General features: G+C 39.6%; 1 protein-coding gene across 1 annotated transcript; it reads left to right on the top strand.

Moving 5' to 3' along the window:
- Nucleotides 1-31,598: 31,598 nt before the first annotated feature.
- HLH3B (Helix loop helix protein 3B) lies at nt 31,599-54,242 on the top strand. The gene is made up of 2 exons (XM_090389553.1): nt 31,599-31,787; nt 52,742-54,242. The coding sequence occupies exon 2, from the start codon at nt 52,789-52,791 to the stop codon at nt 53,692-53,694; it is 906 nt and encodes a 301-aa protein (XP_090245679.1). The 5' UTR covers nt 31,599-31,787; nt 52,742-52,788; the 3' UTR covers nt 53,695-54,242.
- Nucleotides 54,243-72,089: the final 17,847 nt, after the last annotated feature.

The following is a 72,089-nucleotide window of genomic DNA, read 5'->3' on the forward strand; positions in this document are numbered from 1 at the left end:
AATTTTGAGCTCCTCCTCATAGATCTGCAGCAACTTTCATATATAATACTAACTATTTTCTCAGCCCTTTCTCCAGCTAGTCTGCTATCTATTTCTTGGCTATTATCTCTAAGTCTTTTTGTAATCTCTTCTTCAAAACGCTGCCAGTTCGCAGAACTGCCTACAAACCTCTTTTCAAACCCTGTATTTCATTCTACCCTTTCATCTCTTATCTCGAAACTGATACATCTATGATCGTTGGTAGTCCAGTCCTCCCTAACCCTCCAACACCATATCTTATTCCACAAGGCTTCTGTAGTTAATGTTAAATCTATATTAGATTCCCCTTGGCTGGCCCAGCTCATTTACATTTATTAAGTCTCAGACTTATCAACATTTCCTCTAGTATCAGTCTACCTGGTTGAACCCGAAAATGTCCTGTCGCTTCAAATTTCGCAATCATTTTGCGGACAGCACAACCAATAATAAGTCCACGTGGGCCTTATGCGCTCCCGACGCAGGAATTCTCTGATAGCCGCGGCTGCAATATTGCTGTTCTGATAGTACAGCTTCACTAATAGCGCCTTTTCCTGATAGTACAGCTTCACTAATAGCGCCTTTTCCTGATAGTACAGCTTCACTAATTGCGCCTTTTCCTGCAACGTTGTTGGCATTGCTGCTGTAGTGCAGGCAAAGATCTACTGTATGATTTTGAAGAGACTGCTTTGCTTTTATACAGTACAGTAGAGCTGAGTAGGGGCGCTGTGTCAATAACTTACAATTATGCATATAACTTACGTTATTTGCATAATCGTGACTAAGATAGTTACGCGCCATACAGTGACAAATTTTGTAACTATTTTTTTTTTTCAATAAATGGCGAGCGCATTCTTTATTGTACCTGTTGTCCAAATTTTTCTTCAGTACGTGCCTTAGAACTCGCTCCAGAGCCCTCTACATAGGGATACTTTAATTTTAACAACCCTGTACATATAAATATATATATATATATATATATATATATATATATATATAATACAGGGTGTCTCAAAAATATTGGTACAAACGTTTAGGGGAGGTAGGTAACATCTAAAGGAATGTGAATCGCATTGCAACCCATAACCGGAAACATCACGGGAAAGTAGTAGCAGAGGCACAAGAAGCAGAAATGACACAAGACAGTAATTAGTGGCAAACATTTATTTGACATAATATTAACAATGGAGTACGAGATGGATGCATTTCATGATGTTACAACAGATGCTGGAAGGTTCCACCATGAGACGCGATGCATGCGTGACACCGACGCAGCATGAATTGGCGGACACAGTCGAACACACCTGGAGTTTCTTTGACAGTAGCAGCAGCGCAGATGAGTCTCGCCACGAGATCCATTTCCATCTCCACAGGCGATTCATACACGATAGATTTGAGGGCCCCACAGAAAGAAATCAAGGCTCGATAAATCAGGTGAGCGTGGGGGCCAGGCGGCGGGTACACCACGGCTAATCCATCGACGCCCAAAACGCCTGTTCAAATGGTCACAAACACCCCGTCATGTTGAAACCAAATGTTGCGTCTCACATCTGCTGGAACATCGTCAAGTAACCCTGGTAGAACTTGTTCAAGAAAGATCCTAAATTTAGCGGAATTCATGCGGGATGGGATGGTAACAGATATGGGCCGACTAAGCAGTCACCGACCATACTTGCCCACACATTTATTGAGAAGCGATGTTGTTCTTAATGGGGACGCACACCGTGTGGGTTGTCGTGAGCCCACACATGAGCATTGTGCTAATTGAGCATTGTGTTAACAAAAGATAGGGTGGAAAATTCAAGAATTGAACACTTTCTTGGAGAAACCACTGCGCAAAAGCCACACGTGCAGGATGATCTTCGGGGAGCAGTAACTGAAACCTTTGGAGATGAAAGGGGTGTAAGGAATCGTCGTGTCAGACACGCTGTACACTGAAGCGAGACACTCCTAAGGCAGAGGCAACGGCATGTGTGTTGGTAGTAGGATTATTCTGGATGGCATTCAACACACTCTCTTCCATGGCGGGAGTTCGCGTCGAACGTAGTCTGCCCGCACTACTCCTGTTACCTCTAAATAACCCAAAATCGCACAAATTTTGATGCATACGTGCAAACAAATGGTGGTCTGGTACATGTCTGTCTGAGAAGCGTTCTCCATAAATTCGTTGAGCGGCTCGTCCATTGCCCTTGCTAATCCATACACTAGGTGCATGTCTGCCAGCTCACAGTTCGTATATCGATACATGCTCTTCGTGCGACGACTACTGCTTGAATGAGTAAACCAGAAAATTTCCCTCTCGCGAATTGATGAACAGCGCCGTGTACCGACTTACGGTGACGTTTCCGGTTATGGGTTCCTATGAGATTCACATTTCTTTAGATATTACCTACCTTCCCTAAACGTTTGTACCAATATTTTTGAGACACCCTGTATACAAATTATGCTCATTAGTATCCTGTTTTGTGGAGGTGTAAGCAAGCTCCATATGTTCAGTTGACACCAAGAAAAAAAAGTGTAGCTGTTGCTCTGTCCCAAGAAGGGCATTCTACGCGTGCTATCGCTGATAAAAATAGGCTTCCACCAATCAACAGTATCCCTGGTGCTGAAATTAAAACGTGAAACCGGTGTTGTGAAGAGAAGACCTGGATCAGGCCGTAAGAGAGTGACTACGCCTTCCCAAGGACGCCTTCCCACCGACAATGACTACGCATTGTCGGTGGGGCGGAGTGAGAGCGTACACGTTGGGACCCGAAAGATGGTGAACTATGCCTGGGCAGGACGAAGCCAGAGGAAACTCTGGTGGAGGTCCGCAGCGGTTCTGACGTGCAAATCGATCGTCAGACCCGGGTATAGGGGCGAAAGACTAATCGAACCATCTAGTAGCTGGTTCCCTCCGAAGTTTCCCTCAGGATAGCTGGCGCTTGAGGGAAAAGGATGTGAGTGCCCAGTGGGCCACTTTTGGTAAGCAGAACTGGCGCTGTGGGATGAACCACAGGGATGAACTATGCCTTCGTAATCGCCATGCTAGTGCTCCTGAGCTAAAACTGGACGACTTTGATGGCCTCTGTTGTCGAAACAAGTGCACGAACTATCCAAAGACGGCTTTCGAAATGTGGTCTGCATGCCTATCGGCCCAAGAAGAAGCCTTTGTTGGCCCAACAAATTTAGGAAGAAGTGACTTGCTCGATCTAAAACGCATGTTTCATGGATAAAAGAGCAATGGGACACTGTCATCTTTTCTGACGAATCGAAATTCAACTTGCATGGTTCGAATGGGAAGGGCTATGTCAGAAGACGAAAATCGGAGGCATACCATCCTGACTGCATAACACCGATTATAAAGTTCTCCGCCGGTCAGATTGTCTGGGGATGCATAACAAGCAAAGGGGTGGGGCGAATTAAGTTTATTAACGGAAAGGTGAATGCAAAAACCTACACTGCTATTTTGTAGGAGTGCCTGAAACCCGTTATTAGGGATCACCACGCAGACGTCCAAAGCAGCTTTTGTCAACAGGACTCAGCACCTTGCCACACACCAAAATTGGTAAGTTTAATTCAATTTAGATTTAATGATGGGTTTGTCTTCTTGTCTTCCAAGGCTTAAAACATACACCAATTGTTTTCCTCGTTTTTCTCCCTTAAGGTGCAGTCATACCTCAGAAATTCTGCATTGCAGTGTTGTACTGGCCCGGCAACAGTCACATTTGAACCCTAGTGAAAATTGCTGGTACATAATCGTCTAAAATTGCTCAGAAGAAGCAAACAAGTAAGATTCAGCTGCAGGCGAGCATTGTAAGGGTGTGGTACCACGAAATTGAGCAACCGTATATTAAGAAGTTGATTAACTCTATGCCAGATGGTTGCAAGGGTGTAAATGCAGCTCAAGAAGGAACAAAAATACTGAAGGATGTAGGGAGGATGTAGAGCTGTTGGAACGAGTACAGAGAAGGGCAACAAGATTAGTGAATGGAACAAAGGGTTGCTCTCACAAAGAAATGTTAAGTTTTGCTAATTACAGTGTCTGGAGACTAGGAACCTGCGAGGTGATCTGATTGAGGTGTATGAGGCCTTGAATGGTTTGAGCATGGTCAGTTCTGATGGGATTCTCCCTCTAGCTCAGAATAAATTCAAATTGAAGAAAGACAGATATAGGACAGATGTGCGGAAGTTTGCCTTTAGCCAGAGGGTAGTTGGTTGGTGGAACAGACTTCCATCTCTTGTTGTGGAATTTGATAACCAAAACAAATTTAAGGCTGAGCTGGACAAGTATTTGGAACGAATGGAAGGGTGAAATGGGAGCGTTTTTTTTTTTTTTTTTTTGGCTGATGCTCCATAAGCTTGCTTTCTTGCATCATACATCATATGCCTCTACTAATGCTAATCAAACAGAATAGATACAGTTAGTGGCATAGATCCGATAACGAAGGAATAATTGGAAAAGGCATTAAAAGCTAAAAAAAATAGGAATGCAGTAGGAATGGGTGGTATAAATGCAGAACTGATCAAGTATGGAGAAAGTTTTTTTAAAAGACAGGATACTAAATTTATTTAATAAATGTTGGCAACAATATAAAATAACAGAAGAATGGAAGATAGCAAAAATTATTTCAATATTTAAAAAAGGAAATAGAAATGATACAAAGAATTATAGAGTGATTAGCATACTAAATACAGTATAAAAAATGTACAGCAAAATACTGAGGGGTTCTCTGTAGAAGTTGGACTGCACCAGGTATCAGCTCTCAGCCCATATCTGTTTGATCTGGTAATGGATGTGTTGGTGAGAGAAGTGAAGAGTAGAGCACCATGGAGTATGCTGTTCGCGGATGATATTTACTGTGTGAATCATCCCAAGGAAAGGCAGAGAACAAATTGGAGGAATGGAGGAAAGCGTTGGAAGATAGAAGCATGAGGATAAGTAGAACAAAGACAAAATATATTGTATTGAATGGAGAAGCTGAGAGTTCTATAAAACTGCAGGAGGAAAAGCTAACATCTGTTTCGAAATTTAAGTATCTGGAATCGATCGTTGAGAGGGATGGAGGATTGAGTGCAGAATTACAGCACAGAGTGCAATGTGGATGGCTGAACTGGAGAAAGATGTGTGGGGTGCTGTGTGATAATAAAATTAATTGTAGAATGAAGGGAAGAGTGTATAAAACTGTGGTTAGACCCGCAGTGATGTATGGTGCTGAGACATGGGCGATTACAAGGGCCCAGGAGAAGAAGATGGAAGTGGCAGAGATGAGGATGCTAAGATGGATGTGTGTTGTGACGAGGAAGGACAGGTTAAGAAATGACTACATTAGAGGTACGGTTAAGGTGGGGCCTCTGAGTAAAAAAATACAGGAAGCTAGGTTGAGGTGGCATGGTCGTGTGGAACGAAGAAGTGAGGAGTATGTAGGGAAGAGGTGTGAAAAGCTGGAGGTGATAGGGAAGAGGAAGAGGGGGAGACCTAAGCTGAGATGGAAGGACAAGATGGCAGAGGATTTGAAAGAGAGAGGATGGAGGAGAGAGGAAGCTCTGGTTAGAAAGGAATGGAGGAAGAGAATTAAGGAAGGGAATGCCGACCCCATATGAACGTGGGAAGAAGGCGGGGACAACGAAGAAGATAGCAAAATAATAAATAATAGAATTAAAATTATCTCTGATGAAATATTAATAGAAGAACAGGCAGGATTCAGAAAAGGAAGATCATGTACAGATAATATATTTATATTAAAACAAATAATAGAAAAACGAAAAGAGTTTAATTTAGAAACGCATTTAGCATTTATAAATTATGAAAAAGAATTTGATCGAGTAAACAGACTAATAGTAGTAGTAGTGGCATGTGATGCAAGAAAGCAAATGTATGAGCTTATGCAGCATCAGCCAAAAAAAAAAAAAAAAAAATCACACCATTCCCTCCAAATGCCTGTCCAGTTCCTCCTTAAATTTATTCAACCTATCAACTTCCACACCGACAGATGAAAGTTTGTTCCAGCAATTAACCACCAGCTGGCTAAAGGCAAATTTCCCCACATCTATTCTACATCTGTCCTTTCTTAATTTGAATTTATGCCCCCTTAGGTTCGTAATCTGAACAAGTGGAAGGATCCCATCATGGGACATATTGAGTAATAAAGGATACCCAAAGCATCTTACAAAAATAATACAGAGTTTATAGCAAGGAACAAAAATAGTAATAGATACTGGTAATGAATTAACAGAAGAAAGTGTAATAAACCAAGGAGTTAGACAGGGATATAGCTTGTCACCAACGCTGTTTAACATATATGGTATATCGAGGATATGATATGTAAATGGAAGAAGAAATTAATACAGGTATATATTTAAATACAAAGAATAGGATTAATACACTGTTATTTGCAGATGATTAAGTAATTATTCAAGATAGTGAAGATAATTTACAAAGATCGGTATTTAAATAAAACCAAATAACAGAAGAATATAAAGTTAAAATATCAACGATGAAAACTAGAACAATGGCTTTTAAAGGGAAAAATACGGTGAGAACAAAAATAGTTAAAGACAAAAGAATATTAGAACAAGTGAAACATTTTAAATATCTAGGATATGATATAGCATATGATGTCGAAGAAGATATGAACCAGAAATCGGCAAAATTTCAAAATATAAGTGGAACAATAAAACGAACTCTGGCTGAGAAAACAAGGAAAGAAACACAATTAAAATTTTCCAAAGTAATGGCAATACTAACACTTCTTTATGGTTCTGAAGCATGGATACCGAAACAAAGAGACATTAATAGAGTACAAGCTGCAGAAATTAAATTTTTAAGATATATTAAAGGATGTACAAAATTAGATAAAATACCAAACCTAAATATTAGAAAGGAATTAAAGATTTACTCAATTAATGGAAAAATTATAGAATATAGACAAAGATGTAAAAAGAACATGTAGAAAGAATGGAAGATAATACATTCCCTAAATTAGGTTATACATATAGAGCAAAAGGAAAAAGAGACAGAGGAAGACCAAAGAAAAGATGGGCAGACCTCTTCGAGATCGGAACAGGAGGATCGCCTGATCCATGAAGAAAGATAAGATAAGATAAAAATTTAAAAACGTAAATGCAATAAAAAATTTTTCAGCCTGGTCTGTGTTTATTGACAGGAGAGACTGCTTCTACAGGGATGGGATACACTTAAATAGAAAGGTGCAAGAATATTTGCTGATGCTTCGAGGCAGTGTTAGACGGGTCGGAAAACTGCTAGCTTTGGGGAACACACAGACTAAAAGGTTAACAGTGGGCGGAGGCAGTGGCAAAAGTGATTCTTGCACTGCTTCTATTAGAATGAGTAGCAGCCTCGAAAGCAAAGTTAATGGAGATTTCCAGGACTGCTGTGAATCATAGTGGAACAAGTAAATACATGGGCTGTGTTAGGGTAACTAAGAGTAGGAACAGGTGCATGTATACTTGTGTGTACACCAATGCTAGGAGTATAGTTAATAAATTTGTTGAGCTTGAAGTGCTAGACAAGACATCAAAGGCAGATATTGTTGGGATATCGGAGACGTGGTGTCATACAGATATAAACAGTGCAGAATTGGAATTTGGGGAGAACAATGTGTACGGCAAGGATGGACAGGACGGGAAAGGAAGAGGGGTTATGCTATTAGTTAAGAAACACATAAAATCTAAGGAAGTGCATTGGTGGACAATGCAATGTTCAGTCTGTTTGGTGTGACATAGGCATTGGGAAAGGAAAAATGAGACGGTAGGTGTGTGTTATAGGCCTAAGTAATCTGATGAGTATAATGAGCAATTGTGCAGAGAAATAGAGTGGGCCAGTAAATCAGAATGCTTTATAATGGGGGATTTTAACTTTCCAGATATTCCCTGGAACTTGTGGTTTGGTGACTTCCACGCTAGGAAAGCTTTTGTGGATTTATTGGATGACTGTTTTCTACAGCAACATGTTCGAGAGGCAACATGTTCCAGAGTAATACTCCCTCTGGTTGCCTCCCGAACATGTTGATTATACATGCTGTATACAGTGATTATACATGCATTAAGAATACTCCCTCTGGTTGCCTCTCGAACATGTTGATTATACATGCTGTGTACAGTGATTATATGCATGTACAGTGATTATATGCATGTACAGTGATTATACATGCATTAAGAATTTACAGATAAAGGAACCACTGGGTGATAGTGATCACAATGTACTGATGTGGGAATTACTTAAAGATGTAACTACCATCAAGGACAAAGGGAAGGGCTTCTGCTTTCGTAAAGGTGACTACAGGGGGTCTCGGACAGCTTTTAAATTCTGTACAGTGGGATCAACTAATGATGTTACCAACGTTGAATTCTAAATGGGAAGCCTTCAGGGACTTAATTTTGGAGGCTACTAGGCTTTTCATTACTACTAAGAAATACTGTTCAAGGTTTAGGCCTAAATGGATGTCAGATGAATTAATGAGCTCGTGGCAGAGAAGAAAAATATATGGGATGCATATAAAGTATCAGATGACACAGAAGCCTATGGTAGATATAAACTAGTCTGTAATCAAGTCACAAAGGAAGTTAGGTTCTGTGGCACCATTTTATCTATTCATCACATTTTAATTGAATGTCCAGATTTTAGCAATATCCGTTTTACCGCTTTTAACCATCTGACTGAGCCATATACACTCAGTCAGATTATCTGACAATGACAATGTGTCTGCTGTTTTTAGCTTTTTAAAATCAATAAATATTTTTACTCGTATATAAAATTTTTATATTTTTCTTTTATATATTTGATATACCTTTTGACATAGTGACCTAACTAATTAGGTCACTGAAATTTTAAAATTTTTTACAAATGACCTGGTCTTGGCGCATTATAGCCTTAGTAGCTAATGCGCAATAACACCAAAACCCAACCAACCAACCCAACAGAAGTTAGGCAGACGAATACAGATTACGAGAAATCTTTGGCAAATGATGCAAAGAAAAACAGCAAAGAGTTCATTACTTATGTAAACTCTAGAAGGAAAGGGATGAATCAGATTGGACCACTTAACATAGATGGGTTGACTGTTGATGATCATGCTCAGGTAACTGATAAACTGAATGAGTATTTAGCATCTACATTCACACATGAGGAGTTATTCAATGAGAGGAATGCCAGAAGTTTATCAAACTCTAACAAGGAGCTAAGTGATTTTGTAATAACTGAGAGCAAAGTGGAGGAGAAATTGTTGAAGTTAAACATAAGGAAGGCATCTGGGGTGGACGGGATCTAGCCAGTTATATTTAAGGAGGCAGCAAGAGAAGTAAGCACACCCTTAGCCATAATTACGAGAGCTTCCTTTGACTCAAAGAAGTCCCCCATGGACTGGAGGTGTGCAAATGTATCACCAATTCACAAAGAGGGTTCAAAAGGTGGCACAAGTAAATATAGACCTGTTAGTTTAACTTGTGTTCCTGCGAAAATAATGAAATCACTGGTTAAACAAACATTGCAGGATCATCTAGACAAGATGGCAGTAATAGTTAAGACACAGCATGGGTTTGTTAAAGGGAGGTCTTCTCTGACCAATTTGATTGGATACTTTTTTTTTTATCGTACATTGTAAGCAATACACGAAGGAACCAGTTTTTGCCTGCTTCCTTCATGTATCTTGGCCGTAAAGTTCCAACCGGAGAGTACGGCACCATCGTAATATCCAAGCCCGAGGCGGGATTCGAACCCGCGACCTTTGGGGTTGCCAGGCTGGCACTTTACCCACCCGGCTAGCCCTGTTGGCGATTGGATACTATGATGTGGTCACAAAGGAACGCTCGCGGTAGCACAGTGGTATCGTCACCGTCCTACTCACACCGGGTGGAAAAGGCCAGGGTTCGAATCCCGTCTATAACGCGAGGAACTTTAATGAGCTTTTTTCACTCCGTGGCTGAGTTAGTTGGTCTCAGGCGTAGATAGCAAGGTTTTTCCCACAGAACTGGGGTTTTTCGTCCAGCAAAACAGACAAATCGACCATAGAAAACACGCAATTAACAGACAAAAGACACACAGCAGGGCAGATGAATTTCATTATTCTGGTGGCCTAAAAATAATAGGTTTTTTTTTTTTTTTGGTCACAAAGTAACTGAATGCCAAAAATAATTTTGACATCATATACTTGGATTTCAGGAAAGATTTTGATACTGTTGCACACGGAAGACTGCTGTACAAATTGGAGCGGTATAGCATTAAGGGTAAGTTGCGACAATGGAAAAAGGAATGGTTGAGTGGGAGAGGACAGAGAGTGGTAATCAATGGACATTGCTCTTCGTGGACAAATGTTATTAGTGGAGTTCCCAAGGGTTCGGCGTTGGGCCCATTGTTGTTTTGTATATTTATCAATTATATTGATGAAGGTATATCAGGTTTAATGTCCAAGTTTGCAGATGATACAAAGGTTGGCAGGGTTGTTAACGACAGTAAAGACAGTATGCTACTCCAACTGTATCTAGATAAGTTGGGCAAATGGGCTGAGAAGTGGCGACTGAAGTTTAACATTGACAAATGCAAAGTACTGCATATGGGTAGAAGTAACCCCAGAGAAACGTACCAGGACCATCTAGACAAGAATTCAGTTATAGCTCAGACGCAGCATGGTTTTGTTAAGGGCAGGTCTTGCCGGACCAATTTGATTGGATACTATGATGTAGTCACAAAAGAACTGGATGCAGGAAATAACTTTGATATTATATATTTGGATCTTAGAAAGGCTTTTGATACTGTTGCACATGGAAGACTGCTGCACAAATTGGAGCAGTGTGGCATTGGAGGCAAATTGCTGCTATGGATAAGGGGATGGTTGAGTGGCAGAAGACAGAGAGTGGTAATCAATGGACACTGCTCAACCTGGACTAATGTTATTAGTGGAGTTCCTCAGGGTTCAGTGTTGGGTCCGTTGTTGTTTTCGGTGTTTATGAATGATATTGATGATGGGATATCAAGTTTAATGTCCAAGTTTGCAGATGATACAAAGGTTGGCAGGGTTGTTAAGGACACTACTGACGCTATGCTGCTGCAACAGGATCTGGAAAGGTTGAACAGATGGGCTGAGAGGTGGCAAATGAAGTTTAACATTGACAAATGTAAAGTACTACATATGGGAAACAGTAACCCCAGAGCAACGTATCAACTCTGCGGTACTACACTGACAGTGGTGGAGAATGAAAAGGACCTGGGGGTAATTGTGCAGGCAGATATGAAGTTCTCTGAGCAGTGCAGACGAGCTGCAAGAGTAGCTCATGGTGTCTTGTCAATGATATACAGGAATTTTTCTAGCAGGGATAAGGAGGTGATTATTCCCTTGTATAAGGCAATGGTTAGGCCACATCTTGAGTACTGTATACAGGTCTGGAGGCCTCATTTCAAGAAGGATGTAGAGCTGCTGGAACGAGTACAGAGAAGGGCAACAAGATTAGTGAATGGAACAAAGGATTGCTCTTACGAAGAAAGGCTTAAGTTTTGCAATTTACAGAGTCTGGAGACTAGGCACCGGCGAGGTGATCTGATAGAGGTGTATAAGGCTTTGAATGGTTTGAGCATGCTCAATGCCAATGGGATTCTTCATCTTGCTCAGAATAATCACCTCAGAGGGCATAAATTCAAATTGAGGAAGGACGGATGTCGGATAGATGTGCGGAAATTTGCCTTTGGCCAGCGGGTGGTTGGTTGGTGGAACCGACTTCCATCACTTGTTGTTGAAGTTGATAGCCTAAACAAATTTAAAGCTCAACTGGACAGGTATTTCGAACGAACGGAGGGGTGAAATGGGAGTGGGTTTTTTTTTTTTTTTTGGCTGATGCTGAATAAGCTTGCTTTCTTGCATCATATGCCTCTACTAATGCTAATGCTAATGCTAACTGTGTGGTACTACACTTAAGGTGGTAGAAAATGAAAAAGACCTGGGAGTAATTGTGCAGTCAGATATGAAGTTTTCTGAGCAATGCAGACAGGCCGCCAGGGCAGGTCATGGGGTTTTGTCAAAGATATATAGGATATCTTTATATTATAATTATTTATTTGTTTATTATTATTATTTTATTTTATTTATTTATTTTTTATTTATTTTATTTTATTTTATTTTATTTATTTATTTTTATTTATTTATTTTTTTGTCTTTTTTGCACCACGGGAAATACATTTTGTTTCTGTTTTTAGTTTATTTAATTTTTATTTTATTTATTTATTTTTTTTCCCCTCTCTGGAGTGGGCCCCCAGAGAAATCTGGCCCACCTTTTGGCAACATCAGGTGGTTGTTCAGAGTCTCGTATCGAGACAGTACGTGCTCCATTGGGACTGGCCCACCTTCCCGTGGTGTGGACGAGTACTCAGAATCATCTGTCCAGGTGACTGATGCTTCTGGGTAGCCAAGAGGCCAGAACAGAACAACAGAATACACACACAAACCGACGACACACACATCTGGCCCATTTGTAGTGATACTGTTCTTCACAGAGATACGAGGCGGAGTTGAACTCACGTTCTAGGAGCCGCACTTTACAAAAACACATGTCCACACATGTCCACATGTCCATGCCCGTCGCGTGGCGTCTGCGCGGCTAGCACAGTGGTATTGTTAACGTCCGCAGCGGGTGGAAAAGGCCTGGGTTCGAATCCCGTCGATGACGCGAGGAACTTTAGTGGGCTTTTTTCACTCCGTGGCTGAATTAGTCGGTCTCCGCCGTACATAGTAAGGTTTATCCCCGCAGAAACTGGGGGTTTTCAGTTCAGCAAATCGACCAGAGAACACCCACAATTTACAGACAAAATAAATATGGGTATATGTAATCATTTACAGAGGATCATAATTTATTTTATATTTTTTTGCCCTTCGCTTGGCGAAAAACCCGAGTTTTCGGGAACAAAAACTATGCTACCCTGGTCTGAGACCGACAGCCACGTTAAAAAAAAAAAAAAAAATATATATATATATATATAGTATATCCTTGTATCATTGACGGGATTCGAATTCAGGTCTTTTCTACCCGGTATGGGAAGGACAGTCAATGAAATTATATTAATAGCGGTTGGAGAGAAACTGCAGTAATATGCGGTATCTTCTGACAAATGAATATTGTGTTCTTAAGCCATATTAATAAACCTGCATGAGACTGGCAATATTTTATTTTATTTTATTTATATTTTTATATTTTATACAACTGCATGTGAATAGTGTCCTACTGGTATTAAAGGAATTTTGAATACAGTATGGTCGATATATGATGGTTCCTGAGCACCGGCAGCATGATGCAAGGTGCACCGCTTTGGATTTCGAAGTAATACACAATTTTTGATAGCTTGACTTAAAAAGCTATTGCATGTATTCGAAAATTTGGTGAACAAAAAATTTATTCCTACATGCACCACCTTGTAAAATATCCTACCGGCGCCCATGTGATAGTTACTAATACGTATCGTGTTCCAGAGCTTAGAGAGTACTTTTAACAATTGTCAGACCTTCTAGAGCTCTATCAACTGTAATTGCAATAAAGTATCATCCTGCTAGGTGAAAGTGTAATCGTGCAAGGTTAATGTTATTGTTATGTTTTTTTATTTATGTTATTGTTAATGTTATTTTTTCATATTTTATTTACTAAATTTTCCCTTTACCTTTAACAAAAGTAGATAAATAAACAAATGATCTTTATGCACTAAAGAGGACTACAAAATTAGTCAAGGTGAAGTCCCAAGGACTTACTTACAGTACTCGTATAATACATATAAAAACAGAGAACATGGGTACCTTAAATAAAATATAACAAAAACTGACATAATGAACAGACGACTTATAAGTATATACACTGGTGTTCAAAGAAAGTGAATCACCTCTTAAAATTGTAATTGTCGTCCGAATAACGTAAATATATGGCAAAGATTGCCTCAAATAAGATTGACACGTAGGTGTTGACGTAATATTGCATCGGCTTTTTTTTATTTTATTTTTTTTTATTTTATTTATTTTTTTATTTACATACATTTTTATTACATATATACAAATATACATAGATACAAACACTTTCTATTTACAATCATCGCATTCTGCGTAAGAAACAATTTTAATTATACAGCTTTACTTTCAAGCAATAAAACGCAATAAAAGATATACTATGTATGTATGTATGCGTGTGTACTTGTTTTGGGTGGCACTTATACGTTTAGTCGAACTCCACCTTGCAAAATCTGTGTTGAAAAAGTAACTCTGACGTCTACACTCTACAGCGATCAACACCATGTCAATCACAGCCATTTTTAAGCATGACAAGTTGTGCCTGGTTCTATTATCTAGTGCTGCTGCACCAATTTGTCGTCCAGTGGAAGGAGTGCAATACAAAAGGACAGGAGCCCTCAGGTTGCCCAACCCGAGGATAAAAAAAATAATAAAATAAATAAATAAAAGAAAAAAAAAATTTTTTTTTTCTATATTTAGTTAATACCATTATATACATTCTATATTATTACTAATATAAGAACACAACATTTAGCTTCTAAGTTAACAGCTATTTGACCTAGTAAGGTAGAAATGAATGAATACATCAGTCTACTGTCCACTTCTAGAATTGGTAAACAAGGTGCCTCTTCTTTTAAACACATTGTCAGAAAAATATTGGAATGCTGCAAAGTTCTTGGCATCTTGAATCAAAACGTCGAGGTTATCAGTCCTAATAGGTTGAGTGCTATTAAACAGTTCTTGTCTGAAGTCGTCATAAGCCGGACAATAAAGCAGAACATGCCTCCAATCTTCTACTGCCGCACAAAAACACAAAGGGTCAGGTTCATGTCCAAATTTACACAATTTATCCCGCAGTGAGCCATGTCCAGAATTAAATATGACGTTGTCATTGTAGGATAAAACCATCCCATAACTTTCTTATTTACAGCAAATGCTGCATCTTCAATGAACTCCCTGGTAGTGGGTCCTGTTTCACTGAATTGCCATCTGTATTTCCACTTCTCAGTGAATTTTGTCCAAAGATTAATTTTCTCTTGCCGGATTGCCGTGGCCGGATTACTTGCAATGTCGAGGATTTGAACTGCCAAACCTTTCTTTAAGTTTGCCAAACCTTTTTGACGTTGTAGAGCGAATATCATCTTTTAAGGGCACAAAAGGTGATATAGTTGTACACGTTGGCACTAATGATATTAAGAGTAGGAGACCGGCAGAATTACTTAACAAGTACAGGTCACTGTTGAACAAAAGCCGTGAATTAGGGTTGAATTTGAAAGTGTCTGCAATTCTGCCCAGACACGATAGGAGGGAGTATATGATGAGAGCCTTGTCGATCAATTCGGCCCTGGAAAGATTGTGCAAGGCTCAAGGGGTAGAATTTTTTTCAGCCTGGACTGTACTTGTTAACAGGAGAGATTGCTTCTACAGGGATGGGATACACTTAAATAGAAAGGGTGCAAGAATATTTGCTGATGCTATCGAGGCAGTGTTAGGTGGGTCGGAAAACTGCTAGCTTGGGAGGAGACAAAGACCAATAGATTGACAGTAGCCACTGGCAGAGGTGAAAGAGATTCTTGCACTGCTTCTATTAGAATGAGCAGAAGCCTGAAAAACAAGATACATGATATTTCAGAGACTGCTGGGAGCCATTGCGGTACAAGTAAACACATGGGTTGTGTTAGGGTAGCTAAGAATAGAAACAGGTGCAGGTATACTTGCGTGTACACCAATGCTAGGAGTTTAGTAAATAAATTTGAAAATTTGATGAATTTGAGGTATTGCTCAAAACATCAAAGGCAGATATTGTTGGGATATCAGAGACGTGGTGTCACACAGATATAAGGGATGCAGAACTGCAATTTGGGGAGTACAACGTCTACAGAAAGGATAGACAGGATAGGAAGGGGGGGAGGGGTTATGCTATTAGTTAAGAAACACATAAAAACCAAGGAAGTGAAGCCAGTCGACATCGCTGGACAGGGCAGTGTTGAGTCAGTTTGGTGTGACATAAGCATTGGGAGATCAAAATTGAGAGTAGGAGTGTGCTATAGGCCTAATGACTCTGATGAGTATAATAAGATATTGTACAGGGAAATAGAGTGGGCCAGTAAATCAGAGAGTCTTATAATGGGGGATTTTAATTTCCCAGATATTGACTGGAATTTGTGGGTTGGTCACTCGCACACTAGCAAGGCTTTTGTGGATTTATTGGATGATTGTTTTCTACATCAGCATGTTCGTGAGGCAACAAGAGGGAGCAATACTCTTGATTTGATTATCAGCAGTGATTCTTCATGCATTAAGAATCTGCAGATAAATGAACCACTAGGTGGCAGTGATCACAGTGTGCTGAAGTGGGATTTACTCAAAGAGGTAACTACCATTAGGGGTAAAGGGAAGGGTTATTGCTTCCGTAAAGGCGACTACGATGGACTGAGACAGTATTTAAATTCTATACAGTGGGACCAACTGATGATGTTACCAACAGCAAATTCAAAATGGGAAGCATTCAAAGAACTTGGAAGCTACTAGGCTTTACATACCAACTAAGAAATATTGTTCAAGGTTTAGGCCAAAATGGATGTCAGATGAACTAATGAGGCATATGGCAGAGAAGAAAAATGCATGGGATACTTACAAATTAACACATGACACAGAAGCCTATGATAGATACAAGTTGATATGCAACCAAGTTACAAAGGAGGTTAGGCAGGCGAAGGCAGATTACGATAAATACTTGGCAAGGGATGCAAAGAAAAACACCAAAGAGTTCTTTACTTATGTAAACTCTAGAAGGAAGGGGATCGATCAGATTGGTTCACTTGATATTGATCTGTCAACTGTTGATGATCCTGATCAGGTAGCTAACAAACTTAATGAATATTTTGCATCGACATTCACACATGAGGAGTTATTCAGCGAGGGGAATGCCAGAGGTGTATTCAACTCTAGCAGTAAGCTACAGAATCTTGAAATAACTGGGAGTAAAGTGGAGGAGAAACTGTTGAAGATAAACACAAGAAAGGCACCCGGGGTGGATGGGATCTATCCAGTTATATTAAAGGAGGCAGCAAAGGAAGTAAACAAACCCTTAGCCATAATTATGAGAGCTTCCTTGGACTCAGGGGAGGTACCCATAGACTGGAAATGTGCAAATGTGACCCCAATTCACAAAGGAGGATCAAAGGCTGACACAAGTAATTATAGACCTGTGAGCTTAACTTCTGTTCCAGGAAAATTAATGGAGGCACTGGTTAAAGAAGCACTGCAGGATCATTTAGACAAGACTTCAGTTATAGCTCGGACACAGCATGGTTTTGTTAAGGGGAAGTCTTGCCTGACCAATTTGATTGGATACTATGATGCAGTCACAAAAGAACTGGATGCAGGGAATAGCTTTGATATTATATACTTGGATCTTAGAAAGGCTTTTGATACTGTTGCACATGGAAGACTGCTACACAAATTGGAGCAGTGTGACATTGGAGGCAAATTGCTGCTATGGATAAAGGGGTGGTTGAGGGGGAGAAGACAGAGAGTGGTAATCAATGGACACTGCTCATCGTGGACTAATGTTATTAGTGGAGTCCCTCAGGGCTCAGTGTTGGGTCCATTATTGTTTTCTGTATTTATAAATGATATTGATGATGGTATATCAAGCTTAATGTCCAAGTTTGCAGATGATACAAAGTTGGCAGGGTTGTCAAGGACACTACTGACACTATGCTGCTGCAACAGGATCTGGAAAGGTTGAGCAGATGGGCTGAGAGGTGGCAAATGAAGTTTAACATTGACAAATGTAAAGTACTACACATGGGAAACAGCAACCCTAGAGCAACGTATCAACTCTGTGGTACTACACTATCAGTGGTAGAGAATGAAAGGCACTTGGGGGTGGTTGTGCAGGCAGATATGAAGTTCTCTGAGCAGTGTAGACGGGCTGCAAGAGTAGCTCATGGAGTATTGTCAATGATATACAGGAATTGGCAGTAAACTTCTTAATCTTTTCAGCTACGTTCTTTACATGGGAGATAAAAGAAAATTTATCATCAATTAAGAGACCAAGATATTTATTTTGAGAAACATAAGGAATTTGGATATTGTTGATATGAAGTTTAGGAGGTCTGTTATAATCCAGTTTATTACTGAAGAACATCATTTTAGTTTTCGTCTCAGAAATTTTTAATTTATTTATTCTAGACCATTCCAGCAAATCATCGAGAATTTCTTTCCCATGTGTTTCTAGCAAAAGTTGACCTGCCTGGTATGCATAGCACTAAATCGTCGGCATATGCTATTTTATTGCAAATTTGACTTTCTTTTAGTAACCATTGGTTTAAAAGAGAATTCCAGAGGAGAGGCCCAAGGACCGAAATTTCTTTCCCGAATTCATTTCCGAAATTCCGAAAAGGACCGAAATTCAAAATTCATTTCCAGAGGATGCCTTGTGGGCATCCTCTGGAAATGAATTTTGAAAATACCAAATGTTGTGAGATGACTTTTATCTGCCTATTTGAAAAATAAGATCTAATAACCTGATATAGTAAATCATCACATTCTGCCTTTTGAAGTGACCTGAGGGCGCTCTCCCACCAGAGTGTATCGAAAGCGCCCTCAAAGTCGATAAAAACAACCATCATGTATTTCTTGTTTGTAGTTTTACATAGATTCACCAAATTTCTGATGGCATCTTCAGTGGAGGAGCCTTACTTAAAGCCGAATTGTGAATTAGAAATCATATTACTTGTAGCCAAACCTTCTGCATCCTAGGCGCTAATAATCTCTCATAAAGCTTTCCAAGATTTCCTAGAAGGGATATAGGGCGATATGCCTTGGGATCCGTTGCCAAATTTCCAGGCTTTCTGAGCATCTTTAATAATGCAATCTTCCACAAATTTGGAAAAGTCTCCTCTAATAGACATTTGTTGAATACATTTGTTGAAGACATTTGTTGAATACAATATATGTGGAAAATGTTAGTGAAATCTTTTGATTGCAGCATTTTCAACTAAGTCCATTCCAGGACATTTTCACAGATTTATTTTAAAAATTGCAAGTGCGAGTTCATCTAGACTAAATAGTTTCGTGTCATTTGATCCCTTGTAAGATCCGTTAACGAACCTTATTTGAGCTTGTTCGGTTGTGTCTTGCTCTGGGTGATCATCAGGGAGTAGTTTCTCTCTCTATAATAGCTTCAACCGTGGAGAGCCAATCAGTAGTCAGACTTCCGTTAGAATAAACAGAACTATATATCTCAGGAGTTACAAGTTTGTCACGACAAATTTTGTATTTTAATCGGCTGTTTGCATCGGATGTTACTTTCAGCTATATAAGCACGCTCTGCAAGAGTTGCAGTCATTCCTTGCTTGTGTCGGGATGGCGAGTTACGTGCAGTTGACGCCACGAAGAAAGAGTGCTATTTGTTGCTTTACGTGAGGAAGGATGTTCTTCCCGTCATATTGCTTATACAAAGATTCTCAAATGGACAAACTTTTACAAAATTCTGGTAAATCAGAAGACATTCAACCCATGCCAGCTGTGCCTACATCATCTTATGCTCAGGCTACTCAGCTATATACTACGGCGCATAAAATGAATACCAAAGGTATTTCAGGTAAATCTATACCACAACCAACTCAAAAGAACCCCAACGAGCAAAGACCACAGGATCAACCTTTGGACCCCACCCTACCAGAAGGTACGCTACAGGCAAAAACAGTGTACCTCAAAACGGCACTAGAAACTATATTTAAAGACTACCCCAATAGAGTATCGAGTGGAGTTCGGTCCCATATCGTTACCATATTTAATAAATTAGAAGCGTTACTGACAGAAACCTATCTCAACAGCGAGAAAGCGACGGCTAAACTTCAAGCCTACATGGAGTGTGGGGCAAACAAAATGCTACAGCGTGCGCCCACATACGGGGAAACGCTGAGGAAACAACCAAATACAACGGAAAATCCACAAATAAAATGCCAATCAGCCTCAGGGAAAACCCTGCTACCTACCCCCAACATTGTTGTCCTGAGACCGCTTACCACAAATAATGATACCTCCAGCGAAAGTATCAAGACACAATTCATTCAGGAACTAGCTAATGATTTAAAGACAACAAGAATTAAAACAATAAGGAAAACCAGGAACCCGGGCATAGTCGTGGAGACCGAAACCAAAGAGGAAGCTACCGAAATAATAACCAACCCCAAGATAACTAACATAGGGTTAAAAGCGGAGGAACCAAAAAGGAAAGGACCCTCCATAAAAATCTATGGCCTGGATGCCAGTATGACACAAGAAAACCTAGCCTCAGAAATATACGCCAGGAACCTACAGAGATCCCTACCGGAAACCGACATCAAAGAGCAAATAATGCCTAGATTCGCCATAAAACCGGCGACAGGAAACACAAGGAACTGGGTTGTCGAGCTCAGTCCCGCAGCATGGCAGATCCTAGCAAAACAAACGCGGATCTTCATCAACTGGAGCAGCCACAGATTCCACGAACATATAGTAGTTCCAAAATGTTACAGATGCTGCAAGTTTGGCCACACTACCCACACTTGCAGCCAAAACATTCCAACCTGTGGCCACTGCGCCGACAAAGGCCATGACTACAAGGACTGCCCAAAGAAAGATGAGGAACCAACATGTGCCAACTGTAAGAGTCAGAAGTTGGACGCTTCACACTCAGTTCGTGACAACAAATGTCCTATTTACGTCAAAAACAAGAGTTTAAACCAAGCCAGAATCAATTATGGCAGCACACCATAACCACTATAATACCACAAAAATCAAATTCATCCAACTGAATGCACAACGGGCAAGGGCCGTAGCTGACCAAGTCAGGCTCAAGGCCGATGAAATTAATGCAGATGTAATCATATTACAAGAACCGTATACCCACTCCAAACTAGTCAGAGGGTACCCCCTCAACTACAAACTAATACAAGCAGATGATACTACCCCGTGGGCTGCAATCCTAATTAGAAATCCCGACATCACTGCAACCAAAGTCTCCCACCTGTGCACGGACTGGGCGGCCTGCGCCCAAATTATCACCGCGCTAGGTGCCCTATACATAATCTCGCTATATTGCAGACCTGGTGAAGACATAACCACAGCCACCAGATACCTCCAACATGCTACCAACTTACTAAGAGGGGAAAGAATTGTCATCGGAATGGATGCAAATTGTAGATCACCAGCCTGGCACAGCCATACCCCCGACAGGCAAGGTACTAGGAATGGCCAGAGACTGGAGGAATTTATTACGAGTTCATCTATCGTAGTCCTCAATAAACCAAACCAGCTGCCAACTTTTTGCAACCTCCGTTGGGAGGCTACAATAGATGTCTCTCTTGCCACTCGAAACATAGCAGGAAACATCACAGACTGGATGGTCCAGGATGCCTGGACCACTTCAGACCATAGGGCCCTGACATTCCAACTCAACAGGAACCTAAATCGACAACCGCCAGCAGAAAGAATGCCCCAACGCTATGCATTGCAAACTGCAAACTGGGACCTGTTCCAGAAAACCCTCTCAGACAACAAAAACAGAAAGATGCAAGAAATCAACACAGCTGAGAACCCTGATGAACTCCAGAAGACCATCACCGAAATTATAACAGTGGCTGCAAACACCTCAATCAAACGGAGACGGCCCAAACCTGGTGCTGTACCTTGGTGGAACCAAGAACTTCAACAGCTTCGCAAGGACGTCCAGACCAAAAGGACAAACTTCCAAAAGGCAAGAAGAACTTGGCCTGAGCAGGAGGTGGACGCGCTCAGAAATCTGTATAGAGAAGCACGAAATGCTTATACCGCCCTCATAAGGAAAAATAAAAAGGAAACTTGGGAGAGACTAGTAGCAAACTCAGGGAACACTGACCCCTGGGGTGTTGTGTACAAGGTTGTCACAAAAAAGCTCCCCAGAGGTGAAGTGCTTACAACCACTGTCACGCCCCAAGGAGAAGAAACCTGTTCCTGGGAGGCATCAATAAACAATATATTAGATCTCACCTTTCATCCCCACAAAGACCCACAAACGGAGGAGCAGATCCAGACCTGTAGGGAAAATGATAAGTACGGAACAGATAATGCAGAACCGCGATTCACTACGGATGAGCTCATCCTGGCGGCTTCACGTATAGCAGCGAAAAATGCCCAGGTCCAGACCTCTTGGAGCCGGAAATAATCAAAAAAGTAGTAGAAATAGAACCGGAACTCTTGCTCCAGCTCTTTAACCTATGCCTCACAGTGGGAGCATACCCGCAAGATTGGAAAATGGCCAATGTTAAACTAATAATTAAGAATCCAAACAAACCACCAGAACAGCCATCTTCCTACAGACCGATCACACTACTCACAGTACTAAGTAAACTTTTTGAAAGGCTACTGTTATCCAGAATAAATCACCACTACCAACAGGCAAACCTATCCTCACCAAACCAGTACGGATTCAAACCAGGTCGATCTACAGTAGATGCACTCCAAAGCCTAATTGCCCAAGCACAAGAATCTGAGAAAAAATACGTGCTAGCTATCTCAATTGATTTTGCCGGGGCGTTCGACACCCTATGGTGGCCGAGCGTCCTGGGTCGGCTCCGGGAGGCAGGGGTTCCTGGCAACCTCTTCAATGTGCTTAAAAGCTATCTCACCGACAGAGCAATCAAGATAAAAGCTCCCTACAAAGAAATAGAAAGAAAAATATATAGAGGGTGCCCACAGGGGTCAGTACTTGGACCAACAATGTGGAACCTCCTGATGGACCAGTTTCTAAACAAGGATCTGGAAGGGGTCCGCTCACAAGCCTTCGCGGACGACCTCATCTTAACAATAGAAGCTAATTCCAGGGCACAACTGGAAATACTGGCAAACCGCGCTGTGCAAATTCTCCAAGACTGGGCCACACACCATTTACTACAAATCTCACCGACGAAGACCAACTCCATACTCTTAAAGGGAACACTGAACATCCACAGACCACCCCAAATTAAAATTGGCACTAGAACAATAAGGCTCAGCACAGAGCTCAAATATTTGGGCGTCATCTTGGATACCCGCTTATCCTTCAAACCGCACCTAAACTACGTAAGAAGAAAAATAAGAAACTGCACTGCCTTAATAAACAGAATTGCCCGAAGAGACTGGGGATTGAAACAGAGAACGATGATGTTTTATTATAAAGCAGCCTTCTTACCAATCGCAACATACGCAGCTGGTGCCTGGTACAAAAAGGCCAGCACAGCTGCAAACCTAAGAATACTTGATTCCATACATAGAATCATGCTATTCACTGCTACTCGTGCCTGCAGCACAGTGAGCACACACGCTCTGCAAGTCATCGCAGGAACCCTCCCCTTAGACCTAGAGGTAGTGAGAAGAGGCATCCTCCATGAGCTCGCTAAAGGCAATGCTTGTACACACCTTGACTTCAACGGAGATCCAGGAAATAACCGCATTGCGGAAAAAAGAAGACTCCAGACCCACTTGCTGCAGGCGTGGCAGGCACGATGGGATGTCTCCATTAAAGGTCGGATTACAAATAAATTCTTTCCAAATATACATAGATTCCAACCTAAATTACCAACCTGGTATGCACCTGGTCTGTTTGTGACGTACCTACTCACAGGACATGGTGCCTTAAACGCCAAACTAACAACTCTGGGAATAATTGAAAATCCAAACTGCACTTGTGGCATTCCAGAAACTTGGTCGCATCTAATGTATGACTGCCATCAATACGACGACATCCGCTGCCAGCTGGTGACAAGACTACAACATTCACCCAAGGATCAGGAGCAATTCATTCTGGACGATAAAGGACCATACATGGCATTCACCGAATTTGCACAGAAACTGTTTAACAGACGCCGAGCCACACTAGCCCAACAAGCAAATAACAACACAACTGGAAACTAAATGGGACAAGCCATTCCCACAACAAATTCAATACCTCCAATGAGAATAAAAGGACATGGCCTACAACTCTGCGACTGACTGAACCCTGAATCTGTAAAAGCCCACATGGACCTGAACCATGCAGCTTCACTGCCATCAAGACTCGTTGGGGACCAGAATCGAGCACCTGACTCGATTCCTTTCCAAACCTACCACGGCGGGGCGGAGACTCCTTGTGTCCCCTCGCCGAACCCCCCCCCCCTTTCCTCTCTGGTGAGGCATGGGCATGCCTCACTGACCAACTGGGGGCATCTTCTCTATCGCTCCCATATTTCTATCTTTACCCCCCAGTCTTCTGTCTCCCCTCCTACTCTATCTATATACAATGCGAACGCCCCACACACTAAATTTAACAACACTCAAAATAATCTTCGCCCAGTTTCGGCCTATCCATCTATGTAATATCAAACCCCCAGCGGTGTGTATAGGCATACAACATATGGTGTATGCAGACAAGTGAAATGAGTATATACATGTGCATATACATACATATTATGATTTTTTTTTTTTTTTTTTTTTTAAAAGGTCCTAGCCGCCGAAATCTCAGGAAACTAAGCGGCAGGACCTGCCAGAGTAACTAAGTCTACTGGGTTCCTGGTCTGCCTCCACGGGGCGAAGGTGGGGCAACGTTGGGCTCCAACAGGGGCCCAGCGGCTAAATGACCAGATGAACAACGGTACACGACATTACACATGTACAATACCCACACACTTTTAAATCTCTGGCATTCCCAGCAAGCTGGTACACCCACAATGAAAGCAACGCGGAGATGGGGGAAACCCCTGGTGCCGCATGACATCAATATACCTTACACCTTACACCTTATACAGTGTCTTGTAAACTTAGAAGGAATGGATGAACCAGGGCAACGGAGAAATACAAACAAACCAGAATCAAAGAAGAAAATTCAACAGTACATAAAAATGCACCATTAGTGCCTAAAAGTCTAATCAAAGTTGCTCACAGGAAAAGGAGAAAACAACTATCTGGAGGAAAAATACCCCAGACAAGACAAATTCTCGTCACACTGACGAAATTCCTGGAAGAGACCAACACTGAAGCGTCCGAGAGCTAGAATAGAGCGCCATTTGGCTCTCAGATCCTGCACCTGCAGGAGCCTCTTTAAACCCCATTTCCTCGCAGGGGGAGAATCCTCTTCTCCCTTGCCACCCTTCTTTCCCTCTGGTGGGGCATGGGCATGCTCCACTGAAAAACGGGGGATCATCTTCTCTATCGACCCCTTTGCTTCCTATTTCCACCCCCAGTCTTCTGCCTGCCCACCCAAAACTGTCATCTTACATAGCGATCAGCCCAACATATACTAATGTTGGGCTGATCGCTATGTAAGATGACATAGAAGAACCTTAGATGTTTAAAAGAACCTTAACTAACTAAACTACGCTCGCGACTTCTCCAATGTATTTTATTTTATATATATATATATATATATTTTTTTTTTTTTAGGTCCTAGCCATTGAAATCTCAGGAAAGTAAGTGGCAGGACCCGCCAGAGTAAAATAGCCTCATTGGGTACACCCGGCCAACCTCCTCGTGGCAGGGTGTGGAAACGTCAGGTCCCACTCGGGGCCTGGCGGCTAATAGGCCGGATGAACAAAGGGCACAACACGCCACATAGCTCATGAACCATATATATATTTTTAAAAAAATCTCAGGCTTGCCCGAAACAGAAAATACGCGGAGATGGGGAAAACCACAGGAGCCGTTAGACCCCCAACACACCTTACTTACAGTGTCTTGTAATCAGTCGACAGTGAGTAGATTTCTTTCCAAACTCAACAATACTGGTTCTGCTGATAGCAAAAAAAGGAACAGGACGCAAACGAGTCTACTCCAAAACAGGACCGAGATTTGAAGCGCATATGCCTTAAAAACCTGAAAGCTTCTTCGTCTGACCAGAAAATAAAATGGGAAGAACTTAGAGGAGTGGTAGAAAGTGCAGTAACAGTCAGAAGACGCCTCTTCAAAAATGGACTTGTAGCCGGTCGTCCTAAGAAGAAGCTCCTCCTCACACAAAAAATGAAAAAGGCCCGATTAATTTGGTGTAAGGAGCATGTCAAATGGACCCCCGAGCAGTGTAACTCAGTTATTTTCTCGGATGAGAAGAAATTCAACCTGAATGGCTCTGAGGAGACAAACGATTCGCAGGAGACGTCGTGAAGAGCCGACCGGGCTAGCCAGGTGGGTAAAGTGCCTGCCTGGCAACCCAAAGGTCGCAGGTTCGAATCCCGCCTCGGGCTTGGATCAAAGTACTGCAAAAACCTTGGGAGGTGCACTATGGCCACAGAAGCCGATGCGCCAACAACTACCAAAAAAAAAAAAAAAAACGTGGTGAAGAATACCATCCATACTGTATGGCGTCTACAGTGAAATTCCCTACCAGCCAAATGATATGGGGGTGCATTTCGTATCGCGGAGTAGGTCACCTGCAGTTTATAAAAGGTTCCGTAAATGCCAATGGATACCTGGCTATATTGGAAGGCTGTTGTTATTGTTATTTTGTTATTTTGGAGCATTAGCAACTAAAGCCATATTGCTCCGGAGATATGCGGTCGTCATTCCCTGACGTTTCCGCATCCTCCGTACTTAGTGGTCACGGGCTCGAACCCCGGTCTAATCAAGAAGCGTGTGCTACGCACTGCTGCTCCTGCCCAACTGGCTACGGAGGCGCTATATTGGAAGGCAAATTGCTGCCGACCATTTCAACCTGCCAAGTAACTGCATCTTTCAGGACGACTCTGCTCCTTGTCATCGGGCGAAAAGTGTAAGCAGGCACTTCTGTGGTTACTTTAGTTCCTTTCTGCATTAGAGGTTCGACAGTAATGTGTTTACATTTGTTACAGATGAAAAAATGGTTGGAAGAACGGTCCATTACAACTGTTAGTTGGTCAGGAAACAGCTCTGACCTGAATCCTATAGAGAACTGTTGGCATCGTGTGGAATTTGCAGTTGCCAGAAAGAAACCAAAGACCCTTCGTGAACTTCGGAAGCCAAAATTCGTGTTTGGAACCACGAACTATCAGTTGATTATCTTCAGAAATTGATCTTGTCAATGCCTGGACTGTGTGATGTTGTCATCAGGGCCAGAGGCGATTCAACTAAATATTAGTTTGCACCTGGTGAACTTTTCATTTTGTTTTCCATTTAAAATGATAAACTGAAGAAAACTGAGGGATTCCGATAACATTTCAACCATAATTGTCATGTTTACCAAAACTGTTGCATAAAGGTTACAAATGCTCATTTTGGAATATTTTGAGAGCACCTGTCAAATATTACTTAGCTTTGCCTTAACTATTAATAAATATCTTTTGTTTATATTTCTATTTGTGATGATAGTCATTAAGGTAACATACCATCGCGAAAAAGGGTTAGAAATGTGAATTTCCTAGGTGATGCCCTTTCTTTGAACACCAGTGTAGACTCGAAAGGCAATCTTATCTGACAGATGTTCATCACATTTTAATTGAAATACTAAAAAGTATTTTATACAAAGAATTATAAAATCACAGTCAAGAAACTGTCTCAACATTGCATCCAACTCGCCTTATTGCACACTGTACCTCCGAAACTGACAAAATGTGTCAGGAGAGTTCTTGCTCAGAATGCAGGTCAACGTTGTTGCAGTACTCACAGATCTTCAGTGAGACGATTGAGACACATGTCAGCACTAGTACAGTGTGCAATATTTAGGCACATGTCAGCACTAGCACAGTGTACAGGATCTAGGTGTAATAGCGACTAAGGCCATATTATACCTATATATTGTCTGTAAGTAGCGTGTGTTCTGTAGTCGATTTTCTATTAGCTAGATGAAAAACCAGTTTCCGAGAAAAAAAAAAATACCAAGCTACCCACGCCTGAGACCGATAACTCAACTACGTTGTGAAAAACGCCTATAAAAATTCCTCACATCATCGATGGGATTCGAAGTGAGGTCATTTTCATCTAGTGTGGGAGGAAGGCAATTCGACTATGCTACCCATGAGGGCTGGCCAGGGAGAAATCTTCTTGAGAGAGAGAGAGAGCGAGACTGTTGAAGCGTGGTAATAAGAAAGGATTTTCACTGAGAGAGCTCAGAGGAATCCTCTAGATTATATACTATATAATAAGCTCAATCTTGTATATATACTACCCAACCATTTATGGGCCCCGGCAGCATGGTGAAGGTGGTGCAAGACACAACTATAAATATACTTGTAGACCTTCGAGGAGAATATAGTAAATGAATGAATGTATGATTGTGAATGCAAGATGCCGAGATCGACAGAGTTAAGATTTCCATCGCGGAATGATAATAAGGTGCCAAATAAGTAATCGGTCTGTGCTTGACGGCATGATATGGGTTAGCAAGGTCGAGCAGCCGTCCACTAATCACTCCGACTAATGCCACTCGCCGTCTAACTTGGAGTATAAGTCCCGCCGTTCTTGAACCGTTGACAAATGGCAAGCTATGCTTTGAAATGAGAAGTTAGTCACATGGTCTACCGCAGTGGTTTTCAGCTGGGGGTGCCGCAACAACATTCCAGGGGGGCCATGTAATTTGGGTTTAAGTTACTTAAACTTATTATTATTTTTTTAAAATTATATGTTTATTTCATTATAAAAAGGTGTATAGTATCTTTTTTAATTTTGTGGTAATCTATAATTGATGTTTACTTAGTACCTCTATATATTTTTTAATTTTATATATATATATATATACAGAGAGAAAATCGGATCTAACAGGCATAAAATTGAGTAGGGGTGCCCCAAAGGGGTGCCGTTATTAAAAAAAGGTTGAAAACCACTGGTCCACCAGTTTGACGGTCTAACGATCGTCAGACTGTTAAACCATGTGCCGTGAGGCAGAACGGCCGTAGTAGCCAAGTGGTCAGGCGTGAGGGTACATAAGTATATGTGCTTTGAGTGACCAGGGTTCAAACCCGTGACTGCTAAATACAGTTCTGTTTCTTGTATTCTCTCGATCTTGTGAGCTCCTCTGACCATGTGGTCGTCCCGGAGTATAAACAGATTTTTTTATTATTATTATTTAGATGCCCGAAAAAAGCTACTTGCCAACTGTATCGTCCCAGCAATGAAGTTTAGCGGAAGCAGCAAGATGATCTGTGGCTGTTTTTCATGGTTTGGTCTGGGACGATTGGATGCACGAAAACTTGAATGCTCAGGTCTATCTAGACTTCCCGGACAATAATGCTTTACGTACGTTGTGGCAGCACTTCAGGGAAGGCCCATACCCTTATCAACGGACAACACTCCATATCACACTGCTAGCGTTGTGACGGACAGGTTGAGAACATGAGCCTTGACCAAATTATCATTTTTAGGCCACCAGAAAAATTAAATTCGTCTGCCGTGCATTGTGTATTACGTCCGTAAATTGCATATGTTCTATGGGTGATTTGCCTGTTTTGCTGGACGAAAACCCCCAGTTTCTGGGGCGAAAACCTTGCTATCTAAGCCTGAGACAGACTATATCAGCCACGCAGTGAAAAAAACCCATTAAAAAGTTCCTCGCGTCATCGACGGGATCCGAATCCGGGCCTTTTCTACCCGGTGTGGGGAGGACGGGACGATACCACTGTGCTACCGCACAGACTACATGAGCCTTGGCTCCAATCCTTAATGACCGAATGAAGGAGGATGTCGGAGTGCATTCGGAGGCTGTCGTTTAAAGGTTAAAGTTCCAGCTAAAAAAAACTCATTAATTAAATGAGTTTTTCATTCAACTTTCCCAGCGGAATGCAATTTGTATAAAATAACTTATTGAAACAACGCTTTTAAATAAGAAAGATGAAGTTTTCAATTAATTGATAATGATACTCGTATATCATCCTTTTTCAGATGCAAGAAATCCTATTTTTGAAAGGAAACTTTTCGGATAATGAAAGTTGGCATTCAAGGGGTCTTTATTTGGCAAAATTAACAAATTACAGAAGCGAAACTACCATACTGCGAGGTTCGCCATTGAGTAAAATATTCCTAACTAGTCGGTGGTCCCGATTATATAGTATTCATGTATTTATAATTTTTATTTGTGGATTCCTTCATTCCTTTTACCGTAGTGTTAAAAACAGAACTAGGCAGTTGTGTAGGGAAGCGGGGAGGGACTGAATTTGTAGCTACGCATCTGCAACAAAACGAAATTACGATTGTCCACTGGATTTCGGAAGAGGCGTTACTTTTTTTTTCTTTTTTTTTCTATAATAATTACAGCAGACATCGTTGTACATCTTATCTAATGGTGAGTTATAATTTGTCGCATGATGAATTTAAGATCATTTTTTCAACGCTGCGGTGTTAAGATTACAATGTGGATATGCAGGTGGATGGTTGTAAATCCAGTTGTAAAAGAGCCGAAAAAGCCAGCTGAAAAGAACCGTGATTCAAAAATTAAGATCACTTATATATTTCAAAAGAAGGGATTTAAATAACGAAAGAAAAACTGAAGGAAGATGGGAAAGGAGTCTTCATTAGCCTGTTCTCGAAATCAATAAAATTCGTTATGAGAGACCAGTTAATCATCAGTAAATTGAAATGTCTGTTGAAAATACTATTTTCATAAGAAAAACCTATAAATACTCTGACGGAGCCACATAGGTCAGAGGAGTTTACAACTAGTCATTTGACAATTAATATTATCTTTGAATGTATGTATTTAGCGGTCATGTGGATTCAGACAATTCAAATGCGTGTACTACTGTACTTTTGCTTTTCCGGCTCGGATAGGTTGAGCCTTGTGCAATTACTTCAAGAGATATCTGATAAAAATGCACCATGTCGTCACATAAATATAAGCTCGCATTTAATATATAAATTCCACATCCTATTAAAGTTAGAGGCAATTTTAGGTTTAAAATATATTTTTTGATTTGTTCTAATCATTACCTGAATTAAGTTTGTTACTTTAGTCACATATGCATATTATTATTATTTATTCTTATTATTATTAGCTATATGTGGATGTACGTTTACGAGCAAGACGTTTTCAAGAGTTTTTGCAAAAAGAAAGAATATAAAAATAAATAACTGCGGATATATAAATAAATAAATTCGTATGCTTGCGTTTTAAAGCTTAATTTTATTGATATATGCCGATTTGCATGGTATCTTCCTCAATGAGAGTTAGATACTTGTACCAACATTGTTACACCATGCAATGATGTACAGTACTTAAAAATTTAAAGATTTTCAGAACAATAAAGAAAAAAAAATCATAAATAAAATAAAAATAAAGAGGTCGGAATTTGCAGTCTCTCTCTCTCTCTCTCTCTCTCTCTCTCTCTCTCTCTCTCTCTCTCTCTTAGTTAAGCATCGAATGCGAATGCGACGTTATTTTGTGTTTGATTTAGTAACACTTCTGTTAATATTTTGCGTGTGCGCGTGTGTGTGTGTGTGTGTGTATTGCTCAGTGACCATCGTCTGAGCTGATACTTCAATGCATTCTTCTAGCCAATCCGCTGCGGCCCGCCAGACTTGCGGAAGTTAAGCGTGCGCGTTTTGATTGGGTTCTTGTATGTAAATATTAAACAGCAACGTATCAGCTTCGTTGATGTTAAACACCTTCTACGCCTACTGGACTGCAATACTGTCGAATTGTTCATATGGTACTATAGTGACACTTTGTTTTACCACCAAAGACGAACGTCAAAGATCACACTTGTTTCGAACGCTTACAATTATTATGACACGTAGAGGAAGAAAAGTGTGACGATGAAAGAAAAGTTAGTACTCTCGGATTTGGGCTACTCTTAATAGAATATCTGCTTAAGTGTGCATTGAAGTTGCCATGATACTAACTGTTTCGTAAAAAAAGTAAGTGTTTCTTTTTTATTACTGCAGATTAATATTAACTACGAAGGCGTAGATATTAACTTGCTGCCTATTTCATTCCGCCAAATTCCATTTTCAAAAAAAAAAAAAAAAAAAATCTCTTGATTATAATATCAAACTTTATTTAAAGCTGCAGTTTCTTTAAATCTCTAAATATCGTAATCGCCACCAATGGATTTATAGAAAATGCACTTTAAAAGTCATCCCGAAAAAGCAATATTTGTATCAGAAGTGTCTTCTGATATATATATATATATATATATATATATATATATATATATATATATATATATATTTTTTTTTTTTTTATATATATATATATATATATGTTTTGAATAATATAATTATTACTACATAAATAAATTTTCTGTTTATACTCCGGGACGGCCACGTAGGGGTAGAGCAGTGTAAAAGAGAGATAGAGAGAGAGAGAATACAAGAACATCGACGTATTTAGCAGTAATGTGACCAGAACCACTGTCAACTTAAATGCGTGTACTACTTACTGTACACGGGACTACTTATTGTTTGATCATGCTACTACAGTGGCCTAAAGCAAAGCACGTGTATTTACATTGTATAATTGATATAAATATTATACACATGAATTGCACACCATTATATGCAATTATATGCAATTTTATATGAAATGTATATATATATATATATATATATATATATATATATATATATATATATATATATATATATATATATATATATATATATATATATATATATTGCATATTTTTAATGAAATTTTCATACTAATGCATATTTTTGACGAAATCTGCATCTGCAAAATTTCAACAATCTAGAAAGAGTACTTTAAAAAATCAATTCCAAAAAATAAACTAAACTCACCAAATGATTACAGACCAATAAATATATACGGTACATAATACTTAAAAGGATATTTAAGTACAACAATCTTAAGGAGACAAACACTGTTTCGGCCATAGACCACCGTACTTACAGAAGTGTCTTCCAAAGAAATCAACAATAAACCTCCTAGAAACCTTGTGCTTTCTCTTTTTTTTTTTTTTTTTTCAGTTCCAAAAAGCCTTGTATGACAAACATCCAAATGGATTTGATTTTTCTCGATGTCGTAAGCACACAGAATCTCCCATCTGGGAGATTCTGTATGCTTACGACAGAATTTCCATCTCGGCTCTCTTAACCATTATTGAAAAGCACTTCATAATTATAGGAAACCTACTGGCAGTGCTCTGAGCAACACTTAAGCAGCGTCATTTGTTTCCCACGACTAATATACCAAGATACATATATATATATTAGTTAATCTGCACTTCTCACAATCGCCATTGATTTGCTGCTCCCCGTGAATTCTTCTCGTACGCGGATAACCCTAAGCTGTTCATATATTCAAACATTACATAGCTAGTATTATTTCACAAAATTTCCAGCAACAAATAGCTACTCTCTCATATTATCTTTATAGTATTGGACTCCAAATACTGTACCTCGAACACAGCACACATCTCTTTCTCCAATACAAGAACAATGACAAGCAGAGTCTAATAGTAACTGAATGGTTACGGAACGGTAACCATTCAGTTACTATTCAGTAACTTAGAATGCCAACGCTGTAATCTTGAAGTCATTTGGGATGAACACCTTACATTCAAATATTGCTTCAAGACGTCTGAGAAGAAAATTCTCGCTGCTCTTTGGAATACACCGTAAGAATTAGTGGAATCCTACAAAATTAGGCACTTAGTACGTGCAAAGGTGTATTTATCCAGTTGCTCTGTTGCATCCGTCATTTGGGCATCAGCACTACTACAGTCATATATCCGAATAACTTCATCGGCCATGAATACTGAATCCTAGACTGGCTAAGCGAAACAGTAAGAAATCTTTTCACTATCTGTGAAAGTATCCTATCCACAGCACCCGAAGTTACACATTGGAAATACACTATTGTCAAAAGAAATATCCTAATGTTCGCAAAACTACTGACAGGGAAGCTGGATACAGCTGACGTCAACACTGGTCTGTGGTTTTGTTATTTGGTTTTTAGGAGCATTAGCAACTAAGGCCATATTGCTCCGGGAGATGCGGTGGTCATTCCCTGACCTTTCCGCATCCTCCGTATTTGGTGGTGACGGGCTCGAACCCCGGTCTAATCAAGAAGCGTGTGCTGCGCACTGCTGCTCCTTCCCACCTGGCTAATATGTTCTCCCTTACAATACTCTTAATCTCTTTGACACCTTAGAAATTAGTAGTGAACTGCTATGTGAAGACAAAACCTACAGAACCAGCACATTTGTATGAAGAGAATTGCATACTTGGAAGTAGCTGTAAATGCAATGAAATCTTTGTCCTGCACTCATCATGTGTCATGATTTTACTATGATTTTACTACTTTATAGAGTCATAATTTAAATACTGAGTCTGCTCCTTAATTATATTAACTGAATTTGTTTAAAGCCTCTCTCTCTCTCTCTCTCTCTCTCTCTCTCTCTCTCTCTCTCTCTCTCTCTCTCTCTCTCTCTCTCTCTCTAGCATTTTGCTGTACTAGTGGCGAATATACCGATTTTCTTCGACACTGTTGATGTGTTTAATATCATAAGAACTTATGTATTAGTTTAATTATGTGTAGAGACAAGTATTTGTGCCCACTGGCCATACAGAAAAATGAATCATAAACAGAATCAATAAAAAATAATAACAAAAAACTCAATTCAAATTTTGCATTCAAATGTTTTCTGCACCCAGTTTCCAAACATTTTTAAATACATTATATATCTTTTCTCATTCGGCAGTTCCATGACGTGATTTTTCTTTTTAAATGGCTGTTTTCTGGAAAAGTGATTCATGACCAAAGCAGAGTGGTCAAGTATATGGTTGCCCATCCCGTTCGTTCAAATTCCACGATAATACGAAATATGGTAATATTCTTGTCTCTGTCTCTATTTCGTAAACTCTTCTGATCATTTGTGGCTGTTCCAGATTATAAACAGAAAATTCATATTTTAATCAAACCAGATTCATTTTTGTATACGCATTTTCATTCCTTTCAAGCAATTCGTGAAATGTGGCTGGATGCGCTTCTTTAATTTACGTGTCTAACCAGATATCACCAAATCCATCGCTCAACATTTTTGAAATTCATTGTTTTAAGTAGCCAAAATATCTGAATGAATCAAATCAGCGCTATTAGGAAGACTTTCTAATTTTCATATTTTAGTTTCACAAATGATGTCAGTAGTTTACGAAACACGTGCATCATAGCATTTTTAAACAACAACAAACGATTCAACATACCATGTCTTTTTTTTCTCAGACTTGACTAAATTTTCAAAGAGATTACAATAAACGGTAGTTTACTTATTTCTTCATTTCTCTTTATAAAATCAGTAGTTACAGGACTAGAACAATCACATAAAACTTTACTTGTAGGAACTTTGGTTCACACTTTCTTAAACCGTGGTGATTGTGCATGCTCCACCATTCCTTTCAAGTGCAAGCTCCACCATTCCTTTCAAGTGCAAGCTCCACCATTCCTTTCAAGTGCAAGCTCCACCATTCCTTTCAAGTGCAAGCTCTCATTCCCTTGATTTTCTTTGAGTTGTGGGGTGAAATGGACTTTAAACCCAAGTAGCAATGCGATAATTTTACCATTTAAGTATTTAAAAACCAAATTAGTGAGCACCGCTCAATCTTGGTACTGTTTTGTAAGGGAAACGCTATCTTTATAAAACATTACTCTCTCCAGGTGTGGAAATAAAGTAGTTACCAAAGGTTTATGAATATTATTATTTAACGACCAAAATTTTAGCTTCAAATAAATTGCCGTTATTTTTTTTGAATTAATTTTGTATTTATCTAACCCAAATATATCAAATTGTATCACTATTATGTTTTTTCTAAAAACAAACTGGAATGATTGCCACTATTGACGCAATTTTCTTATATACCGATTAAAAATGATTAAAAACTGTATAACGCTAATAACAGAAATTAAAAAAATCTATTTATTTTCTCAAATTTATTGAGAAAACGCCACAGAAATACATTGCAGGCACCACATGAACACTCTGTCATGACCGATGTTTGTACTTAACAGAGAATAAATAAATAAATAAAAATAATAAATAACAAAAATATAATGCTGCCCTGCAGATCTTTTTAAAATATTAATATTTTGCTGAGTTGCGGCTACCACTTTCCTTCTGGCCATCTATTTAGTATTATTAATAGTAGTTGTATTCGTAGTGGCAAATGATGCAAGGAAAAAAACTTATAAACATCAACAAAAAAAAAAGAAAGTAAAACACTTCCCACCTCACCTACCTATCCCCTCTAATAATTTGTCTAGTTCTTCCATAAATTCAATACCGGCTAGTAATTTGTTACAACAATCAACTGCCCGCTGGCTGAAAGAAATTTCCGTACAACTATGCCACAAACATCCTTCCTCAATTTAAACTTACTGTATGTCCTGTCATGTTGTCTGATGTAATTAGACAACGATGCAGTTAGCGTACTTTAATCCCTTAAAAAGCCTTAAACAGCCCAATCAGATCTCCTGGCAGGTGCCCAGTTTCAAGACACTGCAATTTGCAGAATTGAAGTCTTTCTTGGTAAGATTACCGTTTTCTTCCCCTAACTAATCTCGTTGCCCTTCTCTGCATCACTCCTAGAATGAGGCTTTCAGCCCTACATGCAGTACGCAATGTAGCCTAATCATTCCCTTATATAATGGGATAATCACCTTCTTGTCACTGTTGGCAAATTTCCTGTATATATCATTGACAAAACCACATGAGCAGTACTAGCAGTCTGTCTGCACTGCTCAGAGAACTTCATATCTGAGCACACAATTACCCCAAAGTCTTTTTCATTCTCTACTACCCACAGTGTTGTGTCACACAGTATGCACGGCCTAATGTAACCGTTTGGTCAGGAGCGAGGCTGCAGAAGCACACGTGCTTTGAGTGGACAGTGGTTCAAGCTCGCGTGACTTTTAAATACGGTTAATGATTGTATTCATTGTCAAAACAATTAATGTAAGCTTCTATGACCTGGTGGTCCTGCCGGAGTATAAACAAGAACATTTTTCTTGGATTGCTGCTACCCGTGTTCAGTACCTTGCATTTGTCAACGTTAAACTTCAATTGCCACTTCTCAGCCCATCGGCCTAATTATTCCAAATCTTGTTGCAGTAACATCCCTTGAGTACTGTCATTAACCATCAGCCGTTATATCATCTCCAACTTAGACTTTAACCCTGATAAAGCCCTCGTTGGGTAGCACAGTTGGTAGAATCGCGTCCTCCCTCACCCGGAGTGAAAAAGACTAGACTTCGAGTCCCGTCGATGACGAGAGCAATTTTTCTGGGCTGAGTTAGTCGGTCTCAGGCGAGGGTAGCATGATTTTTTCTCCCAGAAACTCCGGTTTTTCGTCTAGCAAACGGAAACAACCCACACGAATAGGCGAATTTTTTGAGAAAGTAGTACACGGGTGGTCCAGCGCTAGGGTATGAAAGAACACATGTATGAGTGGTTCAAGCTTGCATGGCTGCTAAATACGTTAACAATTGTTATTCATTGTCAAAATGATTAAGTGTAAATTCTTTTGACCTACTGGTTCGTGCCGTTGAATAAAGAAAGCATTACCTTTTTTTTTAATTAATTAATTTCCTCTTTGCCGACAGGGCTAGCATACTTGAAGTACGCTAGCCCGGGTGGGTAAAGTGCCTGCCTGCCTGCCTGGCAACCCAAAGGTCACGGGTTCGAATCCCGCCTCCGGCTTGGATCAGAGTACTGCATAAACCTTGGGACGTGCATTATGGCCACAGAAGCCGATGCCCAACAATTAACAAAAAAAAAAAAAAAAAAATTCCTCTTTGGCAATTTAATAATAACATGTGGGCCGAAGAACGTGTTTGGCAAAGAGATCTTTAGAACAGAGTTATAATTCAGGCATACTCTTCCGTCTCACTCGTTATCTAAACTGCTTTCGCTTACATTTGCAAGACTTACTTGTAATTAACACGCTTTATGAATTTAAGTGAAAGCAGTTGACTACGTAGTCCAGAAAGGACTACGTAGGTCCAGAAATGAATACAGAGGTGATCAAGAAATGTACAGTGTGCTCACTTCCTCTTAGCAAATAAATATTTCATTCTAGACGGGAAACTGTTTCTTCTCCTTGCGCTGAAATGAGTTGGTCGGAAATGGTGCCGTAGCCACTTCGGAGGCCGGCAATTGCCTGACGGAACAAATATCCTGCTCAGTTACCTCGAGGCGTTGAGATGTGATGGAATGACACAGCGGTATGATTACTCACAGCAGGTTTAACAAATAAAGGGGTGAAGGGGAAAAGACAAAAAATTCGTGATACTGTACATACAAATACAAACGCAGACAAAACACAAAGTAGCAGTAGTAGTGGCATGTGATGCAAGAAAACAAGTCTATGAGCTTATGCAGCATCAGCCAAAAAAAAAAAAAAAAAAAAATTACACCATTCCCTCCAAATGCCTGTCCAGTTCCTCCTTAAATTTATTCAACCTATCAACTTCCACAACGCCAGATGGAAGTTTGTTCCAGCAATTAACCACCCGCTGCCTAAAGGAAAATTTCCACACATCTATTCTACATCTGTCCTTCCTCAATTTCAATTTATGCCCCCTTAGGCTCGTAATCAGAACAAGTGGAAGAATCTCATCAGAATTCAGCGTACTCAACCTCGCAGGTGCCTAGTCTCCAGCTGCTGCAATTTGCAGAACTTAAGCCTCTCCTGGTAAGAGGATCCCTTCATTCCCCTCATCAATCTTGTTGCCCTTCTCTGTATACGCTCAAGCAAATCTACATCCTTCCTAAAATGAACCCTCCAGACCTGCACGCAGTACTCAAGGCGTGGCCTGACCATTGCCTTATACAAAGGGACAATTACCTCCTTTTCCCTGCTAGCAAAATTCCTGTATATCATTGATAACACCCCATGACATGCCCTGGCAGCCTGTCTGCATTTCTCAGAAAACTTCATATCTGACTGCGCAATTACTCCCAGGTCTTTTTCGTTTTCTACCACCTTAAGTGTAATACCACACAGTTGACGTTTCTCTGGGGTTACTTCTACCCATATGCAGTACTTTGCATTTTTCAATGTTAAACTTCACTTGCCACTTCTCAGCCCATCTGCCCATATTTTCTAGATCCTGTTGCAGTAACACACTGCCATTACTGTCATTAACAACCTTGCCAACCTTTGTACCATCTGCAAACTTCAATACTAAGCCTGATATACCTTCATCAATATCATTGATAAATATACAAAACAGCAGTGGACCCAACACCGAACCCTGTTGGACTCCACTAATAACATTAATCCACGAAGAGCAGCACCCATTGATTACCACCCTCTGTCTTCTCACACTCAACCATCCTTTTATCCATTGTAGCAACTTACCCTTAATACCATTCTGCTCCAATTTGTACAATAGTCTTCCATGCGCAACAGTGTCAAAAGCTTTCCTGAAATCCAAGTATATGATATCAAAATTATTTTTTGCATCCAGTTTCTTTGTAACCACATCATAATAACCAATCAAATTTGTCAGACAAGACTTTCCCTTAACAAACCCATGCTGTGTCTGAATTATTGCTGTAGTCTTGTCTAGATGATACTGTAATGCATCTTTAACCAGTGACTCCATTATTTTACCCGGAACAGATGTTAAAATAACTGGTCTGTAATTACTCGTGTCACTTCGATCCCTCTTTGTGAATTGGGGACACATTTGCACATCTCCAGTCCGTGGGGACCTCCCCTGAGTCCAAGGATTCTCTCATAATTATGGCTAAGGGTTTGCTTAGTTGCTTTGCCGCCTCCTTTAATACAACTGGATAGATCCCATCCACCCCAGGTGCCTTTCTAATGTTTAACTTCAACAATTTCTCCTCCGCTTTGTTCTCAGAAATTAAAAAGTAAGGATTATGGATTTCTGTATTCCTTGGATCTGCTCCTGATTTTGTGTCGAGGTTCAGCCTACAAATAAATCGCTAGAAGGGTAGTTGTAGTTCAGAAACTTTGAGGGATTTAAAACTAGTGATTTAATGAGAGAACAAATCCACGTAACTAGTCAATACTAGCACTACCTGTAAATAAATAGTCCTACAATGGTATTACTCCTATGATAAATAGACCTGCCATGGAAATATTCAGAAAAGAAAGAATATTTCCTTCCAATATTCTTTTTGTTATTTTTAAACGTATTTTACGAAAATTTGGTCAAAACATGCTAACGAGCTTAAAGAGAATGAGTGGAAGAAAGAAAGAAATATATCATTATCCGTTTGGCTGAAATTGTTGACTATAATAGTTACTAGGGGGCTTTGCTCGCTCACCCCCGCGCACGCTTTTCTATGTAAAATGTAGAGGCATACGGAGTAAGTCAAATCTTTTCTACGTAAAAGACACACCTGTCGAAACGCACTGGTCGATATCTAATCAGGAAATGACGTATGTAATTATTTACCTGTGCATTGTAGTGCGCAGCATTCTCAAGGTCAAATAAATATCACGGTAAAATCCAAAACGGTGTACACCCTCTAACATGGCGTCAAGCACAACAGTGGGAAAACAGTGATTGACAAATTTTGACGGACAGGAACAAAGCAGTGATTGGCAGATGTCACCGCTTTCCCCGCCCATTCTAGGTTGATATGCTTAGGGTGTTTTTCCCCACATTTGCTGCTGTTTTTAAATCGGAAACTCGTTTTCACATTTTAAAACAGCGGGATGGAATGATAAACACCCTACCTAAGCTAAGTCCCCCCCCCCCACCTCGACGACACAAAACAATGAGAAGAGGGAAGCGCCTTCACCTGTCAATTATCGCAGTCTTTCTCGCTTTCATCGAACTACCTGCCGGTGTATACTATCCTGGACTTCAGCCAATATCAATATGTAATTATTTACCTGTATTTACCTATGTCACTTAGGCAAAGGCCTTTTGATTCGGGTTCCATAATACATGAGGAATATTGTTGCATACGAAAGAGCAGGACTAAAATATTTCACTGAAATATTTATAAACTATACAAATATTTAAAATATTTACAATATTCACTAATATACAAAAAAAAACGTTACAATGGAACGTCAAACGTTAGACAGAGAATCACATGCACGAGGTTGGTGAACGTTATGGAGGCAGTTTTCAATAATTAATTGCATTTGTAGTGACATAATTGCCTCGCCCTCTTCTCCCATTGGCTCGAATAAATATCACTAGGAAGAAATTTTTTTTAATGTATAGATATACATTATTAACCTATAGCTTAGCGTAGTATAACATGATATTGGATCTATGAGTAATATCGATTATTTACGCATTTTTAAGGTAGACTCTGATTATGAACATTGTTTTCAATGTGAATCCTGACAGGATACCAGTTTTTCCGTAGAAACAGTTTTTATTGTTTCTTGCTGCATTTTATTCCAGTAACTTTCAGGGTCGGTTTTTTTCCTTATGAATTGGGAAAATCCTTTATTATTCCATTTTTTTAAAAGGAGTGATCGTATCCTTCCAATAAATTATTGGCTAATTCATAGGCTTTATTAAATAAGTGTTCTTGTTAATACTCTGGCATGACCACCAGGCCAGAGGAGTTTATAATAAATATGAATGCCAAAACGTAGTTTGTTGCTGATGACCACTCGGCTGCGTTCACTTGCCAAATTAATTGAAGTGGTTCTATATAGTGTATTCTTCAATATTTTGAAGACTATCAACATTTCCAAATTATTTCCAAATTATTGACCTTTGATTTAAAACAGTATCTAGCTGCAAATAAATATTGCTTATATTGACTTAAATGACGCTTTTGATTCGTTTTTCCTACCTCTGCACTTATTAGTAAATTAAGGTGCTTTAATTAACTCTTATGCAGAGTGGAGCTATCGATGATGAAATAGGATTGGTTACTTTTGCAAATGATATCAAGGTTATTCATCCCATTTAGTATTAGTAGCCCGAATGATTCGAGGGAATGAAGTTTTTTTCTGCATCAGCCAAAATTGATAATAATAACTGAAATAAAAGGAATTGTTCCACTCCCATTAGGTAATCATCCAGCTCTGCTTTAAAGTAGTCTGACTTACCTCCACCGTATTGGTGGCAACTTTTGCCAATGTTCGACAACGCACTGCCTACAGATGAATTTTATGAGGTCATTTCCTGAGATTTTACATTCATGTTCAGTGGTTGGTGTCTAACCCACAAAGGAAAACAGACCCTCCTCATTCATTTCACTCAATCCCTTCAGTGTCTTATACACCTCAGTTAGATCTCCCCTTAGATGTTAGTTGTCAAACTTTGCAGTCCACACCTTCTAAGCAGTTCTTCATATGTGTATGGCTTTGCGTTCATTAACAATTTGGTCTCTCTTCTCTGAATCCTCTGTAGAAATTCTATGTCTTCTTTTAGGTGTTTCCTCCAGACCTTAATACAATTTTAAAATTGCTGTCTAACCATCTCTTTGTAAAAAGAAATAATGACGTTCCTCTCCTTACTATCAAAGCCCCTTTAAATCACAGACAGAACACCGGGAGCCTTCCTAGTTGTTTTAAATTTGGAGTGTACTGACCTAAGGTAATCTAACAAGGCGGATATCTTCCAATAGTCGTGGTCAGTTTTGTTTATATTCGCTTAATCATAAAATAATTTCAAGGATAAAAAAAGTCACAGATTTGGAAGTGACCTGCAAACGTGTTAATCGTAAAATTCGTTATGGAATGTAATAATGTTAGTGATTTACATACTTAAACACTATTGTATCACGTATAAGAATTGCTGCAAACTGCAAAGTATAATTCTGAAGAGATACTAAATGCATACAAGAAAAGAAATTAAAAAATCAAATACCTAAGGAAAAATAAATTTAAATAAAATATCGGAATGGACAAACATGGCCTGCACTCACCCAGGGAAGTATGGCATTTGGAAACATGCAAGGAAATCACCCTCTGCACAAATCTAATGGGAGAATACAGACACCCACCAAGAAGAAGAACAACATAAAAGAAAATTATAGGAACAAAAATGAATACTTCTTCACGGAGGCATCGGCATTATGGAAATTCCCGAACACATTTCTGTTAAAGGTGAACTGTTGCCATTATCAAATCCACTGCAGGATGGAAACCTCCTCAACGATTCATGTTGAGAGAAATGGACCATAATCTGCCACACTGGTCCAGTGTAGTTAGCAGATCGACCGTATTTAGCACTCAGGGGCTTGAACCCAGGTCTAACTCAAAGAGCGTACGTCACTGCATTCCCGCTTCTGACCACTCGGCTACGGAGGCATGAATTGTTGAGGAGGCTTCCATCCTGCAATAGATTGATAATGGCTGCAGTTTACCTTTACATTTCTGTTATGGTAAGCTAATCTTGTCGATTGGAAAAGCAAATATCCAACATAATTCGCTAATTACAATTAAGAAGTAAGACAAAAGTTAAAATAACACATAATAAAATATTAAACAACTAAACATAGAGCACACAAAAAAGACGAAAAATGAAATTCACTTACTTAAATTTGAACAAGGAAAACCGTATCAAAGAACGAGAGTGGAGGAGTGCAAAAGAACACGAAAAAAAAAAACAAAAACAAAAAAAAAAAAACGCAAGCGGATGGTGCATCCTTATCAGAGTTAACTAAAAATGTAAATTAAACGTGGTAACCAAATAATGATTTACATAATTAAACACTATTGTACTATCTATAAGAATTCTTGCAAACTGCAACAGATATTGATGAACTGCATTATTTGTTGCAGTTTTCTTTATCTGAGTAAGCTACTTTTGGAACTATTTTCGCAGGTCATCAAAAGTCTGCTTCAGGAAGGATATTCAGCATAGAAGTTCACTACCCATCATTACCGACATACTTTGGAAACGATAAGCGTTAAGGAAAATTAAAAGAAAAACGAGATAAAGTTTCTTTTCCGCTCATGACATCTCAATTTGTATTGAATGTATCTTAGATTCAATTTATTTTTGTTCCTCGTTGTGTTATTCTGATATTGGTTGCGTTTGTTTTCTTTAATGATTTTGGTATTGCATAGAAAATGTAACTGCAGTGACAGTGGAAGGATGGCTCCTTGCCTCTGAGCTCGGCCCTGCCTTGTGCCCAATTTATATTTATGTATAAACCTTATATATAATATAAAATGCGAAACTCTCGATATCTAGATCGGTCAGCATTAGAGGTACCTTTTCTATGATAATATAGAATACAAGTTTAGATAATGAATTTGAATAAAATACTTATTAATTACTGGAATAAGTTAACTCGCAAACTATTAGCCTCACCCATAGGTGGGTGAGGCTAATAGTTTTCGAAAATTCAAAGGTCTGCTAAATAGACAAATACTTCAGGATTGATAGCAAATAAGTAGTTTATTTTATGATTTATTTATTATTGTTATTTTAATTAATTAATTTTTTTGGCTGGTGCAGGAAAACCTAGGGGTTCCTTGCATCACATGGCTAATACTAAAACTAATACTAATCCCAAAGACGAAAGGTATAGAAACCTGCGATTTTGTAGTACCGTGTATGGGTTAGAGCATAGAGCAGTATGTTGGAGGCTAAGAAGACAGAAGATACTTGTTGAAATTAGACTTGAATTTCTATAGGTCGCATTTTTTGAATATGTGTGGGTCATATTTCTTTAATTTCTGTAGATGGCATTTCTTTATTTTCTGTAGGTTGCATTTCTTTATTTTCTGGGTTGTATGCCTTGAATTTCTGTAGGTTTCATTTCTTGAATTTCTGAAGTAATCATTTGACATTTGAGAAGGATGGTTTGTATATTTAACGGTTCTTGACAAATATGGGCTTTTGGATTTTTGTTTGTTTTAAAATTTTTATACCTCTTATTTTCCTCTCACATTATCATTTATGCGAAAAGGTTTAAGCACAGTCGTGGGAATTAAATTTAAAATCAATACTTGAAGTCAACCACACACTCGCATTACTAAAACACGAAAAACCAACTGGGATTTTAGTACAAGTAGATCGCAATCTCTTTAAATGAGCATGAAAGTTAGTTGAAGTAAATTTGGGCAAATTGCAGTATGTGACAGTACGAACATTATTGGATAATTTGGTCTTGCAGCAATTCTTAATGTCACTAAAGAGATTTTTGCAGTGCATTGTGGGATCTGCAGCCTCGCAGTTATTTGCCTCCTTCTTACGATAATCGAACAAACTATATCGCTGAACTATTATTTAATGAATTCATTTATTTACAACATAGGTTTTTCAATCTGAGCTACGTAAGATTTTTAATGAGAGAGAGGACAATATTTTTACTGTTCACTTTAAAACGATTTATTAAAAAACCTTCTCTTTCTTAAATCAATATACATGTATATATTTTTTAAAGTTTCAAATTGGTGACCAACTATCTTTCTGAACAGTCCTTATCTGTCTACCGAAATTAAACATTGTAAAGTGACTTCACAATGTTTAATTTCGGTAGACACTTTGTATCACTGAGACTTTACTGAAGTCTCAGTGATACAAAGCCTAACCAGTTGTTTTCGTTTCTCGGATCGCTTCATCTTTTCACCTTAGTTTTCATTTAACCAGTGCTGGATGTCCCTGGTATAGATTAAAACGTTCAAGATTTTGTCAAACTCATTTCGAACCGACCAGTGATCAGAAGTGGAGATGGGACACCACGCTTGCACATTACACTATACGCTTAAATAGCCACATCCTTGGTGGCTATTTAAGCGTATAAGGTGGCTGCCTTCAGGAGCGAGAGAAGCTTCCACTTGTTTACATCGGAAATAAACTAAAGAGAAATAGACTACGTATAAAGAGAAAGCTCGATTCACTTTTATACTTTGATCCAAACACGGAGTCAATCTAAGACTGGCATCTTTTTGAAGTTATTATGGTAAAAGTGAATCACCTAGTTGTCAATGTTATTAAGAAAAAAAAAAAAAAAAAAAAAAATATATATATATATATACATATATGTTAGAAAACGGTAATGTCATCCGGCATTATCAAGTAAAGGAGATCACTTGCATTTTGTGACATGGATAAGGTGGATCAATATAGTAACATAGAAAGAAGTATAATTTAACATGCCCAGACTCAAGTCACTCTGACGCCTCCGTAGCCAGGTGGGTAGGGGCAGCAGTGCGTATCACACGCTTCTTGATTAGACCGGGGTTCGAGCCCATGACCACCAAATACGGAGGATGCATGCGGAAAGGAATGACCGAAGGGAATGACCACCGCATATCCCCGGAGCAATATGACCTTAGTTGCTAATGCTCCTAAAAAAAAAAAAAAAGTCGCTCATTAATGAAAGAAGGCTCGTCACAACAGTCAAACTCATGACCGGTCTCATCTACTCCCCCTCCTTCTGGGAAAACTGTGCATGGAGGATCCCACCGGCACGTCTACGAGCAATCCCCCAGTTATATAGGCTGCAAAGACGCCTTCATCTGCCGGACCGGTTTCTTCCTCAGCAGATGCAATCTCGTGTCCAGGACCTAGATGTTGACTTCAATAAGTTCTGTCGTGATAGACAATATAAGAAAGGAATACTCAGTGGGGTGGCCAAGGCTACTACTATTATAATTTGAGTTTTGAGCAATGTATATTCTTAACCCAAAGAATATTCTTAATATTCTTTGGTATATTCTTAAACTATGTACATATTTATGCACTTCAGTGTATATCCTTATAGTAGTTTGTTTGTTATTGTTATTTTATTTTTAGGAGCATTAGCAACTAAGGCCATATTGCTCCGGGATATGCGGTGGTCATTCCTTGACCTTTCCGCATCCTCCGTATTTGGTGGTGACGGGCTCGAACCCCGGTCTAATCAAGAAGCATGTGATACGCACTGCTGCTCCTTCCCACCTGGCTACGGAGGCGCCTCCCTTATAGTAGATATTTTGAAGCAAATGACTGTACACTCACTTAATGTTCTATATATGTAGAAATACACTAAAGTCATTTCTCTGTTTTTCTGTAATTTTTTTTTTTTGCACTTATTTATCATTTCTATTATTTATTTATGTATTTTGGTTCTTGAGGCAATAATGTCTCTGCAGTTAACCCCTGGCCACTGTGCTGTGAAGGGCTGTTACAACTAATTATGTAAATTATCATTCTAAGCGTTGCAATAAAGATTCTTCTTATAAATACGTCGTCCACAAATTCATATTTGTCTATGAAGGATAAAGCACCCATTTAACATGGATGAACTATAACAAATCAAAACTAGGAAATAATTTTAAAAATTTATTTCGATTCTATACATCTCTCGTAACTAAAACATTTCCCGTTTGTTCCAACACAATATTCGTGGTACCAACATTTGCAGCTACCACACTGGATCCAATTCGACATTTTCTGATGTAGTCGTTGTAACGTGCCTCGAGAGTTGAGTTTATCAAAGTAGTATATTATTTGAACATGCTCGAAATATGACTGCTAATATTATGATCCTCAACTCGTAATGAATTTAAAAGGTGACATCAAACATTTTATTGGACAAAGTTTGATATCTTTTTTTTTCTAAGTTTCTAGTAAAAAAGATTTCATATATTTTAAGTAAATCTTACATACAGCACTGAATATTGAAGAATGGGTCTATTAACCTTATTCCATCTACAAATATGTTTATCTGATAACAAAACGCTTATTTTCTAATTTTTTTTTTCCTTTTATAATCGTCCATTGCTATCTCCTATACGAGATTCCAACGATAGTCTGCCAACATATTTGGATTCCGTTTTCCCTGGTATCTTTTTTCATTTGAGAAATATCTTGGTGGAACCTTTCACCGTGTTCATCGAAGACTACTCCCAAGTTTTCAGGAAAAAAGTCTAAATGGTAATGTAGGAAATAAAGCTTTAACCACATGTTGCATCCAAACTCTCTGTACGCTAAATTAGCTCATCCTAAATTTCACTGTAATTTTGTGATTTCTCATTGCCTAGAAAGTTCTGGCAGACGTTTTCGAATGCCTTCCAGACTCTTATTTCTGTAGCATTTAATTTTTTTGGAAAATTCCTCATCTTCGAATAGCAGTTTGATTTGAGTACTCGCAAAAATTCCCTCTTTTATCTTGACCTCACTGATTCGAGGAAACTTTTGCCTCAAACAGGAAAATCCTTCTCCCTTTTTTGTCCATCGCTTCCACAAATATTTTTATTAAACCTAGCTTGATGTGTATTAAATATAGTTTGACTTATCCACCAAAGGAGGATGTGCTACACTTTCTGGCCTGGTGTAGTTTCCGAACGGTCTGCCATTTTTTTTTTTTTTTTTTTACCCTGTAGTTCTTCGCTCAGCTATCCCACTCGTATAAAAAGCAGCAGTGTTTAGTGTATCCACCTTGCAAAGCTACCACTTTTAGGTCTGCACAGATATTCCATTTGTATTCTTGATAACATATTTTTTAAAAAAAGAACCTGTAGGTTCTCGCACGTTTCCTTCATGTGAACTGCATGGGCCAATGGTATAGATGGATACTTATTTCCATTATGTAGAAAAACTGCTTTCAAACTGTCCTTAGATGAATCAATGAAAAGCTTCCACTGCTCGGGGACGTGCTCCAGATATAACTCTTTCATTAATTCCTGGACATTGTTACAATAAACCAAAGTACCATCCGTGAAGTAATAGGTCGTTATGTTAGATTGCCTCTTCCTATAAAACCTTGACACCCTTTTCAATAAGATTCTACTGCTGAAGCCGTGATCCTAGTAATTAAGCCTTGGTTTTGGAGATGTCCAAATCTCTAACCATATCGTTTAATTCTGCCTGAGTGATTAAATGCTGCTTTGCAGTATTAAGAGTTGAAAAGTTTGGATATGTACTCGAGATCTCTTCTGGGTTCTGCATCTTCTGGAGATTCCTTTTCCAATCCTGAATCAGAGCCAAGTCCATAAGTTTCTGGTGGCTTTGGCACTAGCATTGTATCATCGTGAGGAACCTGCCTTAGAGCGGTAGGTATGTTGGTATGCTCTACTTTATGCTTGGATTTCCCAGAAACACCAGAAATATTGGTCATGCAAAAGTAAGAATCGTTTATGTGGTCTCGAAGTTCCCGCCATATCACCGGAACGGTAAAAGGCATCGATTTACGACTACTTCTAACACAGCCTGTTACTATCCTTGAACATGAGCTACAGGAAATCTTTGGAGCCCATACTTTATCTTTATCTCCGACCTTACATCCAAAATTAGTTTATAGGCTTTTCTCACAAGCTGTGACAGTGGCTTTCGCCGTGATTTTAATACCGCTTCTACAGGTCTTGGTTTTCGGTCATTAATCTACGAGATTTGAAAACTGAGGATGATGAGAACTTTTTAAGCACATATCTGAGTTTTTGCACATATTTCCTACGAGAATCTGTCGAAATTATTTCAGAGAGGAAACTGATGCAGATCAGTGTAATCTACCAAGTCATTCAGCATACAAAGCTGTTTCAAGTAACTCTTCGTTTCCTCTTCTGGAAAAAAGGTGGGAGGAGGGGTACGCCTGATATACAGTGATACATTTCTTGATAAAATAACTATCTACATCATCTATACCCATCAGTCTAATGGTGCTTTTTTTTTTTTATTTTTTCTTTCAGTTCAGTGCGGGGCGGTTGCTGTGAAAAAAGCCAGTGTAACTCAAAACAAATTAAATACTTAGTAAAAATGTCACAGACGTATTCATTATGCCTCGATTTACTTTTAATTAACTTAAAATATTGTACCATTAACTGATGTCCAACTATTTAATATTATTTCGTATAAGGAAACAATGTAGTATGGTATTGAAAACACCCTCTTTTAACGATTTCCGGAAAGTTTGCCGAGAACAATATAAATGAGTAGCTGGAAACTTCAAGGTACGCTAGATTGAATTAGTCGGGCTAAATATAATGATTGAAATACCTTTGAACTATACGCTTTTAAAATCACCGCTAGTGTATTAAAAAAAAAATGTTTTCATCATAAGCTATTCATAAAATCTGGAATTGTGCTTTATACTGCCAGCAATTTCGTTTTAATTTTAAACAGACAGTTTAATTGCAGATACTTTCAGAAATTTGCTAAAACATTAATGGGTGCGATGAAGAACACAAGCGTGCGTTTTGATGGCAACCTGTGTGTTTGAGTAGATGCGAATAAAACATCAGAATAAACTCATTGGGCTACCACAAATTCTACAAGGATACAGAAACTCCTTAAACGTTTTTTAGAAATGGCACAGTTTAATCCATATTATTAAAATACAAATTTATTCTCTAAAACTTACAGAAGGGCATTGTCTCAAAACCTTATATGATGTCATGCTCACACGCACGCTCATAACATTAACTAATAGCTGAAGAGGACAACAAAGGCATGGTAACTTTGCTGTCACTGGGTTACTATTATGCCACAGCTGTTGAATTAAAAACGGTAAAAGGGTTTTGTGTTGTCTATTCTGTTCTCCAAGTTTCACAAAGCAAATCTGAGTTCTTTTATAACTTGGCGAAAAGTGTTATTGCTTAAGTTATAAGCCCTCGTGGGTAGCACAATTGGTAGAATCGCCGTCCTCACCACACTTGGTGGAAAAAACAAAGACCTGAGTTCGAGTCCCGTCGATGACGTGAGGAATTTGTATGGACCTTTTTTCACAACGTGGCTAAGTTAGTCGGTTTCAGGAGAGGGTAGCATGATTTTTTCTCCCGGAAACTAGGGTTTTTCGTCCAGCAAACAGAAAATCGAACACACACAATTTACAGACAGTATACACGGAGCAATATGGCTTTAGTCGCTGATGCTCCTAAAACCAAATAACAACAATTTCTTAAGATATACAATATATTGACAAAAGTATACGGACACTCCTCCTGGGATTTGGGTTAGCCAAAGACCTCTCATAATTAGCTTGCTAACGGCATCGAACTAAGCGCAGAGCTGTAGTGGAGGGTACACGCCGAATATCCTCTGGATTTTTTTTAGGCGAATAGCATATACCTTCTGATTTTTGAAAAACTTGTGTGTATATATACGGGTAGACGCCGTATATCCTCCGGAATTCGATTAATAAGCACAGTATACTTTCTACAAACGTAACATTCGCAGAGTATACCTTCTGCTAATTTTACGACTACAGCACTGACTAAGCGACTTCCAACGGGAAGTCATCATAGGAAGCCATATTAACAATCAATCTGTTCGTGTCATTGTAACAAAACTGAAACATCCCAGATCAACAGCGGCTGACGCGATCGCGAAATGGACAGATTAACGTGCTACAGCCAGTTTACGTTCAGGACCGCAGAAATTGACAGAAAAATACAGGAGAGGGCTCAGAAGAATGGTATCTAGATCCTGTTAGTCTTCAATAGGCCCGGACTTAGGGCCGGATGAGGTCCTAAGCTAAAGCATGTGAACATGTCCTTTATCATAAATCTTGTCAAAAAAGAAACGGGGAAACTCCTCCCCCTACCCTCAGATATCGAGATCCTAAGCCATGGCTAATTTGGCTTATGCCTAGATCTAGCCCTGGTCCTCATCAAATACTCTTAATCAGGAATTCAGTAAGGCCACAGGTAATGTGGCCTCAGGTAATATTAGTACAGACTGTACGCAAGGCGCCTCATTGCATCGGAACTATACTGAAGTCTTGGAGCGCATAAACCCCACCATCTTAGAATGTAATGCACAGCGTCGACTTGCCTGGTGCACAACCGATCGCAGCTGGTGCCTGGAAAGTTGGAAAACTGTGTTTGCAGTGACGAATCATGTTACTCGGTTTTTCAGATATAATGGCCACATTTGGATCTGGCGGATGCCCGAAGGCGTTATTTACCAGAGTATGTCCTTCTAACTGTAAAGTTTGGTGAAGGCGTTGTCGCCGTCTGGGGGTTATTACCTAGTGGGTTGGAGGCTGAACCATTTGTTGTAGTTGCTGGAACAATGAATGCCATGCGGTACAGTGATATTCTGCACAATCCCGCTCTCCTTACACTGTGGCAGCAATATGGAAAGAGTCCTTTTCTGTTTATTATAACAATGCACCATATCATACTACACTGCCTACAGTGACTTTCTTTGAAAATATGGAAGTGCAAAATATTTATTTGGTTTGCTGTGATCCCTACCTTAACCCCACTTAACACCTTTGGAATGAGTTGGAAGATCGGCTTTGTGCCAGGCCAACACTACCGCAGTCAACAGTCGAATTTACCTCTGTGTTGAAGGAGGAACGGCATCCTGTTAACAAAAATTGGTTCCGAGTCTACTGAGTTGGCTACAGTGTGTAATTAAAGCCAAAGGTAGGGCGATATTTATTAAATATTGTATTTAAAAAAGGTTCTTTCAAATATAGAGGTGTCTTACTTTTTTTGGCAATATAGTATATATCGGACTCTATGTAGGAAACTTTAATTTAAGATTCTTTAAATATTCCAGTGTTTGAAGGATTTATGAAGGCTCTAATGATTTTATCATTATTTATTTCAATGCATTTTGACAGAATTTTATACCGAGTATCCATATTCATATGACTTTATATACAGGTATTTTACATACACAAAATGTGACTGCTAAAGCTGTCTAGTGAGAATAGTTAGTGTCCTTTCACGTTTTAATACGCATCATTTTACAGGCTCCGTATGCCTTTTTGGATCACCTAAAGGGATTTATATTCACATTTCTTTACTTTTCTTTATGGCTATTTTGAATTTCGAAGGTTTGTTACCTATAAACAGACAGTGGAAACTTCTTTAAAAGAAATGGTGATGCTTTAAATTAATGATTCGACTTGATGAACTTGATAATACGTTACTTCAATTGCATTTCCAAATTTATATGTATATGTGTGCGTAATTGCCTGATGGTCTTATATTCGTGCATTGTTTCTTTTTAGGTCACAACTATTCAGTTTGTTAAAAGCTCAAGGTTTTTCCTGTTGTTATGGAATCAGTTGACGGCATCCCACTCGACTCTCCGTCATCTTCTCATGATCCCGAAGCTGAAACATCAGATCCTACCGATTCAGGGTCCGACTACGACTGCTTCTCCGACAGTGCAACGCCATTTTCTCAGGCTTCTAGCAGTGGAGGACCCCTATCGATAGGAGACGGCGACGATGCGTTCATCTCTCCGGGGGATGAACTCGCAGATCCGTGGACAAATCCGTGTATCGTAATGGCACCGGGCGATGACAGGTCGATCCCGAACGGACAGCTTCTGCAGCCGAATGAACGCGCGAGGTCTGATCAGTTGCACTCCTGGGAACCACCCCTGACGTTGTCGACAGTTCGGTCACTTCCCATCGGGCAGGAGGCGATGGCGCCTGTCGTTCTCGGCTCCCAACCGCTACTTTTCTCCGGCCGTCGTGTATTACGCCGGCGCCCCCCACCCGTGGAGAGCACTACTACCGTCGAGGGCCCAAGAAAACTCGTCAGACGTATATTTACCAACAGCAGAGAGCGGTGGAGGCAGCAAAATGTGAACGGAGCGTTCGCCGAACTGCGGAGGGTGGTCCCAGCCCACCCACCAGATAAGAAACTCAGTAAGAACGAAATACTTCGACTTGCCATTAAGTATATACAACTTCTGCTATTCATAGTCGATTATCAACGGAAGGAACACGAAACACAAGAGGAGGCAGAGGGAGATCGAGACACACAGCCATCCCAACAGTGTATTCCAGAGACAGCCGGGCGGGAGCTTGAGGAGCTGAGGGACACAGTGAAGGTGGAGCCGGGCACCTGTGCGGAGGAAGGTCATGACCCTGTATCAGAGGTTAGTTCTCCAGCATCTAGTCTGAGCAGCGTATCAAGTAACAGCGATGGAGGTGAAGAAAGACTCTTTTGACTTGATTAATGAGATGATCAATTCGGGTACCGTATGAAAACAATGTCAAATATCTCTATTTGTGAACACCAAACAATGTATATTGATATCCTCTGTACAGTATTCTGGACTAGGAATACATAGACAGCGTTTACTCATGCGAGTGTTGAGATGTGAATCAGAATTTCCACTAACACGGCTGGTTGTTATATTGTATATACAAAAACTTCCCTACAGCACTTTGCATGTGTGTGTGTGTGTGTGTGTGTGTGTGTGTGTGTGTGTGTGCGTGCGTGTGTGTGTGCCCTCTTGATTAATTGTTGGAAAGGAACTTACAAGGAAACATGATGTTGACTTGTATACTGTAGAGTATTTCTTTTTTTCCAGTCATTTCTAAATACGCGCGTCACATGTTAACTGACATAAATCAACTTTTAAGATTTACAACCAACAGTCAGATTGCAGACTTAAGATTTTGCATAAGATGCTTCAATGAAATAAATTTTCTGACCTTTGCAATGTGGGCGAAGAGAATCAAATCAGTGCTCGTAACCCTGTTAAAGGTCTATTTTTTTGTTGTTGTTTTATTTTTGTTTTGTTTATCATACCCCTTAAAAAAAAGATAATTTCTTTTTGGAATTTGATCGCTACTGTGATTTACTGAATAAAGTGAAATGTCTTATTGATATTCGTCTATTTCTTATATTAAAAATATAATGAATTTACGTACTTTTCTATTCCAGAAATAAGAAATTTTAAAATCCGTAAAATTTCTTACTGTAATATAATTCTGGAGTAATGAGAATCACAGACATATACGGAGAGAGAGAGAGTTAAAACAGTTCAATAATTAAGACTTGTCACTGATTATAATAAAATTAGCTTTAGTAATAATTTTTATCATAATGCACATTTTCTGAAAAATAAAATACTGTGTGCTTAATATAGAGGTATATAGAGGTCTCGTAATATAGCATAGACGTATTAACTAATAAAACACAGAATGAATTTTATTGGTTTATACTTTATAAGATAAGCGGGAAAAAGATGGAACATTAACGGTAGTTTCTTTTGTTACTCACACTTGCTTTTTAGAGTAAAGAAGTTCTGACATTGCAATAAAATAATTCATTTCCTTTCGTTCATGAATAAAATATAGTGAATATATTGTGAAATATATTTTGGAAAAATTGAAATGACATATATATATATATATATATACCTAACGTATTGTAATGGGAATATGCCAGTGACAGTATAGTGATTTTCACCACTTGTCACCCGTTTCGAGAGGTATTGAGTTCGAGTGCTTTCGAATCAGGGCTGCAGTAAGCCGATCTCAGGAAGAAGAAGGAGGTTTTTCCCATGATTTATTTCATGTTTTCAGTCCGCACAACGTGTAAATCAGCTCGTGAACATAAATACACTTGTATACACACGCATGGTAAATGATTATTGAGTGATATGATTTAAGTTGCTAATGCTCCTAAAAACCAATAACAACAATAATAAGTAACCACAGCGTAAGGGTTAAGGTTCTTGGTCATTATATATAGATATTTATATAATATTTGATAAAGAATTGATGTAATTTGAAAAATACGCAACAAAAGGCTCGCTCCGCATGGTAAGAAACTTATTTTATGTTTAATTAAGAAATAACCAAATACAAACATGTCCTATACTTTAAAGCAGAAAAACAAAGAAAAACGAAAAGATTAAAATTTGAAAAAATATATATTAAAATAAAGCAGATTACTCTTGCATCGGCCTAATTTGAATCCTTGAGGATTAAAGCTACAGAGTAAACTTCTCGATCACAAGGTTGAGGCTCTCGTGGATAGCACAGTTGGTATAATCACCATTCTCCCCACACAGAGTGGAAAAGACCTCATCCGAATTCCGTCAAAGAGTCAACGACAGGAGGGGGATTTTTATGGGTCTTTTTCACAATGTGCTCAGTTAATCGGTCCCAGGAAAGAGCAGCATGGTTTTTCTCCCGGAAACTGGGGTTTTTCGTCCAGCAAACAGCAAATTGATCACAGAACACGCAATTACAGACATGTTATAAGGAGCAATATGGTCTAAGTTGCTGATGCGCCTAGAATCCTAAACATAAACAAACACAAGATTGAGAGCAGTTTCACATTTTCTTTAGTAAAGATTCAGTCCTCATGGACCCATTTTCCACACTTTCTGCGTATTACTCAGTCATATTTTGGACAATTCTTCGAGTAATAAGAGTCCTTATATACGACACAGTTAATTGAATCGTTATTTCCACTTAATGAATCATCATATGGAATTGCATCATTGTCTTATTTATATTGCGTCCATCAGTGCTTTGTTTTATTTTGTTTGAGCAACCTCTTCGGCCATTTACTTTTCGTATAGCTTGTTTTCAGATTTGGATGGACTTTCATAAATAATCGAACCCAATCATATCCTGCTAGCTTGGTATTGTTATTGAAAAGACGACTAATACCATTTTTTTCAGCAAAAAGTAGAGATAAGCATCACAATGTTCTATGCGTTACTGATTATCCGAATTTCTTAACTTGATGAATATATTGTACTAATTTTACTTCATTTAAAATTCCTAATATATCTTTATTAATAAATATTAATTAAATTATTATAATTAAAATAAATATTATGGGGGAAGATGCAACTCGCATCATTATATCCCTACCTATATTACAATTGACAAAGAACTGTTATTTACATAAGGCCTGAAAATTATACCGCCGGTAAAATTTACTGTACCAGATGGAATTTCACTTGTAACAGGGAAATAATTAGCAACTAACTTTCTGACCACAGGATCGCCGGATGTTATTTGGTTATTGGACCAATCTCGATACACACCAGACACAGTCGCAGGTGATAATACCAGCAGGATTGTAGTTTTCGAGATAGTGACGCATCTGACGCCAACTACCATGCCGTGTTCAAAGTCACTTAAATATTTCGTCTTGCCTATTCTCGCAGTGAATTGCACACATACAGCATCGCTTCGTATCTACCCTGCTCGCATGGTACGAATATGTGATACTGTTATACTGGAGTGCTCCGTTTCATGTAGGATAGAAAAAAAAAAAAAAAAAAAAAGGTAAACTACAGCCATTATCAATCCACTGCAGGATGGAAGCCTCCTCGACGATTCATGTTGAGGGAAATGGACCATAATCTGCCATGTTGGTCAAATGCGGATTGGCAGATCGACCGTATTTATCAGTCAGGGGCTTGAACCCCTGTCTACTCAAAGAGCATGTACTACTGCACTCCCGCTCCTGACCACTCAACTACGGATGGTAACAACTCAGTATATATATGCTCACTGCTTTCTCTTCAGCTAATCGGATTTTGCAGATTTGCAGACATAAATCTACGGATGTGTGGACGGGTATGCACTGCTAATATTTTGGGAATAGGCTGCATTATAGTGGATAAATAATAGAAAGTATTAGAATATTTACTGAAGGATCGCAATTAATATGATTGCTATGGGATAATATGCAGTTCTCTCTGTCTGCTTTAGACTACTGTCTCCCTTGGAGTAGCACAGCTTTTATCCTATTCATCATCCACCCTAGTCCTGGTGGAAAAGGCCTGAGTTCGAATCCCGTCAAGGAAGCGGGGAATTTTTATGGATCTTTTTCATGATAGCATGATTTTTTTTCTCCCGGAATCTCGGATTTTACCAACAAACGAAAAATCGACCACAGAACACACGCAATTTAGACTTAATATATACACTGGTGTAAAGTGTAAAGTGTAAAGTGTGTTTAGGGTCAAGCGGCACCAGGGGTTTCCCCCATCTCCGCGTAGTTTACATTGTGGGTGAACCAGTTGACTGGAAAAGCCAGAGATTTAAAAGTGTATGGACTTTGTATATATTTGATGCCTTGTACCGTTGTTCATCTGGTCATTTAGCCGCCAGACCCCTACTGAGGCCCGACGTTGTCCCACTTTAGCCCCGTGGAGGCAGACCAGGTACTCACTAGTGTATAGTTCACTCTGGCAGGTCCTGCCACCTAATTTCCTAAGATTTCAGTGGCTAGGACCTTAAAAAAAAAAAAAAAAAAAAAATCGCCTACGCGTCGCGGGGAGCGCTAGAAGTCCAAAATGTTGGGCAAAATTAATTTAGATTGGTGATTTTAGATTGTGTGGGGCGTGTTCACGTTGCTATCAGATAGAGTGGGGTGAAGGCTGAAGACTGGGGGGCAAATAGACAGAAATATGGAGCCGAAAGGGAAGGCAACTCCAGTTTACAGTGGGGCATGCCCATGCCCCACCAGAGGGAAGAAATAGGGTGGCAGGGTGGGGAGGGGACAGATATACACTGGTGTGCAAAACTTAAGGACCAACGCTATTTCTAAAGGTTACAGCCACAAAATCAAACGAAACAGCCTGTGGCGATTTGCATAACTGTGGCCGATCAGTAGAAAGTTAGTGTACATGCAAAAATTTGAATCGTGATGAGAGGGCTCACATAAACAGATAAAAGAAGCAGTTCAGCAGGTTATGTGCAAATTACCGAATGGTGAGCACGATTGTTACAGACGTTCGATTGGTTTCATACAGTGCTACAGACAACGAAATGGCCAGTAGACAACATTTGGATGACTTTACCGGAGTCGAATAATTGGGAAGGTTGAAGTGCGAGGAGTGTGGCTGCAGAGTTCTGCAGCCACACTCCTCGCCCATAGCATCGTCTCACGTGCGTGGTCGGCCTTCAGAACGACAGGTACAGCTGATCGAAGGACCAGTGGTGGTCGTCCACGAAAAACAACGCCCAATGATGACCGCTATATATTCGCTGTCTGGTGTCGGTCTCACTTGGCCAAGTGAGACCGACACCAGACAGCGGGATCCATTGCAAACCAGCTGCACAAGACGCAGGATATCGCGGTTTACTGTGTCCAGGCGACTCCACAAAGGTGGACTATTTGCCTGACGGCCAGTACGCTGTGTCCCTTTAACGCCTGCTCATCGTAGGGAGACACTGTTTACAGTGGTGCATCGACCACAAGGACAACAGCGCAATGAGGTAAGGTACTCTTTACTGATGAGAGTAGATTCAGTCTCAGCAGCGATTCTGGACGTCAGCTAATCTGGCGAGAGGTTGGAACACGGTATCACTCCGCAAACATCACTGAAAGGGATAGATATGGCGGTCGAAGCGTTCTCGTCTCGGGAGGCGTTATCTTGGATGGACGTACACAACTCCAGATACTGGAAGGCGGTACTGTAACCGGTGCACGCTACTGTACTGAGGTAATCCTCCCCATGTGCGTCTGTTCCGAGATGCCATTGGCCCCGAGTTCGTGTTTATGGGTGATAACGCCACACCCCATCGCATTGCAGCTGTTTATATGATTTTGAAAAGTGAGGAAATTGTTCGTATGGATTGGCCTGCCCGTTCGGCCGATCTAAATCCCATCGAACACATATGGGACGCTCTGGAGAGATGCCTGGCGGCACGTCCACACCCACCAGAAAATTTTCACCAGATGAAGATGGCGCTGACAGAGGAATGGACGATGTTACCGCAAGAACTTGTCAAAAACATTGTTCTAAGTATGGACAGGCGGTGCAAAGACTGCATCGACATTAGGGGGTGGCCATATCTCCTACTGAGGACCACCTCTTCCCTTTGCAGCAATAATTCAAACACAGCATGGGTTTGTTAAGGGAAAGTCTTGTCTGACAAATTTGATTGGTTATTATGATGTGGTCACAAAGGAACTGGATGCAAAAAATAATTTTGATATCATATACTTGGATTTCAGGAAAGCTTTTGACACTGTTGCGCATGGAAGACTACTGTACAAATTGGAGCAGAATGGTATTAAGGGTAAGTTGCTACAATGGATAAAAGGATGGTTAAGTGGGAGAATACAGAGGGTAGTAATCAATGGGTGCTGCTCTTCGTGGACTAATGTTATTAGTGGAGTCCCACAGGGTTCGGTGTTGGGTCCACTGTTGTTTTGTGTATTTATCAATGATATTGATGAAGGTATATCAGGCTTAATGTCGAAGTTTGCAGATGACACAAAGGTTGGCAGGGTTGTTAATGACAGTAATGGCAGTGTGCTACTGCAACAGGATCTAGATAATTTGGGCAGATGGGCTAAGAAGTGGCAACTGAAGTTCAACCTTGACAAATGCAAAGTACTGCATATAGGTAGAAGTAACCCCAGAGAAACGTACCAACTGTGTGGTACTACACTTAAGGTGGTAGAAAATGAAAAAGACCTGGGAGTAATTGTGCAGTCAGATATGAAGTTTTCTGAGCAGTGCAGACAGGCTGCTAGGGCGGGTCATGGGGTTTTGTCAATGATATATAGGAATTTTGCTAGCAGGGAAAAGGAGGTGATTGTCCCTCTGTATAAGGCAATGGTCAGGCCACGCCTTGAGTACTGCGTACAGGTCTGGAGGCCTCATTTTAGGAAGGATGTAGATTTGCTTGAGCGTGTACAGAGAAGGGCAACACGATCGGTGAGGGGAATGAAGGGATTCTCTTACCAAGAGAGGCTTAAGTTCTGCAAATTGCAGTGGCTGGAGACTAGGCACCTGCGCGGTGATCTGATTGAGATCTATAAGCCCTTGAATAGGTTGAGCACGCTGAATTCTGATGGGATCCTTCCACTTGTTCAGATTACCAACCTACGGGGACATAAGTTCAAATTAAGAAAGGACAGATGTAGAATAGATGTGCGGAAATTTGCCTTTAGCCAGCAGGTGGTTAATTGCTGGAACAAACTTCCATCTGTCGTTGTGGAAGTTGATAGGTTAAATAAATTTAAGGAGGAACTGGACAGGCATTTGGAGGGAATGGTGTGATTTTTTTTTTTTTTTTTTTGGCTGATGCTGCATAAGCTCCTACACTTGCTTTCTTGCATCATGTGCCACTACTACTACTACTACTACTACTACTACTACTTTGTTCCGTCTTTGGCAGTGATGCATCTGTATCATGGCAGCCAGTGCTGTGGTGCCATTTTTGAATAAAGTCCCTATGTACCGTTTTATTTCGGTTGTTGTGTCGGTGTTGTTTCCTTCGTCATTTCTGTACCTCACGGGGTTCCTTTGGTATGCTTTTCCTACATCCAGGCCACTCCTATGAGAAGCCACAGGTGAAAACCTGGCTGGTCCTTAAGTTTTGCACACCAGTGTACTTATTATAGACTTAATATATATAGTATTAGTATTAGTAATGGCCGCATGGTGCAAGAAAGCCTATGGCTTATGCTGCACCAGCCAAAAAAAAAAAAAAAACGAATAAAGCAATGATAAAAAAATAATAATAAATAAATAATAATAATTAATAAAGAAAAGAAAATTAAACCTATCATCCTATGCGCTTCCCTGACCCGAAGGTACTATCCAGATGACCTTTGAATTTCCCCAAACTGTCAGCCTCTACCACCCATGTAGGCAACTTTTATTCCAGTAATTTATAACTCGCTGGTTGAAATAAAACTTCCTGCAGTCCAATCTATATCCCTACTACAACAGCTACTACAACAAGGTTACTCTCTAACAATACAAAGGGAGTTTCTGAGGTTACAACTATGTGCTTCTCGACAATTAATCGACTGACTTATTTCAGAAAAGGTGATTAGCCGTGTGCTATGTGGAATGTTATAAATTATAGCATATCAGATTGTGTTACTCTATGCAGTTTCTGGGCTCAGAGGGCTGTCGGTCTGGTGAAGTAGTTATTCAAGAATGAACATGAACTAAAAAATGCCGTGACCACGCCATAAGGTCCATCGATTTGCGCTGTAGAAACAGCAACACACACTAAAATATTTTTTTGACTAGTGGCATTAGGGTCCATTAAGCAAACGAATTTAATATCGGTATAGGAGCGAACCATTCTATCATTCAGGAGCCGAAAATGATTTCCTGTATAGGGCTGGTTGGTTGATTACAGAACGGTACTGGGCGCATAAGCAGCTTAGGCCATATTGTGCCGTATATATATGTCTGAAATGCGTGTGTTCTGTGGTCGATTTGCTGTTCTGGACGAAAAATCCATTGTTTCCTCCTACATGGTTTTTTCTTCCAAGTTTCCGGAGGGGGACCCATACTACCTTCGCCTGAGACAAAAGCCACATTGTGAAAAAGACCCATAAAATTTCCTCGCGTCATTTAAGCCATTCGAACTCGGGTCTTTTCCATCCAGTATGGGAAGGGCGGTGATTATACCAACTGTTTTACCCACCATAGCTGCGCAGGATTGTGGCTAGTGATGACATTTCTCTGTGTTTTTGCAGTTGTGATTGTTGTTTATACCTCAATTCAAATGGCGCCTCCGTAGCCAGGTGGGCAGGAGCAGCAGTGCGTAGCACACGCTTCTTGATTAGACCTGGGTTCGAGCCCGTGATCTCCAAATACGGAGGATGCGGAAAGGTCAGGGAATGACCACCGCATATCCACAGAGCAATATGGCCTTAGTTGGTAATGCTCCCAAAAACCAAACAACAAACAATTAAAACCTGTAAATTCTGATAATTAAATCTTTTAGGATGTTAATTGCAGTAGTAATTGTGCCATCAGGAATTATGCGACTGAGTTTAAGACTAAGTAATTTCACTTAGCAACCCCAGAGAAACGTACTAACTGTGTGGTACTACACTGGAGGTGGAAAATGAAAAAGACCTGGGAGTAATTGTAGTCAGATATGAAGTTTTCTGAGCAATGCAGACAGGCTGCCAGGGCAGGTCATGGGGTGTTGTCAATGATATACAGGAATTTTGTTAGCAGGGAAAAGGAGGTAATTGTCCCTCTGTATAAGGCAATGGTCAGGCCACGCCTTGAGTGCTGCGTGCAGGTCTGGAGGCCTAATTTTAGGAAGGATGTAGATTTGCTTGAGCGTGTACAGCGAAAGGCAACAAGATTGGTGAGGGAATTAAAGGATCCTCTTACCAGGAGAGGCTTAAGTTCTGCAATTGCAGCAGCTGGAGACTAGGCACCTGCGAGGTGATCTGATTGAGGTGTATAAGGCCTTGAATGGGTTGAGCACGCTGAATTCTGATGGGATTCTTCCACTTGTTCAGATTACGAACCTAAGGGGGTATAAATTGAAATTGAGGAAAGACAGATGTAGAATAGATGTGCGGAAATTTGCTTTTAGCCAGCGGGCGGTTAATTGCTGAAACAAACTTCCATCTGTCGTTGTGGAACTTGATAGGTTAAATAAATTTAAGGAGGAACTGGACAAATATTTAGAGGGAATTGTTTTGTAATTTTTTTTTTTTTTTTTTTTTTTTTGGCTGATGCTGCATAAGCTCATACGCTTGCTTTCTTGCATCACATTCCACTACTACTACTACCTTGGGACAAGTAAGTCTCAAATTTATTTGGGATCATCACGCTCAATTTTAAGAAATTAATTTTACTAAGCTTTATAAACGATCTGATATATTTCGCAGTAATTATCGAATGAAATACAGTATTTCAACCCAAATAAAGAAGCAATTTAATAATAATCTCAAGGTCAATAAATTTTATACGTGCAACAGCTCGATCATTTCATATGTGCACAGTGCAATCAATCAAACAAATCTGCTTAATATTGAATTCAGATAATAATTTTATTTTCAGTTTTATCAGAGCAAGTGCACGTAAATATACTCACTCTTCCAATAAAGGTCAAGTCGAAACTTATGTAAGCCAGTTCTGGAAGAAAATAAAAAAAATACTAGTCAATTCATTTATATAAATTCTTATGTTGCTAGTGAAGGAAATTCAAAGGAAATTTATATACGTTCTATATAACATTTTAATGGGAACGACTCAATCACAGTTAAAATTTGACTGATTGAATCGTTCAATCAATGAACGATTCAATGAATCCACACATTCCAATTCTTTTTAATTCTTTTTTTTTTTTTTTTTTTTTACTCTGTCTGGCGCCAATTAATTCGCGTGGCCTCTTGCCAAAACATTAATCTCTGTGAAGCGCTAAACTTAAACACTCATCTGGTTTGAGTTTATATACAGTGATACTGTTTTGTTGTGAGCGGAATTTAAATGTATCTAGGAATAAAATTATGGGTTATCGCCATCTCAACAAAATTTACTGATACCTATGTATTCACGTAAGTAACGTCTTTAAATACAGAAATAGCACGATAGTAAAAAAAAGAAGTTATTATTTATTTTACATTGATAGGTGTTAGTGCAAGTTAGGCTTATCAACAATATACAGTACTATAAAAACAGCTAAGCAATTCTGTATTACAAAGTTTCATCAGGATTGCCACAGACTCAACCTTAAATCAGACAGTTCAGTTTTCTGAGCATTAAAACAGCACGGCTTCCTCCTTCAGTATTATGTTAGAAAGCATTTTTGTTAAATATTATTTATTTACTATATATATAATACATTAAAAATTAAGTAATACCAATAGGCAGAAGTATAGAGAAAGTGTGACGTGAATATGATATCTCACACTTTCACTTAGTTGCTTCAAAATTATTACTCTTTTGGTATTAAATTATTCTTGGCCTTTGCCCTTATTTTTATTTGTAAATTATTTCACGATCTCTATACTTCCGCTTTGCATTACTACCTTTGTTGCAGTTATTGGAATTTACTGTTATGTTCTCAGTTTATATTCCAGCGAAATTAGTTCGCTCGAATTTTTCCTCGCTGCGCGGAATGAGTATCGCTTTTCCCATTTACCTCACGCCCTTGCCAGATCGCCATATATATATATTAAAAAAAAAAAAAGTAATTACGTGATAATGATTTTTACAATGAATTAAAAAATAAACGATTTAATTACAGATATTTATAACTTAGATTAATCAACTTTTACAAATACAAAATTAGCGTTATGAAACCATTCTAGACAATTTTTATCAACTACAAAGTGAACATTCGGAAAATAATCCTTGAACCGCATAATAAACAGCAGTTACATAAAAGCACTCGAGAGTCTCGATTCTAGTCTTTCCACAGAGACTCCAAGAATAGTATGCTTACTTCCAATAACATTAAAAAAAAATTATTAGACTTTTTCAACTTTTTTCTTGGGTTAATAAATAAAATTATTGAAGGGTATTTGACCTTTATTAATCACAAAATTATTAATAAAAACTAAGGATATAATATATATGAGTCTCTCCTTTTGACTATTTGATTAATATTTATACAGGTTTTATTTTATAAAAATTCCAATTTTATTGACACATTTTGGTTGTTTTATGCAAGTACATGTGCATTAGCGTACATAGTGTTTGGGGTAAGGCGCCACCGGTGGTTTCCCCACAACTGCGCCACAAGTACTCTTGTGAAGAAAACAATACTCTGTAAATGCCAGAAATGTATGAAGTGTTGTTTATGTAGAGTTGTTTAGTGTTCTGTTGTTCTTCTGGTGTCTTGGCCACGGGGCTCCTGGTGGAATCCTCGTTGCCCGTGCACACCTAGGAGTTGAGCCAAGCGGTAGAGATTGCTTCTCTTGGTCTCCGCCAGGGTCGCTTGAGCTTCCTGGACGGAGAACAAGTAAAAAAAAAAAAAAAAAAGTAGATCAGAGGGGAAACAGTGCAAGAAAAGGGAAAGGGTGGGTAAAAGGAAGAGTAATTGGAGAATGTAGAGGAAGGTATCCCCCAGGTAACAGTGGACGCGCGAACGTTCCACCAGGCGAAGGATGGGGGGATGAAAGTTACACAGCGAGTTTGCTGTGTAGATCGCTAGTGGTGGGCATGAATGATCAGAGGCTGCTGGCAACAGAAATCCTACCCAGCAATAGCCAGGTTAGCAGGAGCAGTCCATGACAGGTACGAAGACTCGCGGTCTATGGAGGTGAATGTAGCGGTCAGAGTACATGAAGGTAATTGTCCAGATTTGTCAAATTCAGAGTCAGGTATGAAGTCCAGGTTTTGTCTTGTTTAAGAGGTAAGAGTAGTCCAATGACAGTCTCATCCTGAAAAAATCTAATCCTATGCAAGTTCGAGAATTTGAATAGTCCGGTTCCTCGAGAATTTGAATAGTCCGGTTCCCGGTTATTTCCAGTGCTGCCTGGAATCCCCAGGGATGGTGATGATAAGGTCATTTGTGAAGGCCTGAGTTGTTGCAGGTCCCAAGTCAAGATTCAGAAACTCATCCATGACCGCGTTCTAGAGGGACAGAGCCCTGGACATTTGTTGTAGAGGTTTAACAAGAGGTTTGCGTGCGTTTCCGCAAGCTTTTCGATAATTTCCAGCTCGAAGAGGTCTAGGCTAGGGCACTTCCTATCCTTCATTTGTGTTGGCCTGGTGATGATTTTAACATTTAAAAGTGGACGCGCGAACGTTCCACCAGGCGAAGGATGGGGGGAGGTAAATGTTACACAGCAAGTTTGCTGTGTAGATCGCTAGTGGCGGGCATGAATGATCAGAGGCTGTTGTCAACAGAAATCCTACCCAGCAATAGCCAGGTTAGCAGGAGCAGTCCATGACAGGTACGAATACTCACGGTCTAGAGGTGAATGTAGAGGTAAGAGTACATGAAGGTAAATGTCCAGGTTTGTCAAATTTAGAGTCAGGTGTCAAGTCCAGGTTTGGTCTTGTTTAAGTGATAAGAGTAGTCCGATTACAGTCTCATCCTGAAAAAAGTATGAGAGTGCTAATTATCTGAAGAGGTATATAATTTCAAGTCAGTGGTTCCATCCTGGATTGCACAGTTCGTAGGATCACCGTCCTCACCACACCGGGTGGAAAATATCCAAGTTCGAGTCCTGTCAATGATGGGAGGAATTTTTATGGGCCTTTTCACAACATGGTTGGTTAGACGGTGAGGGTAGCATGGTTTTTTCTCTCGAAAACTCAGGTTTTTCGTCCAGCCTCCTGCAAACAGAACATACAATTTACAGTCAGTATATAAGGAGCAATATTCACTGATGCTCCTAAAATCCTAATATGTACAAAAAAAAAAAAAAAAAAAAAAACACGTCTGCTAATCCATGGCTGTGAACTTTCTTATTTCTTGAGGAAATTTGCCAGCTGGGGGAAGAACATGAGCTTGGAATCCAGGATAACAAGGTACTTGATTTATATTTGAAGTTTGATCGTTATTTGAAGTTAGATCTTAATTTGTGGTAGCCTGGTGATGATTTTAAGTGGAATACAACCTCCATCCCTTGAAGAGGATGAAGGTTGTCTTCTCTGGGGAGATACTAAGTTTATGAAAAGGAGGTGATTATCCCTCTGTATAAGGCAATGGTCAGGCCACGCCTTGAGTACTGCGTAAAGGTCTGGAGGCCTCATTTTAGGAAGGATGTAGATTTACTTGAGCGTGTACAGAGAAGGGCAACAAGATTGGTGAGGGGAATAAAGGGGTCCTCTTACCAGGAGAGGCTTAAGTTCTGCAAATTGCAGTGGCTGGAGACTAGGCACCTGCGCGGTGATCTAATTGAGATATACAAGGCCTTGAATGGGTTGAGCACGCTGAATTCTGATGGTATCCTTCCACTTGTTCAGATTACGAATCTAAGGGGGCATAAATTCAAATTAAGAAAAGACAGATGTAGATTAGATGTGCGGAAATTTGCCTTTAGCCAGCGGGTGGTTAATTGCTGGAACAAACTTCCATCTGTCGTTGTGGAAGTTGATAGGTTGAATAAATTTAAGGAGGAACTGGACAGGCATTTGGAGGGAATGGTGTGATTTTTTTTTTTTTTTTTTTTTGGCTGATGCTGCATAAGCTCACACGCTTGCTTTCTTGCATCAAATGCCACTGCTACTACTACTACTATGCAAGTTGCACCATTCCTCGAGAATTTGAATGGTCCGGTTCCCGGTTATTTCCAGTGCTGCCTGGAATCCCCAGGGATGGTGATGATATGGTCATTTGTGAAGGCTTGAGCTGTTGAAGGTCCCAAGTCAAGATTGAGAAACTCATCCATGATCTTGTTCTAGAGGGACAGAGCCCTGGACATTTGTTGTAGAGGTTTAACAAGAGGTTTTCGTGCGTTTCCGCAAGCGTTTGATAATTTGCAGCTCGAAGACGTCTAGACTAGGGCACTTCCTATCCTTCATTTTGTGCAGAGCAAGAGAGAGAGAGAGAGAGAGAGTTCCTCAGGAGTGAATGGGAAGTCTTCAATAGTATTGTAGTTGTTTTCAAGACACATTTCTCGTTGGGCACCAGTTTGTGGTTCCTTCCCTCCAGAGGAAGAGTATCCAGAATGTTGTAGATGGATTCTTTCGAGATGAGAGCAGTTGTTCCCTGCGGAGTGAGTGTGGATGAGATGACATCTCCTCTGGAGAGTTTTTTGGTGACAATTTTGTACACCACTTTCCAGGGTTTATTATTGCCGCTGGTGAAGACTAGGTTCTCCTAGGATGCCCTCTTGCTATGCCTAATCATGGATGTGTATTCATTCCTGATTCTGTGATATTTTTTGCGGAGTTTCTGCACCTTGTTGGGGGGGGGGGGGCTGTACATCTTCTTTAAAAGATGTACAGGCCCTTTGGAAGGTTTTACATACGGTGTGTACCTGTCGGCGGAGAACAGCCAGTTGAAGGTACCACCATGGGACAGCGCCTGTGCTCGGACTTTTTTTCTTGATAGTTTTGTTGCAAGCATTTGTGATAGTTTCTGTTATTTTCCTTTGATGGGTCGTGAGTACCCTGTAAAGAAGTTTCAATTGGAAAACTGGGTCCAGTGAGCCTCGGTGATCGCAAAACGAGCTAGGTTGTTCCTGAGATGTGAAATTGTTACTATAGATCTGGATAGGCAGAAAGTAATCACCCAATGGTCTGAGGTCGTCTAAGCTTCCCGAACCTACCAGGCCAAGATTTTGTGGGCTCTAGATCTTGAGGCTGTGGTGTCATCGATGGTGGATTCCCATAGGGTGCTGCTGAGGGTCGGAAGGTTGTTCGATCTGTTTAATATATTGAAGGTGGATGTTGCAAAGAATCTTCAAGGGATTGTCCATTGCGGATTCCTGAGCAGTCCTCAGTTTTGCTATACCACATGGGAGAAAAACAGTTGACGTCAGCGGAGAAAATGATCTTTCCATTGAGTAGCAAAATTTGTGCTGTTCGGAGATAAAAAATAGCTGGGGAACATCTTCACTTGGATGGCAATACATTGAGATTGCATGAAATGAGCCAGTAGGTCCGACGATCTGGGCACGCACTGACCATGAGGAACATAAGAAATGGAATTTGGTGACTGTTATTGTGGGGTTGCAGCCCGACGAGTGTCGACCTCCGCCTGGAGAATTTTTGTATGTAAGAGGGTAAACCCCCTTATGAAATAAAATTATATACTGAAATTTCACTGAATAAAATTATAAAATATATCAAAGAATATTTCCACCTGCGATTTTTTTAATTCATCAAATTAAAGAGAATTCATTTCATCAAATTAACAAAGAGAATTCATTTATTTTAAATGAAAATAAAAAATAACAAAATGAAAATTTCAATTAATAATTCAACCCCTTCACAAAATTTACTTATATGAAAGAATAATTCATTTTTAATGATAGTAACTACTTTGAGGTAGATAGGCTTTCTTGAATTTATTCAAACCATCCATTTCTACAACAACAAGTGGAAGCCTATTCCAACAATCAACCACTCGCAGATTGAACGCAAACTTCTACACATCTATCCTGCAACCATTCTTCCTCAACTTAAATTTATGCCCCCTCATTTTTGTAGTCTCGGCAAGAGGAAAAATTCCATTCACATTCATCTTACCCAATCCAATCAAGGCCTTAATCAACAACCTCAATCAGATCACCTCGCAGGTGCCTAGTCTCTAGACGCTGCAATTTGAAGAACTGAAGCCTTTCTAGATATGAGCATCCTTTTGTTACCTTCAGTAATCCGGTTGCCCTTCTCTGCACCCGTTCCAGCATATCTGCATCCTTTCTAAAGTGAGGAAGGATGTAGATCCTCCAGACCTGTATACAATACTTTAGATGCGGTCTAACCATGGCCTTGTACAAAGGGATAATCACCTCCTTATCCCTACTAGCAAAGTTTCTGTATATCATTGACAAAACCACATGAACTGTCCTGGCGTGCTGCACTACTCAGAGAATATCATAGCTGACTGCACAATTACTCCCAGGTCTTTTTCATTTTCCACTACACTGAGTGTACTACCACACAGTTGATAAGTTACTCTGAGATTACGGCTACCCATATGCAGTACCTTGCATTTATCAATGTTAAACTTCAATTGCTATTTCTCAACCCATCGACCTAATTTTCTAAATCTTGTTGCAGTAGTATACCATCATTACTGTCGTTAACAATTTTGTGTCATCCTCAAACTTTGACATTAAACCTGATATATCTTCATCAATATCATTAATAAATTCCGAAAACAACAATAGGTCTAGCACTGAACCCTGGAGAACTTTACAAGCTGTGTAAACTTGAGCAATGTGGCATTAAGGGCAAGTTACTTCTATGGATAACTTGTCCTTAATGCCACATTGCTCAAGTTTATACAGCAGTTTTTTTTATGTGCAACAGTATCAAAAACCTTCCTGAAATCCAAGTATGATATCAAAATTATTTTTTGCATCCAGTTCCTTGGTCACTGCATCATGGTAACCTATCAGATTGGATATAACCTGTCAAGACAAATTCATGCTGTGATTGCAGTATAATTGCATGTCTATCCAAATGGTCCTGTATTACTTCTTTAACCGGTGATTCTATTATTTTCTCTGGAACAGAAGTAAAGCTAACAGAACTTGAATTATTACTCTTATCCCCTTTTGATCCCCTTTATGAATTTCGGGATATATTCGCACTTCGGGGGATTCCTTGGATTCAGTGGAGGTCCTCTCATAATTATGGCTAAGGGTATGCCTCCTTTGCCAGTTCCTCTAATATGATTGGATAGATCTCATCCACCCTAGGTGCCCTTTTTTATGTTCAGCTTCAACAATTTTTCCTCCACTTTCCTTTCAGTTATCACAAAGTCATTTAGCTCCACGTTAGAGTTTGATAAACTTCTGGCATTCCCGTCTCCAAAGACTTCCTCATGTGTGAATGTAGATGCAAAATACCCATTCAATGTGTTTGCAAGCTGAACAGGATCATCAGCTCTTAACCGATGGATGCCGACCGGGCTAGCCAGGTGGGTAAAGTGCCTGCCTGGCAACTCAAAGGTCGCGGGTTCGAATCCCGCCTCGGGCTTGGATCAAAGTACTGCAAAAACCTTGGGAGGTGCATTATGGCCACAGAAGCCGATGCGCCAACAACTACCAAAAAAAAAAAAAAAAAACCCATGGACATCAAGTGGCCCAATGTGACTCAAACCCCTTTCTTCTACTGTTAATATAAGCATAGAAGTCTTTGCTATTTTTCTTTGCATTCTTTGCCAAAGACTTCTCATAATCTGCCTTAGCTTGCCTAACCTCCTTTCTGACTTGATTACGGACTAATTTATACCTACCATAGGCTTCTGTATCACCTGATAATTTATATTCATCTCATGCAATTTTCTTCTCTGCCACGTGTCTCAATACTTCATCTGGCATCCCTTTAGGTCTAATCCTTGAACAGTTTTTCTCCGTTGGTGAAAAGTCTTTTAGCTTCTTTGATTCCTTTCCTGAATGCTTCCCATTTAAAATTTGCTGTTGGTAACATCAGCAGTTGGTCCTACTGCACAGAATATAAAAACTGTCTGAGACACTGTAGTCACCCTTACGAAAAGAAAAAGCCTTTCCCTTTACTCTCAACATTAGCTATGTTTATAATTAAATCAGTACACTGTGATCACTGCCACCCAGTTAGTCTTTTACCTGCAGATTCTTAATGTATGTAGAATCACTGCTGATAATCAGATCAAGAAGAGGAAGCAAGTGTATTGCTTCCTCTTGTTGCCTCTCTAACATTCTGCTGTAGAAAACAGTCTTCCAAGAAATCTACAAAAATCTTGCTAGTGTATGAGTGACCAACCCACAAATTGCAGTGAACATCTGGAAAGTTATAATCATCCGTTATAAGACATTATGATTTACTGGCTCACTCTATTTCTGTGTATAGCTGTTTGGTATATTCGTCTCAGTCTTTAACACACTCCTACTCTTAATGTTGTTTTTACAGTGCTTATATTACACCAGACTGAGTCAAATTTGCACTCATCACCCATGACAACTGGTTGTACTGTCTTAGATTTAATATGTTTCTTAACTAAGAGCATAACCCCTCCTGCCCTGTCTGCCCTTCCTGTATACATTTTACTCCTCATATTCAAGTTCAGCATCACTTATGTCTGAGTGACACCACATCCCGCAGTCCCTACAATGTCTGCATTTGATCACTTAATCAGTACTTTAAATGCATCAAATTTATATACAATGCTCCTAGCATTAGTGTATATGCAAGTATACATGCATATGTTGTTACCCTTAGTTACCTTTACACAGGCCATGTATTCACTG

Source organism: Mastigoproctus giganteus, chromosome 2 (genome assembly GCF_048544385.1).
Source record: "Mastigoproctus giganteus isolate SK-2022 chromosome 2, ASM4854438v1, whole genome shotgun sequence".
Classification (NCBI taxonomy): Eukaryota; Metazoa; Arthropoda; class Arachnida; order Uropygi; family Thelyphonidae; genus Mastigoproctus; species Mastigoproctus giganteus.

Bases quoted from the DNA above. Each gene is read 5' to 3' on its own strand.
- HLH3B (XM_090389553.1), top strand. From the start codon at position 52,789: ATGGAATCAGTTGACGGCATCCCACTCGACTCTCCGTCATCTTCTCAT.